The 71,082-nt window shown below is 38.2% G+C and overlaps 6 protein-coding genes and 1 long non-coding RNA gene across 11 annotated transcripts in view; 5 read left to right on the forward strand and 2 right to left on the reverse strand.

The window, feature by feature from the left end:
- The first annotated feature begins 220 nt into the window (after positions 1-220).
- On the forward strand, positions 221-9,293 carry c9h15orf39 (chromosome 9 C15orf39 homolog). 3 transcript variants are annotated; one of them, XM_060877961.1, is made up of 4 exons: positions 221-461; positions 2,720-5,593; positions 7,997-8,025; positions 9,156-9,293. In XM_060877961.1, the coding sequence occupies exons 2-4, from the start codon at positions 2,758-2,760 to the stop codon at positions 9,159-9,161; spliced, it is 2,871 nt and encodes a 956-aa protein (XP_060733944.1). In that variant the 5' UTR covers positions 221-461; positions 2,720-2,757; the 3' UTR covers positions 9,162-9,293. The 3 variants fall into 3 exon arrangements, with proteins under 3 accessions (XP_060733944.1, XP_060733943.1, XP_060733945.1); XM_060877960.1 differs by having other exon boundaries at positions 222-615; XM_060877962.1 differs by lacking the exon at positions 221-461 and adding an exon at positions 1,223-1,323.
- A 2,131-nt stretch (positions 9,294-11,424) lies between these two features.
- arih1 (ariadne ubiquitin-conjugating enzyme E2 binding protein homolog 1 (Drosophila)) lies at positions 11,425-31,922 on the reverse strand. The gene is made up of 15 exons (XM_060877963.1): positions 31,802-31,922; positions 30,803-31,134; positions 28,963-29,030; positions 28,706-28,850; positions 26,407-26,499; positions 25,813-25,868; positions 23,641-23,707; positions 23,349-23,455; positions 21,001-21,043; positions 20,338-20,409; positions 20,091-20,221; positions 19,883-19,940; positions 19,488-19,748; positions 19,206-19,318; positions 11,425-13,508 (listed from the first exon to the last, which is right to left on the reverse strand). The coding sequence occupies exons 2-15, from the start codon at positions 31,085-31,087 to the stop codon at positions 13,424-13,426; spliced, it is 1,584 nt and encodes a 527-aa protein (XP_060733946.1). The 5' UTR covers positions 31,088-31,134; positions 31,802-31,922; the 3' UTR covers positions 11,425-13,423.
- Positions 31,923-35,137: 3,215 nt separating this feature from the next.
- On the forward strand, positions 35,138-37,733 carry arl2bp (ADP-ribosylation factor-like 2 binding protein). Its single transcript, XM_060877964.1, has 7 exons — positions 35,138-35,249; positions 35,493-35,562; positions 35,671-35,732; positions 35,879-35,985; positions 36,065-36,150; positions 36,440-36,536; positions 37,574-37,733. The coding sequence occupies exons 1-7, from the start codon at positions 35,228-35,230 to the stop codon at positions 37,679-37,681; spliced, it is 552 nt and encodes a 183-aa protein (XP_060733947.1). The 5' UTR covers positions 35,138-35,227; the 3' UTR covers positions 37,682-37,733.
- A 490-nt stretch (positions 37,734-38,223) lies between these two features.
- Positions 38,224-42,662, reverse strand: pllp (plasmolipin). 2 transcript variants are annotated; one of them, XM_060877966.1, is made up of 5 exons: positions 42,484-42,662; positions 42,296-42,388; positions 39,913-40,086; positions 39,674-39,787; positions 38,224-38,983 (listed from the first exon to the last, which is right to left on the reverse strand). In XM_060877966.1, exons 2-5 carry the CDS (start codon positions 42,359-42,361, stop codon positions 38,876-38,878), a joined length of 462 nt encoding a protein of 153 aa, XP_060733949.1. In that variant the 5' UTR covers positions 42,362-42,388; positions 42,484-42,662; the 3' UTR covers positions 38,224-38,875. The 2 variants fall into 2 exon arrangements, with proteins under 2 accessions (XP_060733949.1, XP_060733948.1); XM_060877965.1 differs by having other exon boundaries at positions 42,296-42,662.
- Positions 41,245-46,552, forward strand: LOC132851249 (uncharacterized). The gene is made up of 3 exons (XR_009649019.1): positions 41,245-41,525; positions 45,470-45,638; positions 45,768-46,552. It is a non-coding gene; the product is annotated as an uncharacterized LOC132851249 (long non-coding RNA).
- Positions 46,553-49,136: 2,584 nt separating this feature from the next.
- On the forward strand, positions 49,137-66,842 carry tgm2l (transglutaminase 2, like). Of its 2 annotated transcripts, XM_060877969.1 has the most exons (14): positions 49,137-49,193; positions 58,038-58,114; positions 59,233-59,409; positions 60,588-60,818; positions 61,058-61,176; positions 62,604-62,732; positions 62,996-63,173; positions 63,412-63,550; positions 63,634-63,737; positions 63,915-64,157; positions 64,253-64,531; positions 64,642-64,802; positions 64,893-65,029; positions 66,198-66,842. In XM_060877969.1, the coding sequence occupies exons 2-14, from the start codon at positions 58,099-58,101 to the stop codon at positions 66,358-66,360; spliced, it is 2,076 nt and encodes a 691-aa protein (XP_060733952.1). In that variant the 5' UTR covers positions 49,137-49,193; positions 58,038-58,098; the 3' UTR covers positions 66,361-66,842. The 2 variants fall into 2 exon arrangements, with proteins under 2 accessions (XP_060733952.1, XP_060733951.1); XM_060877968.1 differs by lacking the exon at positions 49,137-49,193 and having other exon boundaries at positions 57,823-58,114.
- Positions 66,843-69,195: 2,353 nt separating this feature from the next.
- aars1 (alanyl-tRNA synthetase 1) overlaps positions 69,196-71,082 on the forward strand; it is a 13,901-nt gene continuing 12,014 nt past the window's right edge. The window contains exons 1-2 of the mRNA XM_060877967.1: positions 69,196-69,322; positions 70,968-71,082. The exon at positions 70,968-71,082 is cut by the window's right edge and continues 53 nt beyond it. Coding sequence (XP_060733950.1) covers positions 70,992-71,082 — 91 coding nt within the window. The 5' untranslated portion in view covers positions 69,196-69,322; positions 70,968-70,991. The remainder of the gene's footprint in view (positions 69,323-70,967) is intronic.

Here is a 71,082-nt window from a genome sequence, read left to right on the forward strand (position 1 = left end):
CTTTAATGTATGTAAATATGCGCTTCACGGTTGCGCGCCTGTTAATGATTCCAAGCTACAGGACAACTCGTGATGTTTCAGTTACTTCACTATTGGAGCTAAGGATGCACCATCATTAAATTGATCTAAGAGGTAAACCTAACAGGTTGACTGCGCAAAGAGAAGTCCGACCTGGTGCGACCTGGTGTTGAAAGCTTGTAACTTCTACAGTTTACTCCACGGTGCAATTCGGCTTTGTTTGTTTTCCATCAATTCCACTTCTGGCAACAAAACCTCGAGTCGCTCAGAGATTCTTTAGAAGAAGAAACTACTATCACACTGCGTTCGGTTAGCGCGCAAGTGACCTTTAGATCCTCCCTCTTTTTCTGTCATGTTGTAATTGGCTAAGCGTGTGCCAACAGCCTGCATACTTCTGGACTGACGCCTACAAACTCTTGAGAAAAATAAGACAGCAGTATCTGGTTAGTCTTCACCATACCTACATGCCATAGAGGTCTCGAAACGCTTTCTATGGACTCGAGATTGTTTAGAAGAATAATGATGGCTATTATGCGCTTTTGACATGGCGAGTGTAATTGTGCCGGTTGCTGACCAGCAGGAGCTTCTCTCTCCTCGGTGAGTGAGTGAGTGAGTGAGTTGTTGTTGATGCGTTTTGTTGTTAGCACAGTGAGAATAATGGAGAAAACTTTGTCATTCGGTTTATTTTATGTTCGCTTGGTTGGTTTTGGATTTGACCTGTGATTTAGTATCCGCTTGAACTGTAAGAGCGCGTAAAAGACCGTGAGCTTGTCTTGTATTCCGCGTAAATGGAAAGAGGTTTCATTCATAACACGGATTAAAATATACTAAACATTAAGAGGCACTTTGGGAGGTTTTTTACGAGGTAGTCTTCCGTTGATGTCACGTGAAACCGCTCACATTTCAGTAGAAGGTTTGTTGATGTTGACGGAAGTTTCCTAAGTGACTCGAGAATGAAGATGGACTCGTAGGTTTTGTGCTGTTTTCTGCCTGCGTGGGAAGCGGCATGTGCACCAGGCTTGCATGCATCAAGCCATTATGACACGATTTTCCACCACACCTTTCCACTTAATAGTTATACATAGATCAACTAAAATGTTTATTTTGCTGTTGTCGCTCGATCCGGTTGATTTTCGATTTGCACGTCGTTTTTTTTTCCAGAAATAACCAGAGATGTTTCATCATGGCCCTCTGAGATATCACCCAGGAGCCACTTTTCACCACTGGCACTGCATCCCAAATGCCCTCCTACTAGATACTAAGGGCACTAGATTACTAGATTAGACTATTTTCTACACTGCTTTGGTAAAGAGAACAACAGCAATTTGGCAATAAAATACAGTAATTGCATGTTATGATTTATCACTTCATATCAACAGAATCAAGCATTTCACACGATAAAGCCTGTATTCCCTTTTTCACTATTATTAGTTAGACTTATTTATACTTTTAAACTAATTTAAACTTTGAATCAATATTTGACATCTTTAGTCATTACTATTATTAATAGCTTGGTGGATCCCATCCAGTTTGAAGAGGTCAGCAAAGTATAAACCAAGCAAGCAGTTGAAAATGAGCTTCTAAGAAACGGTGTCTGATGTTAGTCGATCTAAAACAATGAAAATTAAATAAAATAGAAACAATTTTTTTTGAATTGTGCAGCTGATCATGTTCATTCAGGAAGTGAAAAATTTTCAATTGCACAATTATCATTAATTATGCAACCAAAAAGCCATAAGACCATAATTGTGAAACCGTGATGACAAAAACTGAGAGTATAAAATCTTTTAACCACAAAATGTTGACCACAAAATGTGTACTCATATTTTATCATGTTTCCTCAATGTTATAGATGTATGGAGCCTATATAGTTGGCCTATATATATCTGTGTATCCAATTTAATGTTGGAATAAGCTATACAATTAGATCAGCAATGCTGCCTTGGGCAATAAGATGAGCATGTAGGGTAATGAGGAAATAGGCGTATTGGGAATAAGGACACATGGAACAGGATGTTGATTTTTTTTTAATGTAAATGTATATAAGGATGCACTACTGAAGAGTAGAGTAGCATTTGTCTGCAGAGAACCGCTTACTTAAGTCTGTTGGGCTCAACTCATCTTTGCTCATCTTCATTAATTTCTGCAAAAAAGACTCATTAGGTGTTGATCATTGTCACTGCATGAAGTGGGGCATGTGTTCATTCATTTACTACTCAGTGTTGATGTGGATAATCTTTGATGTTTAGATGATGGCACCCTGGGAGAGCCTGGTGAAACAGGTTTTAGTGACTGACACGTAGTCACACATAATAGTGCTATGTAAGAAGTGTGTCACAGTTTCACAATGATGATTCAGAAATGTAGTGAATTTACTGCATTCAGTTAACGGAACGATTAATGCAATAGTTATGGTGTAGTTTACTGTATATGACTGGCTTTATAAATTAATGTCAATCAAATCATTATGGCCTATGATCCTTTTATTTAGAAGAAGTCATAAATAATTGTAATACTTTGAAATCATAATATTTTTAATCATAATCATTTTTTGTTATACTAGCTACTATATAAAAAGGTAATATAGAAATAATCTATTTAAACATAATTATTTCTCCAGTTTTATAATATTTCATACATTAGTTTCATATTTAAGTAATTTATTTCATTGTTTCATTATTTTTGTTTGTTCTTTTTTCAGGTGTCATTTGGAATGAATAATCTCAAAGACAGGATCGAATGATGAACAGCAAGCAGGCAAAGAGTTTCATGGATCCCCTACCTCAAAGCAAGAGAGCAAGACTAGAGGGTACCATGGGGACTGTGAGCAAAGCCGACAGTTTGCCTCAGTACTCTCAAGACAAGTCTTTACCCTACAGACATACCTATATGTCATGTGGACAAGAGACATTAGATCTTCCCTCACCATGGAGTCCCTCTAGGATTTTTGTAAGAACTGGAGGGAGTCCTGTGGTTTCAGCTACAGAGGGGTCAATTACCAATCCAATCATTTATAGGCCTGAAAACATAAATTTCCCTGAGGACAAAGGATCCCCCACTGGATCAGAGGTGGTAGTGAAGCAAAAGCTTGCCTATGATACTAGAAGTCTGAGTAAGCAGAGCCCTAATAGTGCAGGATTAATGTCCCCTGTTCCTTTTAGGAAAACCCCTTTAGGTTGCACAAGTTTATCACCCTCACCATCAGAAAAATCTGGTGGACTTGCTATTCCAAAACCAGTGTATGCACATAGGCCTTGCTGTGCTGGCCAAAAGTACACAGTAGGTCACAGCTATACTATGGACCAAGGACTGCAGAGGATGCCCCGACAAATGTTTGAGGATGATCAGATGACATATTATGGTCACTGGGAATGCATGCATAAAAAGGAGTCAGAAGCTTTGATGCAGCATAGATTATTGGCATATGAGCAATGTGGAGGGAAGGTACCATTAAAAGATGTAACCACAGAAGGCTACCATGGTCTTAGCCAAAGCAAACCTCAAAGCCTTTCTGCTTTTTCTAATCCATGCCATGGCAACTATTTGTATAACCATGTTCACCCGTTTGTCCCCTCTTCACCAGATCACTGCCAACGTTTCCAGATGCCTAGACAGGCACATAAAGATATGGCTCCTATGTATGAGACAGTGCCTGGGATGCAGTATGGAACACACATGCAGATTTATCAAGACTGTCCTCTTACATCTAAGTATAGAGATATACCTCAACATTCCGTGCTTTATTGTCAGAAGAATAACATTTCTCAGGTTTACAGAACTGAGAATTTTCAGCAAACGTCTGGCCAGCACCCTGTCCTTCAACCTTTCTTTAGAGATTTCAGGCAGCACTACCCTTTGGTCTCTCCAGGCCACCCAGTTGTCAGGAACGTAGCTGCATATCCTGCCTGTAGAACACACACAAACCCGTTTAGTAAGAGAGCTTTTTGTCCTCCTGTCTTGCAGCAAGTAGAACAACCGCTGGACTTTTCCATGCGGCAAGAAAAGAATGCTGAGTCCAACCAGGAACAACCTCTTCAAGGACAGCTTGGAGTTAAAGGGACTTTCCATCAAACTGACTCTCAAGCCCACTATATGGTTTCAAATAAAAATTCACCCCTGGAGAGTCCATGTCAGGGACAAGATAATTGTCCGCTTAAAAGTCAAAGTTATACAAACTCTTCTACATGCACTGGTGATATATTCAGTAAAAAGCAGAGTTTAGGTTTTTCAGACAAAGCAAGTAATGTTGCTGTCGTATCTAAAAAGCTCAGGGTGGAAACTGACAAAAGCTCTGAAAATGATTCTTTGGTTAAACTTCAAACAACACAGCAGCTGAAAGCTTATGAGACTAAGCCCCATTCCTCCCCCCCAATGCCAGTAATTAACAAAGTTTTTAGTCTGGCCCCTTACAAAGCCTACTTAGAAGGTACAGGTTTATTATCACCTGCACAAGATCCCAGCTGTCCAAATCAGCTTCCTAACTCGAAGCCTCAAATAGATGAAAGAGAAGCACAAAACTCTGACCCACAAACAAAGTTAGACAAATATGTTAAATTGAAAATCAAAACTGAGAAAATAGAGCCTGATGAAAGGGTTTGTCAGTCAGAAAAAGAGAGCCAGAGTCCTGTGATTAGTCAGAACAATCACAATGTAAATGTTAAAGAAGAACAAGACAATTTAGAATCAACAGAGGATGATTCCAAACACAACCTTGTTATGAAGACTGGACTTTGTTCGTGTTCTGAAATGTCAGAACACCCCCTTAAATGCACTATTGCATGTAGTGTGATGGATGGAGTTGCTGTGCAAAACGGTGACAAAAAACAATTAGATTTTCCAGCTTCTTTATCTACCAAACCCCTAATTCAATCTAAGGATACATTTTCCCTCAACAAAATCCCTCCTCATTGCCTTAAATTGACCAGCTTTAAAATAGTTTTGCCTGAACTCTTCAAAACTCCAATATCTCCAGTCCCTGAAATACTTCGAACTTCTGCTGAGAATAAAGTAGCCATAAGCAGTAGACAAGCCCGGTATCAGTTCATGGAGCTTCACCAGTCACTCTGCAGACTTGTCTCTGGGTGCATTTCTCAAACCTCACATTGTGAGCTCAGGAACTGGTTATCCAATTTGGACCTGGATGAGTCAATTCCTCTTCAAGCTAAAACCCAAAAGGTTTCATGCCTTCTGGGCTCTAAGGCTAGGGAGATGTGGATGAAAGATGAAGAAATTGTGAGAGCACTCCATAAAGTTCTTTACCAACTTGAGAACTATGTCCGAATTCAAGAGTGCCCCTTTCCTCATGTCATCAGAGCAGGGGCCGTGTTCATCCCCATGCTGGTGGTAAAGGAGGTGCTATTCCCACATGTCCAGGGTACATTCATAGACCAGGTTTTACAAGAGCATCGAGTTGAGCTGCGGCCAACCACACTGACAGAGGAGAGACAGCTGACTCAGCTCCACAAGCGTGCTTTTTCTTCTAAGTTAAGGAGGCTCCTGTCCCTTAAACACCTGCCAGATATCTATCCAGATGTCCTCAACCTCCTCTACTATGCTGGAGTCTGCAAATTCATCGGTGAGTTGAGGATCATTTTCATAAGACTAGTTGAAAACTGGGTCTTGTACTTTTTAAAAAAGAAATGCGGAAATATGCACGTATTTAACTTTGATCTGAAGAATAACTGAGGGGTAGGCTGAGTTGGACTGTTGTAATTTCGCATTATTACCAGATTGTCAGTGATGGCTAAGTGGTTATGATGTTGGACTGTCAATTGGAAGGTTGTGAGTTTAAATCCTGGACCCTTGAGCAAGGCCTTTAACCATCACTTGCTCAGATGTATAAAAGAGATAAATGTAGGTTACTCTGGAAAAGGGTATCTGATATAAAAATGCCATAAATGTAAATGACACTAGATTTTTATTGACAGACTAAAAATGCTAAAAGTAGCAAAATTTCAAATTTGTCAGTAAGTTTGGTTTCAAGATCTCTGGGTAACGAGGAGAGCAAACCAACAGTGAATTAATTGAATATCATTTGCATGCAGGTCAGTTATAAACAGTGGGTTGATTGGATGCAAAACGCTTTTTTTTTAAAGCAGTCTTCCAGTCACATTTTTGACTTTAAATAAAACAGTAGAATACAGTAGATTGTTTTAATGGGGAGCCAGTTTCCTCATACAAAATATAAGAAGTTATTTATGCTTTTTCAACATGAAAACTCATCCAAGTATATTTTCATATCTAGAATAAAAATGGCTTCACTGCCCACTATCATTACAATTAAGTCAATGTTGTAATGATGGTGAGTTATTTTGACTTGCTTTCTCCAAGTCAAGTCAAGTCAAGTCAAGAAGCTTTTATTATCATTCCAACCGTATATAGCTGACACATTAGTGAAATAGTGAAATGAGACACCGTTTCTCTGGGATTCACCTTCATTTTGGATGGGAAACATGGAAGAGACCTCCACTGATCAGGACAGAAATGTGATCAGTCAGAACAATTTTGCACTAGATTACATGACTCTTCCATGGGACACAATGGGCACAAGGCCAGCAGAATTTAGTTTTTATTTTAATTGATCATTTGTTTTATTCCCTTTGATTTTCATTTTAATTAATTCTATGAAATAAGACGTAAGATTAGTCTTAATATCCTTGTATTTTTATGATCATTAGCTAATACACTGAACTGTGAGATAAATAGGATTATAGTGAATACATTATTAAGAGGTGAGGATAGATGATAACCAGCCACCTCCTCTCATTTCCTTTATATTTACCAGTACACACCATCCCATAAGTCTCCATACATATGGGTTAACTCACACATTTTAGCTAAATGTAACTGTACAAAACATCCTCTACATGATTCACACTTCTTTGTAAACACACAGAGGCGTCTCTGCCACTCATCATGAACTCATTTTAACCCATCTGGCCTTATGCATGAAATTGTATACTCAACACAACCCTGTGACGATTTCCTGATCCAGCCATGATAATGAGTTTAATACCTTCTTTTACAGAAAATAAACAAAACCCAAAATAATATAAACTAAGTGAGTCATTTTGCTAAAAGTTTTAATTTCCTCCGTGTGTGAAGACTTGTAGAATTAAGACGGTGACAAACCATTTTGAAAAAGATCTCACTAGAGATGTTTCTACGACTTGTTGATAGAGTAAACTGTATCGTGTAAAGCAAGAAATGTTCACATCTGGAAATCACTGAGACTAATCTGTTTCCAGAACATTCCATGAATGAGTGTTTTCATAAAGCAATTACAACTGGTTATACCACAATGTGGTTGAATTAGTCAAAAATGTTTGGTCAGAAGGTTCACATCATCGTTGTATAAACTGCATGGCTCAGGACATGATTACAGGCTTGCATGTGAATGGAAGGTTAATATTAATATTTAGTCACTGGAACTAGTATGATTGACACTCTACACAATAATCACTTTGTCTTTACAAATCTGTTTTAATATTAGTCTTAGATCATGTGGAGCATCTGCAGTCCCTGTGTACACGCAGTTACTATAGAAACATGTTATAACGGTTCATCTTGCAGTTCCACTTCCAGATTCATTATTTTGCAATTGTACCTCTATTTCTATAACATTTACAGCACAAACGTTTTATTAATGTGTCACTGTGCATATATGGACTCTGGTAGGCTTCCATAATACAACTGCAGGAAATATTAGTCATCCTTGAAAGCTGACGGTGAATTGCAGAGTTCGAGAGACATCCAACATTGACTTGCATTGGTCAATTTTCCACAGTACAATGAGCACTGCCTAATAAAGAAGATTATGCTTTAATGGGGGAAAAAAAGATACTAGATGGAAAAAGGCTAGAAGATTTAAATTATTTTCTGTATTTTTTTTCACCAATTTAATAACTATTTGTTTGATATACTTGATTTGTTTTTCATTTCATTTGTTTTTGTTTTGAACCCCTTTTTTATTTTACAGATTCTACTCCTACAGATGATGCACAGAAGGTACTTCCTTTTCTTATGTTGGCCCACACTGCTTTCTTCTGTTCACTCACTTCATTCTTGAAGCTAAGCTTTTATTTCCTTGCCTCTTATCTGCAAGCTTTAGGCTGTCAGCACAGTTTTGATTTTGTTCTATAAATGTAGAGAAGCCCGCAGGAGAGACAGGATCCCACTTGTGCACTGTTGCCTGTAGAAGCCACCATGTGCTCGGTGTGATCGGATGCTGTGGTGAGCTGTGGGAAGTGATGTGGTTTTGGGAGCTTTGTCAAACCTCTTGCACACATCCCCCTCTAGCAAACGAGCATCTCGGGCATCCGTTGATAAAACGGCGCAGGTGTTTACTTGGCCTAGTTCATCATGCACAGCTTCCCCCACTTTTTTTAACTTCCTTTTCACTCGGTACACACAGGAGACTTCATAGAAGGGTGTTTTTAGCCAGATCCTTATTTCATCATGTCAATCTTCTAAGCCAGATTTTCTCTAATTGCTTTGGATGAATAAATTAGCAAAATTTAGTCATTTTCTCTGACCAAAAAGTTGCTATTCACTCAAGCTTTTCTGGAGATCTTCTTCCTGCTCATGTCTGTTTTCAGCCTTTCTTTAAGTTTATGTGATTTGTATTCTTAATCTTGGTAACTGACTAAAAACTAGCAAAGTGGTGTCCCTGTCATTTCCTTAATCTGCTTGTCCTGCTGGTCTCCTGTGGTAACTTTTATATAGCTAATGATTATTTGTTTCATTACGCTACTAATTTTTGCACTTCATTGAGCATCAGACTATGTTCCAGTATTTCATTGTAGGTGTAAAATGTAGTATCGCTCATGCATTGTTATGCTATTACACTAAACTGTACCAAACTGATGTTGCTGGAGTGGAACCCATAAGCAGTTTTGTTCATAGTGTTTGTCGTTCCCATGGACATGTGAATGTAGAGTATCACTTAAAATTATTTGGGATATAGATTTAGTTCGAGTCAAGGCATACATGGTGTGCTCCTAAGGGTCTTGCCGCAGCAACAGGGCGGTTCAGTTTGGTAGTGGGAGTGTAGATGAAATTTTATTTTGTTTGTTTTGCTTGAGTTGAGAAAATGACTAAAAATAACTAAATTTGCCCTTGTTTCTCTCTTGGAATAGAAGTGAACTCCACTTTGAAAAAGGAATGTGTGCAATTCTCCGATGAAGCTGAAAGTACTTTTAACGAGTTTGAGGTGCACTGCGTATCACCAAGGCCACACACGGCAGACACCACCACATGCCTGGAGAATGTGAAGCAAGTCTCTTTTCAAAAAAGCCTTAGGAGCAAAGGGAGGGTAAAGTTTTCCTGCAAAAGAAGGTTTTTAGAAGACAACACTTCCTCAGAAGAGGATGGACCTGCTGAGGAATCTGAAAGCTGGACGTTCACTGACTGTTTGGGGATAGAGGAGTGGGGAAACATCCCGGAATATTGCGCTGGTGTAGAGGCTCACACTGAGGTGAAGATCGAGTCAGACATTGAGCAAGAGCCTGAGAATTCCTGGGGACGACCCTTGACCTCTGACGACCTCTCTTCAGAGAGCACCGACGTGGATACAGAGATGTCCTCATTGTCTTCGTATGCAAGCCATGCTCCCGGTAGCATTATTAAGCGCTCGGACATGGTACTAAAGCTCAGGAAAGTTTATTACACCAAAGGCCAACGTGGCCAAGTATCCCACTACCAGAGAGTCCCAGACCAGTCTGAGGTCCAGAGAGGGAGACACAGAAAAAAGAAACATAGAAGCTCAGAGGCTAGTTTGCGACACCAAGTGAGAAAGTTCTCCTCAAGATCACAGCACTGCCCCCATCTCTCTGCTCCATCTACTTCAGAGCACAGGAGGAGGTGGGTACTACGCTCAGCAGCACAGAACACCCACCAGACCACAAGGAACCGCTACCCGGATCTTGTGGGCAAAAGGATCCGTCATCTGTATGAAGAAAACGATAAGACAGAAGTGTGGTACAAGGGTGTAGTGCTGGGTATCCACGAGTCCCATCCCAACCCGCTGAAGACGGTCTTTGAGGTAAAGTATGACAGCGAGCCAGAGTGGCAGTACTACCTGGAGCTGCTAGTGGACTACAAGAAAGGATGGCTACAACTTGAGGACTGAATCAGTTGTTTTATTTTAATGATTTTTAAAATATGAACTTTTTGCTACATCTTTTTTTAATGTGATATTTTTATCATGCTTTTTAATTCTGACAGTAGGTTATATTTATAAAGAGTAAAGTCTGCTTAAACAGCTGCTGTACCAGGTTTGGTTAGAGATGTTTGATACCAAACCCAAACAACTTAAGTGCACCAAAGGATTTATTTACTATTTTCTGTCTGTTTTATGGTGTTTAAATCAGTTGTAACAATCTAAAGTGCCTTTAAATTTATAAAATGTTCTATGAAGCCTTTTGTTAAAAACATCCAAATTTTAATATTTGATGGAACAGGAGATTAAAGTATAGTAGAATTGTATGCATTTTAATAATGTTGACTTTTTTCCTTCTATTCTATTAAAACTTCACTTTAGGTTTACTTTGCCATACAGTTTACAAAGAGGAAAATCATTTTATTTGCCTTTTGTTTACATTTTAATTTTTAAATCTCTAGATCTATTACCACCTTGAATTAATTCAATATTTCTTCCTTTAGGTTTCTACCTCCATGTAAAAATCCTGTTACCCTAATTTTGTCACAGCTCCCTCTTATGGTTAAATTTAAATCAGAAGTGCAGGCAATCAGTCACCTTTTCATATGATTGCATGTGTCAGGAAAACCCATTGCACTGTTTTACATTTTAATACACATCAGCTTTGCAAAGTCTAAAAGCGAGCAAAAAGAATTGACCAAAAATAAAAAATTGCAACATTTTGCACTTTAATATTCATTTTCTCCAAAACAGACAACTAATTTCTTTCACATTTTACACTATGTATATAAGAAACCAAACATTTGAATAGCATAAAGATATGTAGAAAAGTATTAAAACTTTCTCCTTTTTTTGATGTCTGAACCAGATGAAAGTAGCTGCTAAATTTGTTACTGTGAATATTACACTGAGATCTTGGCAGACGACGAGACGAGACTGAATAGGCTGAGATCTTTGAGAAGCAACAGGTCTGACAGACGCAGTAATGTCTGTTGTGATCTGCTGGAAAGAAGCATCCTTGATATCACTGGACATTTCCAAGTGTGAAGGGAACCACAGGAAGTGAGAAAAGCTTTGTTAAATCCACTCTGTAGTCATAAAAACATTTTAGTAATTAACGTTTATGTGGAAGACCCCTCACGGTTCTCAGCCATCTGTGTATTTCAGCTGCACATGAAACACCTCACTGAAGGAGAGCTCGAATGAGACACAGAAACACACACTCTCTCACTTAAGAGGATGCCTGATTAAGACAGTTTTAATAACATTTTGTAAATGTGTTCCCCTTCTGTCCAGACCATTTCCAGCTGATCACTGAACATGAGCTCACCTGCACTGGGGCCGTGTACTCAGATGCCCTGCCTCACGCCGCCTGACCACCAGCTACACACACACACACACACACCATACTCAAAGAAATCAACATTGTTGCATGTCATTATCATTATCAAACCTAACACGTTTTAACCCAAACTCCATCCATGACATGTTGGTGCAACCATATCTGCTAACAGAATGCTCCGCTACCAAACTACTAAAGCTCTTGATAAAACTCATTCCAAGTGACACACGTCCTCATGTGTTTAAAGGCGTCTCAGGGTCAAGTACTAATAAAAAAATAATAAACCTGCACAAGTTGTTAAAAAAATTTTTTTTTGTTTGTTTTTGGGGGGGATCAGCACTTGTACAATGAGAATCTTTAAAACACATGACCCCTGAGCTAAACATGGTTAAAAACACATGAGATTTCACAGCAAAAGAAGAGATGATAGGCTACCAGACCTGCGCACTTCAGTATACACATGTGCTTGACATTGGCTCAATGCAGACAGCTTGCTTTCACTAACGTTATTAACTGAACAGCTCCATTCATACACATCAATGCCTTCCAACCTGCCCCACAAGTGCACCAAAGAAAATATTTTTTGGGAAGAACAGGAATCTTTAAGAGAGCGAGAGAGAGAAAGGTGCAGAGCATATAAAAAGTTACATTCACACAAACATTATATATAGTGTGTTTGTGTGCATGTCACCTTGAGTGAATGTCACTCAGTTTGGCTCTCAAAAGTTGTCACTTTATAATGAGATCACAGTTCAGAATCATTTTACTTGGGAAAACTACACAAACCAGGAAGAGCCCGGTCGAGTGCGATATTCATTTATTCTTTGTGGCTGGCATGTATTCCTACAGCTATTGTGTCTTAAAACTCTCCAACTCTCAAGAATTGTGGTGAAAACGACTGCGTTCTATGTCTCATGATCTTCAGGACAGTGAGCTCTCTTTGCTGCTTTTTTTTTTGCTAGTTTAGTCCTGCAGCAAACTAAACTCCTTGGCATACTGCTTTTTTCCCCCGTTTTTCTTTTTTGGCAGAGTTCAGTCTTCAGTCTCCTCCAAACATGCTCCGGTTTGACGGAGTGAAAAACATGTAGAGATTTGGACTCCTGTTTAGGGTTAAGCATCCAACGTCCGGAACTCTTCGGAAGAGGGACAAACAAGGGCGAGAGAGAGAGATACTTAATCTACACAGCAAATATACATCTTTTTTCTCCTTGATATTTGAAAAGAATAAATATTTCCTTAAATTTAAAAAGTATTCAAACACGTGCCACTCCTGCTCTTTTACTCCCATGCATATGCATTATGTACAAATTGAAAAATACCAATTTGATTTTTTTTTTTGTTCTGTTTTGTTTTCAGCAAACACTCAGCAACCCAGACATGGACCTGTCCATGCAAGAGGACATGATCAGGACAATTAAAGCCATTATGAAAAAAGTCCACTGCCCGCACACAAACATAGGCCAAAAGAAAATAAGAAAAGAGCTGAAAATATCCATAAAAAAGTAATAGATGATGGGGAAGAAGTGTTACAACACCAGCCTGGACAAGATTTTTTTTCTTTTTCTTTTTTCTTTTTTTTTTTTTTAAAACAATCCACTCGCTTTTCTTGAATTTCAGTTTTCAAGCTTGTTTACCATTAACAATACTGCTGTACACATTATTCATTATTTTATTTCTGAATATTCCTTTCATTTAAATATAGTTTACTTTCAGTATGAAAACCGAAAAGCCTCCGAGGGGGTGTGGGGTGTGTGGGGGTTAGTAAAAGAGGTGGGTGGGATGGAGGTGGGGTGGGAGAGAATAGGGCAGCGGCTTGAGGCTTGTGCTGCCCCGGTTCAGTTGCATCAGTGCTCTCTGGGTGGTGGAGGCACTCTCCAAGAGTCTAGGAGTAGGAGGACACTGCCTCAATCCTCGATGTACTCCCACAGGTCTTTTTCATAGCCTTCGTGCACATGCTGCAGCAGAACTCTTCGTCGGCTCTCACAGTATCTGCATACAAAAGTTAATGTTACACAGGAGATCACACGCAAAGTGATGGCAGATCATTACATATCAATCATTTTGTTGCGAGTGATGGAGTTTCGCTGCCAGGGACGACAGACAGACTCAAACAACGACGAACACAACCTGAAATTAGACAACTACTCACTTTCAGCTTTACGTACTTAAAATAGCAACCATTGTGATAAATAAGATCTTCTAATTAAATCCTTCTGACTCAAACACCACATTTAACCTGCTTGAATGAGCTCGTCTGGTTAAAGTAAAGAAAAAATGATAATGTAGTCTGGATAAATAGAGATAAGGTTTACTGCAATCAGCGCTGATTACAAGTAATGAGTTGTTCAAATAAACATCCCAACATCCTCTGCCTCACAGTTTCCATCCCCTGTCCTTATATCCTTATCCCCTGTCCTTTTTTCCTTATCTTTACTTGAGGAGTTCAGCTAAACCTCCTCAAGTTGAGATGCCCCACCTGTTTTTTTTTTTGGGCCTTTTTCCAAACACAATTTACAATCTACTTTATACATTTTTTTATTTCCCTTATGATCAATTTTTAATGCCAAACATATTTAAAAGTGTTAATTTCTTATCAGTCACTCTTACATATTCATATTACTCATTCTTATTCATGTTTGAGAAGACATCACCAGTAAGTTTTTGGAGCCACTCTTCTTTTCCCTTTTAATTAGTAGAACTTTATAGCTAATGAGTGCATTCTAGCGTTACATGTCCTAGCTTTGACCCGTGTTGAGCTTGATTTACTCCAAGCATTTACTCGATTTACTCCCAGTAACATAGTTTCTCAAGGAACCAGCACTACTGAGAGCAGTAAAGCTGCCCTTGACCGCAACCTCAACTTCAGCGGAGCTACAGTTGATGCTGCAGTTTAAATATTTTTCTGACAAGGCTCGCCAAACTTTCGCTGTTACTGTTCGCCGGCTGCTCAAAGTCTATTCATGCTTAACAGCTGCATTTAGATGTCACATCCCGCTTATCATGTAAAACCATACACTTACTGTAGATAAAACCGCTCATGATGTCTTCTCATCTTTTACACTTACACAAACTCAAAAATGCCACCCCACTGGCCAGACAAAATCCAGACTCATTATGCCTTCTGATTTCAAAGCAAGCGTAAATAAAATGAACAGAATGTTTTACACACTTTGTGATTGATCTGTAATCTCTTTGAGATGGCTTAATATCAAAACATGACTTCCTTTTCTATGCTTGTATTGTTATCTTTTGCACAAACAGCAACGGTTACTGAAATGAGGAATTCTTATTTTCCTCCCTGAGTGCTTACCTCTTATAGGTGAAAGGCAATAGAAAAGTTTGCACTCACTCATCTTGTTCCCGATTCAACTTTTATTTTTAAAATAATATATAAAACAAGTATACTTATATATCAGCTTTGTTAGAGCAAACCTTTGCAAAGGTGTGCGGTATTTGACTCAGAAGCTGTGCACAATAACAGCCCGTTAACAGAACAGCTATCAAACACACCAGAAGTGTCAAATCCTATTCTGAATAATTCTCAAGGTTCTCTCAGTGGGATAAATGCATCTAACACAGCCGTGAGCCAGTCGGGCAAAACATGTCCCAGTTGACCTGGTTTACAGATTTTACAGTCTTTCCAGATCAGGATTTCTAGTGCTCTGTAGAATACTTGAAGTAAATCATAGTTCACTCTAGAAAATAAGCACAAATGAAGATGAACAGCAGAATTTTTTTTTTCATTTTAAAAGAATAATTGGAGCTACAGGATAAAACATGGGGTATTATTATTATTATTATTATTATTATTATTATTATTATATTCAGGTATTTGTAATTAGGCTGCTGCTATAACACTAATGTGTTCATTTCAGTATTTCCGCACACGTAATATTGTTTGAACATAGTATTGGTCAGCGCTGTTTTTCTGTATTGTCTTGTATTTTTTGTTTGCATTGTCTTTTGTCCTGCACTGTCTTGTCTGTCTTTTTTGTCTTTTGTCCTGCACTGTCTTGTCTGTCATGTCCTGCACTGTTTGCTCCAGGTTGCACAGATGCACTTTATGTGGCTAGGACTAACTTACTAAGTCCTTAGCTCTGTCTTTGTTTTATGTAGCACCATGATCCTGGAGAAATGCTGTCTCATTTCACTGTGTACTACAACCGCTATATATGGTTGAAATGACAATAAAAGCTTCATGACTTGACTTGAAATACTGATTTTTTTTACTATTTTTCCTGTTCGCAATTTATCAATTTAGGAACAAGATAAAGTGATAAATGACTGAATCATCCAGAGTCTATAATAAAAAAGGTATTTTAAGCATTTCAGGTTGAAGGAAAGTAAGCCTGGAGAGACAAAACTGAAAAAGAGGGCTGTTAAATGTTTCAGGTCAAAATCTTTGCCTAATTTTTTCCCTTTAGAGCCATTTTTAACCATTTCAGCAACACTATCTACTACACAGTGATGAAAAACAAAGTACACCCTGCTTCAATTTTAGGCTTTTATTTATCAGGGCCTAACTAATAATTCTGTGGTCCTCAACAACTTCTACAAAAAAAACACCCTCAGGTGACAAGAAAAAAAAACCCACAACAGACTTGCCACCAGGTGATCCTGCCAGAGAATCTCAATGAGTTTGGGGTCTGGTTTTTCTTTCTTTCTGAGACATACATATTTAATTTACGGGTGTGCTTGGGATCCGTGTCCTGTTGCGTGACCCAGTTTTGGCCCAGGTTGAGCTGCTGGACAGATGGCCTCACATCTGTCTCAAGAATTTGCTGGCATAAAGTAGTTCCCAAATCACCACCCCTCCACCCTGAAAGTGATGGGGGCTTGATAGTGAGTATGTGATATTTGTGTTGATATGCTTTGTTTGGTTATTGCGAAAAGTGGCACTGTGCATGATGATCAAACATCTTCACATCGGGCTCAGTTTAAAGGATATCATTCCAGACTTGTGGTTTGTTCAATCCAATTTTGCAAACCTAAGCAGTGCTCATATTCCTTTTTCCTAGCCACACTTCTTCATTCTTTTTCTCATTGTGCTGCCATGAACATAAGCATGTAAAGTGCTTACAGATGCCTGTAGATCAAACAAGGTAGCACTTGAGCTTTTCCTTTGCATTTATCCTTTGCATTGTTCGGTCTGACCTTGGGCTGAATTAGCTGAGACACCCCCTCCTGGGAAGATCCTTTAATGTAGAATGATAAATTTCACATTGTTTAAAAATGGCTGATGATGTTTCTTCTTGGCAAGATATACAGACACACGACTGCCACAGAACACCAAAGTGAAACAGATTCTGCTTTCATGATGATGCTTGATGATGAACTAATCTTGTGCAGTGCATTACTAAGTGCATCTACTACACCTTAGAAATATTTCCAAGCTGAGAAACATCCTGTCTGTATCTGATGCTGAGAAGCTAGTTCATGCTTTCATGACCTCTAGACTGGACTATTGTAATGCATTACTAGGTGGTTGTCCTGCATCTTTAATAAATAGGCTACAGTTAGTCCAAAATGCAGCTGCCAGAGTTCTCACTAGGACAAGAAAGTATGACCATATAACCCCAATTTTATCATCTCTACACTGGCTACCTGTTAAGTTTAGAATCGATTACAAACTGCTGCTACTTACGTACAAGGCTCTTAATGGTTTAGCTCCCATGTATCTAACTAGTCTTCTAACACATTACAATCCTTCACGCTCTCTGAGATCACAAAACTCAGGACTTCTGGTAGTCCCCAGAATATCTAAGTCTACTAAATCCGGAAGAGCGTTCTCTTATTTAGCTCCCAAACTCTGGAATAGTCTTCCTGATAGTGTTCGGGGCTCAGACACACTTTCACAGTTTAAATGTAGATTAAAAACTCATCTCTTTAGTCAGGCGTACACATAATACATCCCATCATATTGTGCACTATCACACTAGACTTGCACATTCTTATGAACAGCAGATAGTTAATCCCTCTGCACTGCTCTTCTCTTCTCTTTTTCTACCCATGCTGAGACACCCATGCTATGATCGTCTTCCGTGCGATGAAATTTTTGGACCTCCACTGAGACAAGGCTGACTCTGTGAGAATCCTGAGACATCTACAGATCTACCGGCTCCAGTTGGACTCTGTGACACTATTTTTGTTTATTTTTACTATATTTGTAACCACACCATCTAGTGTCACCCATATGAGGATGGGTTCCCCTTGAGTCTGGTTCCTCTCAAGGTTTCTTCCTTTACCAATCTAAGGGAGTTTTTCCTTGCCACTGCTGCCTGAGTCACCTCAGACTTGCTCATTGGGGACAAATACATATACACACATACATACATTCATACATGCATACATACACACTGTGAACTATATATATATCTTGAATTTTTATTATATTAATTCTCTATATTACTCCTTATGTTTATCTTTTGTTCTATGTTTATGTTCTGTAAAGCTGCTTTGTGACAATGTCCATTGTAAAAAGCGCTATACAAATAAACTTGAATTGAATTGAACTAACACCTGGCTAAAATATCCTCTCTTTTATACTTAAAAAATAAATAAACAATTCCCTAAAGTCCCTTGGACTAGTGTTTGCACTAACGCTAGAGTTCCATACAGCTAGATACATATGTATGTCATACAACCCAAATTAGTATATAATGTAAGTAAACAGTAAGTGGACAGTAAAAAGAAAAAGAATATTATACTAATTCAAATGTTGCCTATTCACTAGACAATATCAGGGACCAAAGCTAAATTAGCCGTCTTTAACAACCACCAATGCCCAATGGACATCATACCCTGTAACCTCCCATTCTCACTCACATGAGCGTCTCACATGATAAAATAAAAACAATGCCTATTCACTAGACAATATCAGGGACCAACGCTAAAATTAGCCGTATGGAACTCTAACGTTATGCAAACACTATTATATTTATAGTAGTCCAAGGGATTTTAGTGAATTTTTTATTTATTTATTTTTTTAAGTATAAAAGATAGGATATTTTAGCCACGTGTTAGTAACGCACTGCACAAGATTAGTTCATCAAGCATCATCTGTTTTGTTTCTTTTTTAATAGCAATGTTATAATGAAAGTAGAAACTTGCAATAGTGGACAGAGTGGTTGGATCACAAGCCACTGGTTTGCACTGAAAAGATTCTAATTTGATGTTGAATTTCAACCTGCTATTTGACAGAATTTACTGTGTGCTGGTTTGAAAAGAGCAGAAAACGATATTTAAATAGAGTGCAAATCACTTGCTTTTGCTGTAATTGGACACTTTCCAAAATATTTTCAGAGAAACCACAAAAAGCTTCTCTACATTTCAGCTCTGGCCCATTTGTACACTCAAAATCAAAACCAAAGAAATGATGATTCCATTGAATAAAGCTACTTCAAGTAACACAGTAAAGCCTTCTAACAAGTTACTAACAAGCAACCAGAAGCTATTCTTTCCCCATGAGTACAGTTCCAGCTTGGACATGTGACATATCAAAAATAATTATGTACATTAATTATATAATAATGATGCAACAATGCAAATGATGGGCTTTTATAAATTCCTCAGGGATGTCATAAGATGCCAATTGTCCAAGGCCTAAGATTACGGGGCTTAAATTTTCAACAAAACCCTTTCAATATGGTTTGGATTACAAAATATCAGTGGAATAATTACACTTACCTGTATTTGTCTTGTACTTTCTGCTTGATATCCTGCAGTGAATCTTGGGAAATGTCTCGCTCTAGGTATCCAGACAAAACCTCTGTGGCGTTTTCTAAATCTGCCTGGTTGTTCTAACAACGAAAAAGCACAGAGCAAACACTCATACACACTTCTTCAGATCAGCTATATTGGTTTCGATCACTAACACAAAGCTGAGGTCATGTTCTTACAAGCTAAAATAATGCAAGAAGTTAAAGAATGCAAGAAGTTTACCATAACCTTATGAGACCTATACCTTACCTCAAAAATAATGGACTGGTTGTTCTTCTTGAGGTAGAAGGCAAAGACGTAGGTGAACATGAGCGTGGAGCGGCACTGGCACAGCACATCCACAGCCTTCTTCAGGAACTGCACCTCAATCCATGACATGTTATGCTGCTGCATCTCCTCCATCTTCTGCTTGACCTGCGCATAGAGCTTGTGCTCAAAGCGCAGGCTCTGCATGTGATTCATGTAGCGGTTGCAGTAAAACAGGTACCTCTGCAAGGCTGCTCTGGAGCGCTACAAGGTGCACAAACATGTACAGCTGTATTACTAGAGCCAACTTAGAAACAAAATGATACATCTAAAATGCAAGTTTGTCTTACAAAGCATGTGCAGTACCTCTAAATATCCCTTGGTACAATTTCACCTACCTCTTGTGCATCTCTAGCTGCCTTGGCATCGTCTTCATTATAGCGATTGCAATTGTACCTGGAATGACAGAAAATATGATTCATTCCTGGGTCAGGCTCGTTTATTTGTACGAACAGAAAAGGCGTAGTCATAAATTATTTACACAGATCGAGTACACTGGATAATGTAATTCTCAAGAACAGCAAGACCATGAAACACTGAACTCACCAGGCTGATCCATGGGGTTCCCACGGGCCTAAGCAGACCCAGCAGAACTCCGCTTTGCAGTTCTGATTCCGACACACCATGTGATTACAGCCACCATCCTTCTCTATGGTAACATGGCATTTAGGACATTCCTGCGTGAACAACATGAGATATAGCCACTTCACCATACATACATCTTGACATCCGATACAGCCACGAGGCAGAGAAGAGAACACTGAAAAATTAGGAATCATCTCGTACCACTGACCTTAGTGTTTGCTGCAATCCAATTGGACGTTTCACTGTCGTCGTCACACTTTTTAATCCATTTTCTCAACCACTGTATGTGGGGAACAAATGCATTGAATCAAACTCAGTCAATGTGCTAAAATGATAAAGATAACAAATCACTAAATTGTACAATAGAGAATAAGTATTTACAAGTGCTACATAGGAAGGGTTAAGTATGATCTCAAGTAACAAAGCGAGCAATCTACGTCAAAGAGATGCAAAGGGATAAGATGCTTCCTTGGTTTTCACCACAGCTCCCCCTGCAATAACAAAGCATGTCTCTAGAGATGCTCTTAGCACACACACTGAGTGAGGTAGATGTTTTGCTGTTCTGCTCTAAGAGAAGGAACATGTCTACAAAACTGTCCTGCAACATATGCAGTTTAAAAAGACCCTTAAAATCACCAGCATATTCGATCAGATGCCCCACCAGTTAGATTATCTTGCTAGCATGTCGGTGAAAAATATTCGTATATCGTGAGAATATTTTAAAAATTAAATTAACAAGTCACTTTAAATTAATGTCACTTTAAATCAAACAGCATAAAACAACAAATGCCATATGAATCATTTATCATTGTGCTGAACCCTAAGCTAGATGCATTTCTAAGCAATAGAAAGAGTTATGAGGTTGTCCTACCTTACACTTGACTGGGTCATGCCAGTTCTCTCCACAGTTGAAGCTGCATTAGGGAATGAATTGAGAACACATTAGCATGACTACTCATAACAGAGCACCGTCTTCAATATGACCTCGTTCTGATCATTATTACAGGAGAAACTCATTCCAATTACTTCTGAAGACTGAACACCCGTCTCAAAATGTAGGAGCCAACCCAGTGCCAAAGGGCAGAATCTAAAGCATTTACTAGCAAGCTCAAATTTGTAGTTTAGTTTTATTGTCATCGATCTGTGTCGTTTCTTCAAGACTATGATGTTTGAGTACTCATTCATTCATTTTCTACCGCTTATCCGAACTACCTCGGGTCACGGGGAGCCTGTGCCTATCCCAGGCGTCATCGGGCATCAAGGCAGGATACACCCTGGACGGAGTGCCAACCCATCGCAGGGCACACACACACACTCTCATTCACTCACACAATCACACACTACGGACAATTTTCCAGAGATGCCAATCAACCTACCATGCATGTCTTTGGACCGGGGGAGGAAACCGGAGTACCCGGAGGAAACCCCCGAGGCACGGGGAGAACATGCAAACTCCACACACACAAGGCGGAGGAGGCGAACGTGCTAACCACTAAGCCACCGTGCCCCCCTCATGTTTGAGTACTCATTTCTAACAAATAGAGAGAACCCAGTGTTACTAGTGTAGATAGATAGAAAGTAATTAAGTAAGTAAGTAAGTAAGTGGAGTTTGGTCTTCGATGTGATTGCCAAACCATGATGCCAGCTCCTAATGTAATTCCCATACTATTTTTATGACAAAAACTTTCTTGCCACTCACAAACTAACAAAAGAACACCAACAATTAGCCCTAGTAAAGTAGCAAAAGAAACAGCAAGGGAAGAAATAAAAGAAGGGATTGTTTTAAATCTTGTTCCCACCATGCAGAACAAACCTAGAAGGAGCAGGAGTGTGGAGTGAAACTCCTTCAAAACACATTTAACATCAACTGAAGTTCAGCACCATACAATGAAAATGAATCTTTTCAGGACTGAAGCCAGGTTTTTCAATTCATACTGCTTGTGACTCGTTCTTAATCTAACACTTCATGCACCTAGTTCATTGATTCCGTCTCATTCGATCATTTCACACTAGTCACGTCATTCGCAAACAAGTCTCCTCTTTTACGAGAGCACTGAAACACAGGAGCAGCCAATACCATTAACACTTGCAGAATAATTTACTCAAAATTACTTTTCAACTTATGAGCTGGTGAAATGCATCATTTTAAATCTCCCAACCTCAATTCGGAAAGCAGAATCAGTCACCAGCGTCAAAAATACGACTACAGGCACACCTCTTCCGTGAACACTTAACTAACCCCTACTTCTCTCACACAAAATAAATCAAATAAATAAACCTCTAGTCTATGCACTTTGCTCCGTTAGCATTGAATTAATTCCCAGTTTGAAATATCGCTTTGTTTGTACTTCATTTGTAAGATGTTTTAAATAAAAATGTCTTCTAAATGAATAAATGCAAACATAATAATTGACTAATAATTGAGCTGTGTGTATGACATGGCATGCTTAATGATTTTCTATAGATGTTACATAATGTTGTTGTCACTCATGTTGACAGAAGTCGTTGATTCGGACTTCAACGAATGGTCTTCAACGTCTTTGTCACTGCGAGCCGCTGTAAAACATGCGCTAAGTTTAAATGGATTATTTATCGTTTCAGCCAAAGACGTTATTGCTCTTACATTTTGCTACTTAATCTACTTAAATGGACACAGTTTCATTATTCACTGACTAGGAATTTAAGGACTAATTGGTTTTGTCTGTCACACTGAACTTGCCACAATAAACATCTACACGCAATATACATCGATATAGCTTGTTCCAACAAACAGCCTAAATAATTATTGACCCGCGTTTCTGCGGGTGACATGACTCCGTTCTCTGTCTCCTTAGTGGTGAGTGAACAGTTTAGTAAACAAATGATTACTTGGTTCAGAAAGAAATCTCTCATAATAATCTCATGATAATCTTAAACATAAAAGCCACTTTAAATCAGTGACCTCTCAATAAATCAGTGAAATCAGCAGTAATCTGAGAAAGAGTGGAGAAAGGCCACAGAAGGTTAATCGCTTTATTCCAGCATGCTGTTCCAGTTAGAAGGATTAGAGCGGAAACTTTAAACAGGAAGTTGTGATGAGTGGACAGGGTGAGACAGGGTTAATGGGAAGGGGAACTTGAGTTCTGGTCAGCCGGGTGCGACGCCTGACATTGTAGTCTGCTCCAGTGTTGCCATGGTTTTATCGGATAATCTAATATGTGTCGCTCAGAGGCCTCTTACCAGAATTGCCGGCCACACTTGCAGCGAACAGGTTTGGCATCAGGATACTGTACTTTAACAACATGATGGCAGTCAGGAGCTGGACACCATTTTAACAGTCGATTGCACTGCACGGAAAGTAAAAGGAGAGGTTAAGAATTTGCACAAGACAAAACATCTCCTGAATGAAGTCATTTCCATGTATGCAATTTCATGCAAACTTCTATTTTGTTTAACTATTCAAACGAGAGTTATTCTGAAATCTCAAGAAATCTCCAGATAAAACCAGGAAAAAACTGGACTCCCCACTTACCTCTACAAAACTATTGGTTATTAAATGTTGGTACTTCAACTTCACTTTCGAATCTGTGATCAGTCGCCTGAAAAAAAAGACATACACAGAATAATGTTATTTTGGCCCTTTTTAAAAAGAAAAGAAAGAAATCAGCAACGGTAACCACCGTCTAATGCTTGATTTTATAATCATATTTTTATATATATGAATTCCGATCAAACAGAATATTTATCCTGATATGATCAGAATACATGATCAGAATATGACTTGACTAGTATTAGTGTGGTTTAGTCAAGAATGGTTTTAATCATCATCAAGGTCTAAAAACAACCGTGTAGGTGGTCATATCATTAAGGGCTGAAAATGACCATGTACAGTTTTGTAGCATTAAGGCTTCCAAATAGCTGCCAGAATTATGAAGGAACTGACTTTGCACGTGTTTGTGACATAAAAGGAGAGGTTTATGCTTACAATGCTGTTTGTGCTTACAGTATAAAAAAAGTGAAGAGTTTGATTTAAATGTGTGATTAAAATATGATTAAGACAAACCAAGCAGTAAAGATCTCGCCACAGTTAAAAAATAAGATAAGACAATGATTAAATAATTGTGGTGGAGGTCAAAATGTGATTGAAAGAAAGACAGATGCTCATTTAGAACTGTATAAAAAGCTGGATTACTGTATTTGTATTAAAACAGATGATCTGCAGTCATTTCAGCTGTAGGATATGTGCAGGACGAGAAATAATCTGTGTGCAGGAGATGTTGGAAATTTGTTATTTAAAAAAGAAGGGATTGTTATTTGTGATCTACCAACAATAAAGTAAAAGTTTAGTTTCATGAGCAGGGTTTACTGTCCACACAGGTTAGAGCAGACAACTAGAATTTTAGCTAGCATGATACAATAAACTGGGTTTGTACAAGACGGACATTTCACACATTAATTTCTGCCTCTGTGTTTACTGGGTTAGTTATTAGAACCTGTAAATATCTGTACTGACACATCAATGTAAACATGCGTTTGAGTTTTACTTATTATTTCACTTTATACCACAGCATTATTAAAGTCTCAAATCTTTTCCATTAGATGTTGATTTGTTGTCAGCAGCTCTGTCAACATTTCGGCTTAGAATATAATATATTGATAATAATCATAATATTCAAGGCAAGAGGTAGACACGCAAACACGTTATTGTTTCTTTAGTAACAGCTAATTCACAGGGATTGTATCAATCATCTTCGAAGAAAATTTCACAATAACAAAGACATTTATTTAGTGTTTTTAGAAAGACTAGCGTCAGCACTTTGTAAAAGCGAGAGGTAAAGCTTGGTAAGGGGGAAAATAGCAAGATAGTGAAGGGAGGGAGGGAGGGAGAGAGAGAGAGAGAGAGAGAGAGAGAGAGAGAGAGACAGACAGAGACAGAGAGACACAGAGAGAGAGGTAGGGCTGGCAAGGGAATGTTCATAGCAGTTATGTAAAAAACTAAAGAATTAACATTGGAACATTCTGTAGCATTAAACATTACAATTCAATTTAAAAATATAAAATGTCACTTTAATAAATAAAAATGCAATCATTGGCAAATTTTTTGTCACTTCATGGTGCATTGTTATTAAAAAGGAATTTTCTCCACAATGCATTGCACCCAGTCACTGATTATTTTCCTACAACAACCTGATGTGTTTTATTCCTTATGTATGGAACCTATCCAAACAAACACATACAATCCTCCAAGAGGAGGACTGTTTAAATGAGCTTAAAGTGACATCTCACTATGCCCTTTAAACCTTATTTTTTCACATCCAAGTAGATTTTGAACAGTAGAAAATTTAAAGAGGGTCAAAACCAGCTTAATGAAAGACTGGGGGATTTTGCTGCTATAAATGTAACACCTTATTCATTGATGCTACTCCTCTTATATACTCAAGTTTATGCATGTACACCAATACCTTGATGGCAAGATGAAAATGTAGGTTAATTCAATTACCATGAGCGTTACACCAAGGAGGGACAATCTGTTATCCGCTATGCCAATATAACCCCGTCATTCATATAAATACTGAGTAATCCATTTCCTCTTAAATGTTTCCTTCAAAAGGCTTTAGAGCATGACGTCATGAAACATCCTGACAGAGCACAGGGCAAACACCTGGCCTAATACCTCCAATAGTTAAACAGTTCAACCACTTACATCACTGTGTTGTCATCAACCAGGATATCACAACTATGTGCAGGACAGGAAATGGTCTGGAATGAGAACATAGACATAAGAGGGTTTTTTTTTTTAAGGCAAATCATAGGTCATTTGTACAATCGATCACAAGAGAGATAACTAGAGCTGGGCTTAGGAGGATTTTCTGCGTCTTAAATAGGCTGGTCTCAGAACACAGCTGGATATTTATATAGCCTATACTACAACAAGGGAAAAAAGCTATGAAAGTTTTCCATCCTTGTGCTTTTTCCAGAATCCACCTCTGACACATCTTTGTAAATGAGGAAAAAATAACTTTGCCATAAAGAACTCATACAATTATTCAGATGACAGGTTCCCAATTGCAAATTGTATTGTTTCCCTGCTTCAAATACTCTAGATACAACAAATTGGCTAAATAACAGCCTTTCCGGATTTGAAGTGGGAGTGCTGGGAAGAGCACAATGTCCTGGAGAGAAGACATTCTGGGAACAGGGTTGGAAAGCAGATAAACAATTTTCACAGAAGACAATTTTTTAAAAAAAATGGGTGGTGGGGGGAGAGAGAGAGAGAGAGGAGGAAGAGAGATGGTACCTGGCCCATTCCTTCTTCAATGATTTTGGTGGTTAAATAGTCACCCCAGCACTGCATGCAGAACTTGTGTCCACATTCCAAACCAGTGAAATACTGCAAGAAATAATTAAAAGTCAATACAAAAACATTTACCACAAACACAGCAGTTTTTAACTTTACCCTGTGGTTTTATAGCATTACCCTGCATCGTTTACAATTAGTAAGACACTCTTTTGTAAATTAGCATCATCTGGAAGAGCAGATGTGCAGCAGTTTGGTCTCCTATTGAATGGCCATAAACAATCGTTTTATTGCATAACTTTCTTAAACCTAAGCACTCTTGTCAGTATGTGGTTTCAGGCTACTGGCTATGTCATTGGTCCGGGTGCCTCGACGACCTGACGGGGACAGCAAACTATTAATGCTTACTCTCTTGCAGACCTTGAGATACGTTTCTATTAAGTTGTTATGTATAGCCCTCCCTGTAACTTACTGTATCTCCTAGTCATTGAACGGGTTGCCAAGTATTCTCAGCATTATGTCTTAGCATAATTAATACTGCAGTGTTAGTGAGCAGGTTTTCAATTCATGCACTTAGGGGGAAAAAAAGGCAATCTGCCCGTATGCTTTCTGTCCAATGCTGAATGTTGCAATCTGATTGGTCAGAAGGTGGTGACTGATTATCTACAACAGCAGTGGAAAGTAATTCTGACCAATTAAAATATCAGGATTTCATTAATACTCTTGTGCCACGCTAATTTTTCATTAGCAGCAGCTCATTCACATGGACTTGTGTGTCTCCAGATAATCTAAAGCTAATAGGAAACATAACTTTTTTATTTAACAAAGAAAAATGTCTCATCGCTGATTTGGTGAGGTTTTCTGTTAGGAGGTGTTTATTTAATATTTCTGGAAGGAGAATCTGGGTGTCAGCACTTTGCAAAAGTCTGTAAACCAGTTGGCAAACCTCAGCTACAGTCCATCCAACAAGGGACTTGTCAGGACAGATGAGCTTTGTGTATTAATAAGGGAGTTTTTTTTACAGGATTATTGGCAAACGTCTGCAGTATAAGAGGAATAAACACACAACTTTCTTCGAAATGGGCGTCGGTGATGGGCGGGTGGTGTGAATACATTTCAGAGCATAACCCTACAAACAAGGCACTGGTAAGCATATCTATGAATCAGGTCGATTGTAGAAGAACTGAGTGAGTGGTCTTTAGTGTCATCTTTAGGATCCTAATACACTAGCTCATTTACAAAAGGGTTTCATTGTTTGTGAACAAAAACAACAACATAAAGCATTATGTCACAGTGTGTCGTTCAACTACAAAGCTAAAACTTTGGGTATGGGATACAGTTTGTTCATTTTGTTGTATATTTATTTGAGGAAAAGGTCAGCTTTTATTTCTTGGAAATGTATTTTGAACACAATGAACCACAACAGGTTAATTATGTGCTTAACCCTTCCAATTTTTAGATGAGACTTGAGAAATAGCATATGATATCATGCTTGCCAATTTAAATAACAACCAAGAGAAAATTATTAAATAAGGGCTTAAAATACTGCTGTTATTCAGACAACAATCTATCCTTTCAGTATGTTATCGCCATGTCTGCCCCAGAGTTACTGTGTTCCTTTGCATAAGGATAAAGCATTAAACTATCAAAAAGCACACACAAGTTAGACAAGTGTGGAAATCTGCAGTCTGATTAAAGACCATACATTATGCAGATTTGGTGAAGCAAAAGAACATTTAAAAAAAAGAAGGAAAGCGGGAGTGAGAAACAATAACCACCTGATGACCTACCGTTCTCCTAACTACTCTAAAGCTGCAGTCATGGTCCAATGGTGTCCCCTAGTTTCAACTCGTGTAACAAAGTTGATCCATAAACATGCATAAATTCACACCCACACAAACAGTTAACACTTGCAGATCCCCTGCAGACACAACCGCTCTTCTGTTCCAGCACCATGCTGCTTTATACATAATTTGAATAATCCAGAGAATAAAAAAGGGGCTAAAACCAGACCATAGGAAAAGATTCCTGATTGAAAACACTCATATGGGAATAGTTCATGAGCTAAAAACCCCCACGTCTCACTTACTGTGATCTGTACTCGTACACCACAATACATTAACAAGGTCAGAAATGCTGTGCTTGAGACCTTTTCTCGCCCATGCAGTCTGTCGGAAATGGCAGCAAACACTGCACCAGTGTAATTAGCTTTCATACCAGGATGCCAAGTTAGAATGGTCACAGAAATGTGGGAATAAAAATAAAAACGCATGGGTTTGTAACACTGGACAACACTCACCGAATTAGGATAGTTGAGATAACAGATTTGACATGGCATATCCTGAGCCGACGATCGTGTATTCATGAGACGCGTCCTGGATTTTTTACTGGGGTTTATGACATGACACTCAGAAAACAGCTTATCCAGGTTACCATCAAAGTACCTGTAAAATACGGTGTCAGATTTGACTTTATCAATAAATAAATTAAATATGAACTAAGAAAAAAAGATTTTAAAAAAGTCTGAGGGATATAGAACTGATGAAAAGCTTTTACCTTTCCATAAGCTTTTCCTTGTCCCAGTTGAAATGACTAAGCAGTATTCTTGTGATTGTTGCAGGATTCTGTAATTTCAGAATTTCATTAGACCACATTACACTTTGCTTATTCTATCCATTAAGCAAAACAGTAACTGAAAAGTGTATTAGTAAAATCAGAGACACTGTAATACATTTTGATCAGTAGTTTTCATTGTTTAAATGAGGGCAAATGACTACGGTCTAATTCAGGTTTCTGTCCAAGTAAGCTTTTACTTCTAATTACAGCCTGCATATTAAATAGTTTAACAGAATAAAGGAGAGGTTTGTGTAATGCAATTTTTGTTTTAGTAAATGGGATAACACAAATGTAAACAAGTGCAAGCTGTTGTCAATCAAAGCCATATTGCCTAATACAGCAAAGGCACAAACACTGATCCTTTAGACCAAGAGATATTAGCTTCCAGCAAGTTGATTTAGCTCGCAGATCACACTTCATAAAATGACCCTGACATGAACTAAATACTATAAATAGATAGGCAGATGAACCTCTTCATTCCACAGTCTCTGACGTGTGATTCTGTGTTTTCAAAAGTGAGCAAGATGCAAGAAATACAACATGCTACATTGCCTAATGAAGCTAAGGGAATGAAAGACTCCAAAATATGTACAACATGTCCAACATGTCCCATAGGACCAGCAGCTTTCACAATATAATAAAATTACAGACAAAAGAAAAAAAAATGTGTGACCTTTAGTATTAACAAGGCAGTAAACATATGAAATAAATCACACAAACTCTACATTTGGGATCCTACATAATTTAAAATAAAATTTGTAGCTATATGGTTTATTTTGGCCACGTTAAAAAATCAGTTATTTTATTAAATGTTATATCAAAATAACAATATATATATAATTATATATTATTATATATGTATATATATAAAATTTAATAAAAGAACTGATTTTTAAACCCGTATAGCTTAGCACATATACATAACATTAACTCTCAAATTACTGCCTAAATTACTACATTATACAGGCTTCTCAGGCGAAAAAGTAAACATTATAACCCGTAAGTCTTAAGTGAATTGGGGGTGAAATTTTTAAGCCATTTATGAACCATAACAGCCATGATAAAGCACCAGTTCCGCCATGTTGTTGTCGCGACCAAATACAGCCTGGATAGCAAGCTAACCATGTAGCCAGACTTCTGACAACTGATATTTCTTTCCAGACAAAAAGTACAGTGACACATAACGCGTGGAAACAACATCTGGTGAAAACAGTGCACATGGTTAGATTACGGTGTGCTGACAAACATTATACGCGTTGTAAACTTTTAAAAGTAACGCACTGACAATAAGAGTTTGTGTTAGCACGTAAGTAGGTAGCCAGCTCATCTCATTAACTACCTAATTAGCTTAGTGATGTAGAGAAGACTTGTGTGTGACCGTAAAAAACAGCTAACTAACAAATCACAGACATCCGAAAAGCTACGGCAAGCAACATAATACGTGTTTACTGGTTTAAGTGATATGACAACAAATTAGCTAGGCTAAGCTAAGCTAAGCTAGGCTAGCTGTCCAAGGAGTTGTGTCACTCGTCATGATTTTGTTTATCAGAACGTGTATTAGTTAATAACCAGCAATTCTCTACTACATACTACTTAATCACAGAGACAGTTACTAGGTTGTCTGGATAGTGACTGAATGTTAACGTAAGAGCAGCTGCAGGTTCAAGAGATGAACCTGTAACCCAAGTGTACAGCCAGAGATACGGCTAATCCCGAATAAAACATCACTGTGACACATACGAAGCTTTCTACGTCCACGTTAGGCTTTAAAAATGTTTACCTGAATGACCTCGTTGACCTCCCTGATGCACTCGACCATATGCTGGAGGATCTGCTCAGCAGTGAGAACTTCAAAGCGGTAGTCTTCCTCGTCTTGTCCCGGGCCGAGGCCGCTGCCGCCGTTCTCTCCGCACTCGTCTCGCTCTCCGCCGGCTACCACGGGATCGACCAGCTCCACGTCGCCGAGCTCTAAGGTGTCGTCCTCGGCTTCCTCTTCAGCGCTGTCCTCGCTGCACTCCTCTTCTTCATCGTCGTATTCATAATTGTAACCCTCGTCCGAGTCCATTACTAGATCGACGTTGGGTTGTGACAAGCCAGTTTATATACGTGTTCCTGATGATACACCGCGGTTTAAAAAAAGAAAAGAAAAGAAAAGGATAACTTGTGGGTTAAAAAAAAAACAAGTCTCTTAGCATTCCTGTGGGGTTTTTTTTGTGTGTTTTTTTTTTAGCTGCAGAGAAAATAACAACAGATCGGACGCTGCTGCTGCTGCTGCTGCTGCTGCCGAGCCAACAAAGAGACGTACAGCGTCATCAACGGACTGCGACTTACGTCATGCGTGTAGCAAAAAAAGTTAAACCCTATATGTACTTATTACTTAAATTAAAGTATATTTCACAAACAAATCATCAGCCATTTAAAGGCTAGTAACTGTTACTGACTGATAACGGTTTTGAACTGAAGTTAATGGTATACAATGATGAGAGATCACATAAACAGACATACAATCCGGATAACAAACCGAAAAAAATCATTAGGGAAATATTCATGCAGTATGTCAATGTGGGTAACTTTGGGTAAAAGTCTGGGACAGTACAGTGTTTCTGACTGACAATGAGCCATACGTTTATATTTACGACAGTAAATGTACGACCCTTGTAGGCTAAACAACACCACTTATTAAAATGATGACTGATATATACTAAAAGAAATTGTATGTAATCGAAGAAAGCAGAGTCTGAGTTGTGTTCATTTAAGTAAATATTTGAAGTTAGTATACCTGAGTCACTCTCTGTCCTACATATCCCAGAATCCTGTTCGGCGACCAGGGTCAACAAACATTGCAGCGGAAAAACACCAGTACATGCAGGATCAGTTTGCAAACAAATAAGTTATATGTTATTATTTATAACTTGAGATTTAATTTCGCGTTTAAAATGCTTAAATGTGTGCTATGATTAAAATCGCAATGTCTTTATTTCATCTGGTTTGGCGAGCGTATTTCGGTAACCTAGCAACGTAGTCTCGAAACAACTTGTATGTGACCTACAACACCCCGCGCTTTACCGAGCGGAAGTTACGTCACACACTGGAACGGCTCTGAAAAGACTACAAGACGGAACCGCGCGTTAAATGATGACGCTGTTTTACCTTCAATAAATGTAAACAAAATAAACGAATAATAAAAAAAAGTGTTCGTGACAACGCAGCATTGGAAAATATTCAAAATAAAAATGGTGTAAAAATTATTTGGGTATTTATATTACTAAAACCCAATTATCAGACACCATTTAATTTTTTTGGCAAAATGATAAAATCTAAAAATTATCTTTTACATCGGGCTTTAAAGAGATCTTTCATTGTTTGGTAGAGTCCTTTTATCTATGGTAGAAGGGCTCTCTTATATACCATTTTTAAATGATAAAGCTATACAATACATTAATAAACTAGATTTGTAAAGTTCATCACGCCAAACTTTGATGTTGGCTTGACGAAGCAATCAGTCGTCACGTCATTTTTTGACACGATTTTTGTAGACGAGTGAACAGATAGTGTGACAATATGGATAGATGGGGTGCCAATACTTTATGGAGGCGAGTGGATAGATGGGGTGTCAATACTTTTATGGAGGCGAGCAGATAGATAGGGTGCCAATACTTCTGGAGTTGGGTGCATACATTGGGTTCCAATACTTCTGGGGGAGAGTGGATAGATGGAGTGCCAATATTTTCTGGAGGTGAGTGGATAGATGGGGTGCCAATACTTCTATAGGCAAGTGGATAGAAGGGGTGCCAATATTTTCTGGAGGTGAGTGGATAGACGGGGTGCCAATATTTTCTGGAGGTGAGTGGGTAGATGGGGTGCCAATACTTCTGGAGGTAAGTGGATAGGAGTGTATGACGTTGCCAGAACACCCGTAATCCATTTCTCCTCGATCCATCGAGCTCTTCAATACGTCACATGTATGTTGAGGACATGTCACATGTCAGCTTTGCCTATGGGTGGTATTGATATTTTAGACAGGAAGTGCAACAGACATATTCACAAACTTTTCTTAAATAAAAAGAAAGATTACGCCAAGAGAAAATTCTACTGAGATTTCTTTATAACAGATATATATAGGGAAAATGCCTGGCTCTTGTCGAACATGCGCTACAAGGTTAAAGTAGTCCATTATAAAATTCTTAATATAATCTTTTGATATTGTGGTATTGACGCTTTTCTATGTCTGTGTATGCAAATCCTTGTTTATGTGTTATATGTTTTGCAAAATAAAAAAATAAATAGTGTTTATTGAATAGACGAAGGGAACAAGTTCCATCCAGACACCAAACATTTGCAAAACTGTTTCTACAAAAGAAAATGGCTCCCAATCCCACTGTACAAATGTAAGTTCTAACTAATTTCCATTCATTCATCTTAACAGCAGAATCCAGCTCGGAAACACAGTGAATCGAGAGTCGCTGTGGAAAGTCTTGCTTATGAAAAATCAAGACTTCTGAGGACAAGGGGTTGTGGAAGAAAATCAGATAACCCAGAGGAAAACTTGCATGGCTTAAACTGGGAACCCTGCAACTGTGAGGTGACTGCGCCATTATGCTGCCATTACAAATATTTGAACAGAAGGAAACACCCAAAAAAAAAGCACTCCAAAGAATCTCCAAATATATCTAGAACGTATTTTGATTAAATTTGATTCTACAGGTCTCCAGAGCACCCACCCATGTTGGATCCAGGACAGTTTTGTCAGGACTACTCAAAAGTGAAAATGTAATCTGCTACTAAATATACATGTCAAAGAATTAGTGATTTATTTAGTCATTTGGGTTACATTTAAAGCAAAATATATTAATGTAATATCACTCATGATCTAGCAAGCTTGTTAGGTTAGACCTGTGTGTAGAATAATCATTTGTCATCATAATACAAAAAACACACTGCTCAATTACAGATGAATGTATTTACAGTGAGGGGAAATAATTGTTGAGACTCTTTTTTTAATGCTTTGGTAGAGCATTTAACGTTAGAGTAATGAGACGTAATGAGACGTAATGAGACGTTGTCTAATTTCACTATGTACTGCAACAGCTATATATGGTTGAAATGACAATAAAAGCTTCTTGACTTGATTTGACTTGACTTGACTTGAGATCAATGTTAATTTCAGTCTCCTCTTCAGAAGGTGAAAGGCTGCTAAATTGGGTTAAAGTCTGTTGACTGACTTTCGCAAATCTAAAACCATCCAAACCCCCCCATTGATCAGACTCCCAAATTGACCGGATGTTTTCCTCTGTATATTAGCAGACAGAACGTTTCTGCAGACTTCTGAATTCATTCTGCTGCTCCCTTCATGAGTTACATTATTAGTAGTGATCCTGTTCCAGGAGGAACAAACTTTAATTTCTGTAAATCTTTGTGAATTCCAATCTGGCCTTCTGATTCTTACTGCTGATGAGTTTTGTATCTTGTTGCATCTGTAGGTCTGCTCTCCAAATCTTTTTTAAATGGTGAATTGTGGTACTTTCCCTGTGGAAGATGTTCTCACAAAAGCTCTCACAGTGTTTCTGTCATCTTCAATTTTCTTTTTTTTTTTTAAAGACATATCATATTGAAACACAAGAAACACTTGTCAGTCACAATACTTTTTGCTAGATAAATGGGTGGATTCACACAAAAGGTTGATTGACACATCTGGATGTAAATATTAAGTAGAAAATAGAAATTAAAACTTTAAAATTCTGGTCTATCATCTCATATTCATCTCTTGATCCATCTCAAACCCTTAAAATATAGAATAATACAAATAAAATAACTGGCCTGGCTGTTAAAATACTTTTCTAGACATACCAGTAGAGGGAGACAAATTGTAGTCTTTTCCTATATTTTTCAACGTTATAATATCAATGTTTCAGCATTCAATAGAGTTCAATTATAATAAACGTTAATAAATTATTAATGTTATAATGTTATCATATTAAATATTAATATTATACGATATAATATTAAGTTATTAATAAACCTAATAGAAATTTTATGCTTTTGTTTTTGTTTATGTCGTTCAGCACTGTGTGAAGCGCTCGGGAATCGGAACCTAAATCATTGGCCGTGATTCTTACCGGAAAGATTTAATGGCGGACTGTATTTTCGCGTTGCCTTGGCAGCCGGAAACGAACTGGCTGTATTTGTCGTTGTATGCTCTCTAGTAATGACGGACATTCAGGAGACAGGTAAGCTGGCTTTGTGTTTTGCTTTATACTTTCTATAAATACTTTAAGATGTACAGCTAAGGTTACTTCATTTTTTAAAATGCTTGTTCGTGCATTAATAGTGTTTACGAACTAGATAGCTGACGAATTAGCATGAAGGTTAGCAAGATGTTAAGTAGCCAGGAGGTTGTATTTTTGTATCATTTTTTAATAAGCTGAGATTAAAGTTAAACAAATAAAGTCGACTCCATATTGTTTCCATAGGTCTGCTCAATAGAGAGGAGAATATTGTTGAGATGATAGACTTGGATGAGGAAGAATTTGCTGTTTCAAAGTGAGTTTCTCACTATTTCTCTCTTTCTCTTTCTAATTTAATAATATTTTTGTTGTTAAAAATGGTTTAATTCTGTGTCATGTGTATATTGCATTGCTTGTTTTTAAGATCATCAGGGGCAGATGCATTGTTTGATACTGTCATTGGGAACATTGAGGATATCATAATGGGTAAGTTTTACAGACGATTTTGTGTTTGTTTCACTTTATTTAATTAACTTTATTAGACCAAACTTTGCTGTTCCCTGTGTGCAAACCGCAATTAAGATTAAAAACTTTGTGGGTAATTTTTTTTTTTGTTTATTATTATTTTTCAGATGATGACTTCCAGAACCTTCAGCGGTCCTTCATGGAGAAGTATTACCTGGAGTTTGAGGACACAGAGGAGAATAAACTCATTTATACGCCAATTTTTAATGAATATGTAAGCAGGTTCATGGTAGCTTGTTCATGAATTTTCTAGAGTCTGTTCTTGTAATTAATGAACTCATTTTTGATGTCAGATTGAGCTCTTGGAGAAGTATCTGGAGCAGCAATTGATCGAGCGGATTCCTGGGTTTAACATGAACGACTTTACTCATTCACTTAAGTAAGTCGTTCTTTATCTCTTCATTCTTTTTCTCATTCTTTTTCTCAAAAAAAAAAGAATAATGTTTCGAATATGAGAATCTTCTTCTTTTGTTCAAATCAGTTACTAATTTTCAGGAAATGTCAGTGTAGCCTAAAGTGTAGCCTGATTTTAAATTTAAAATCATTTGCATTAATGGACAATATTTCAATTTAATTTAAATTCTTATTTTTCCACATATTCTTCATTCTTCAGTCATATTTTTAAAACTTATGCTTTTTTGTTTCTTCCTATGCCTTTTCTACCTAAGTCAACACAGAGAAGAAGTCTCAGGGGATATATTTGACATGCTGCTCACCTTTACAGATTTCATGGCTTTTAAAGAGATGTTTCTTGACTACAGAGCCGTAAGTGATATATGAGAGACATGCAGTGCTTTGTGTACATATTCACCCCCTTGAACATTGTAGAGTTAGAAACTGGCACAGAAATGGGCTTAATTAAGGTTATATGCTAATTCACTACTTTATTACTAACCCTGTTCAGGGTTCGCATATTTGATTTCACACAGATTTTTACGGCGGATGCCCTTCCAGATGCAACACTAGATATTTTTAACAAATGAATGTCTGGAAATATTAAGATGAAGAAATGATAGAAATATAGTATCCAGTTGTTTACTTGTTGGGCATATGTTGTGTTAATGCATGAAAAGATGCAGGATGGAATCGGTGAAATGGCATACAGGCAAATTAAAGTATGCTGATTATAACTTAAAGGTAGGGTCTCCATTGTTTGAGAAATGCTTTAGAAAACTGCGTTGGGCCGCCAAACAAAACAAAAACAAAACTAACCAATGTCTCAGTGTAGCCAATGAGCAGAAAGGGGCGTGTCTTTTCAATATGGGCGGAGAGAGTGTTCAGTACGCATGTGTGACATTAGCAGAAAGCAGTTTTAACATTGACATGGAGGATAAAAACAAAGAAAGAAAGTGAAGAAAGGCTTACAATAAGGCAAGAAGCAGGACCCATGTTTAATATAGGATCAGCTTTCCAGCGCTGGAGAGAACTGAACGTCTTCCGCGTGAAATGACGATAAACCTTTCACGGTACAACACACAGTACTACAAAACACATTTGTATTACCATAGTATTACTCTTTGAGTTCATTTATTGATAAAAATATACCCTTGGTCAGCTGCCCCAACATGTTCTGCCATAATACTTGTCTGGGTTATATTTGGGTTATACTTGTCTGGTGTATGTGTGGGGTGGAGCTATCAAAACAGGAGTGGGACCCATTTGGGTTAGGGGTGTGTTTGTTTTGGTGATTTCAAATGTCAACATTGACTTTCAAACAACGGAGACCCCACCTTTAAACAAAACCTACAAAAGCCCTTTAGGATGGAGCATTTACAAAACTAATCAACTTCTTCGTTGTGCAGGAGCGAGAAGGAAGAGGGCTGGACCTCAGCACTGGCCTGGTGGTGAGGTCACTAAGATCATCCACTTCCACAGCAATCACTTCCGCACCAGGATCAGACTCTTTTTAAACCAAGAATCACTTCAGTCTCTTACACACACACACACACACACACACACACACACACACACACAAAATAAATGACATAAATGATGTCATCATTTATATTTCCTCAGCTTGTACAGCCACATAGGGTTTTTTTTCTGGAGCCTAGTTTGCTGAATTGGACCATGAGTTTACTTTGGTTTAACACTTAAACTTAATGTTAATACATCCTGCTTTTATAGTGCAGTTCCTCTCAGTGTTTTGCAGGTTTACTAAGAGATTCAGATTTTCTCTGTACTGTCTATGATATGTTGTAATGATCATGCTACTATACAGGTGAATGTGGTATCTGCTGTAAAAAGAGTAAAGCTGCTGGAGTGTGCATGTGTGTGTGCGTGTGTGTGTGTGTGAGAGAGTGAGTGTGCGTGTGTGTGAGAGTGCATGGGAGAGAGAGTGTTCTAAACTTTTCTACAATCTCATGGTTCTTTAAATATGGGGATTTCTACTCCAGCTTATTTCTAGTTCAGCTTCTAGACAACTCCCACATGTAGATATAAAAAAGAAGTGTTTTTTTGTCATTTTTTTTTTATTTATTTCATGTTGATATCATGGGTATGACCTGAATGTTTGACTCACCCATTTTTTTTGTCTTTGTATGTAAATATTACTGTATGCTGAAGAAATAAATAACTGTAATTGAACTCACATCAAATATCACAAAACGGCGATAAAAAATACGAATACACTTGTATTGTAAAACAGACAATTTTTAAAATTTATTAAATACAGTAAATACACGCTTGATCAGGTGTAGACAAAAAAATCAACAGAAATACTCATCATTTATACTTTTAAAAGCATACAAAATAGGTTTGTTTGTAAACCAGTGAGCTTCTGTACACTTCCAAAAATGAGATATGAGCAAGAAAAATACCTTTAATATTTAGGCAAAATTATCAAACATTTCTTATTATGAGATTATATTACATATTATATTATATATCCTTTTGGCAGATATAGAAATATATGTGGTTTAATATAATCTTATAATAGGAAATGCCTTATAAATTTGACTATATTGAAGATATGTTGACTAAGTAAGATGTCATTTGTTGCAATGTAATAGCACAAAAATGCTATTATGCTATAATCTCCTTTAGGTCATGGTAAGAATTTGTCACATCTTTAAGAGCTCCTCGTCAGAGCACAAGCACAGTGGCTACACAGGAACAGTAGCCATAGCTGCATTTCCTCCATCACCCTTCCACTCTATGAAAGCATGAATGGTGCTGCCAATGTAAATCCCCATCACAAAACTGGCAAAAGACTGAAAGACACAATACATACAAAATAAACCCACATCCAGGCTGGAAACAGTGCTTTTATGCTTTCTAGGACTCATAAATGATAAACCATATGAAATGGAGTTTTGTAACACACAGTTTTATAGTATTGACCTTTTCATCACTGTTGAAATGGCAAGCTTCTTTCACAACAGGAAATTATACCCATGTCATGTGCTTCTCAGTTTGTTGTATGGACTTTGACCAGGCTTGGTATAAAAGCTCAACTTTTTAAAAGTGCCATAAACGCATGTGCACTGATTGATAAACTTTTCCTGTTGCACCTACAGACAGGTGACTAAATTGAAGGTAAATCCAAAGCTGGACTACTACAAGTCACCAGAACAGCTTCAGTGTACATTGGGATAGATGTGTAAGTCTGTGAAGTTGTAAAATATAAACATATATACTGGAAATATAAACACCATTCCTGCAAAAGTCATTCCCTCAATTCATATGGAAGATAGTGAACAGATAATAGTTTAAATATGTTGGGGTCTGATGAATGCAAATCCCATCTTATATGATTTATTTAAGATTTATCATCATTTTCAATATCATCAAACTTTTCAAGCCCTGTGAGTGGAGACAAGAGCCCACTCCCTTCAGGATTGAAATGTTTCATCATGGGATAAAGAAGAACTTTATGTTGAATTCACTGTCACTTCACTTACCGCAGATGCTGCCATGTGATTAAAGTTATATCCTCCAAAGCGACTGACTGAAACTGCGTTTGCCACGAAAGCCGTGAGGTACAGGACGCTCGCAACCCCATAAAACACCAGCAGCTATGATGTGAAGTGAAAATAGGGAACACTATATAATGTATGCTGCAATAGTCAGGTTTACCTTGTTATGTTTGATGGCACAGAATAATGTATTCCACTATAATTCCAGTAAGACATCCACTTACCGCTAGAGGCCAGGGTACGGAGGACAATTTTTGCCTCATACTCAAGATGAGCATGATGTAGAGCACAGTGCTGAGGATCCACAGCGTTATGCTCACAAACAACACCCAGCCTAAGGCGGGCGCATGCCAATACTCAGCACTGGAGATAAGGGCCCACACCAGCAGGCCAAAAATCTACAGGTGGAAGATCATTTATATATTTATACTCATTAAAATTAATACTTGAACTATGTATGATGTTAGGCATAGGGATTAGAAACATTCTTAATATAACACAATTGAAAATGTGAACAAAATCTATTTCAATTGTTTCAGAGTGAAACTATTATTTATTTATTATTTCGTTTGTTCGTTTTAATATTTATTTATTTATTTATTTATTTATTTATTTATTTATTTATTTATGTTTAATGTTTAACCAGTTCCTGAAGCCATAAACCCTGGGAGTGAGTCAAAAATGAAATTGCAGGAGAGCACACACACATTCACCCCTGAGGCAATTTATCTTAATAAAGATAAACCTACTGTCATGTTTTTTCGTAGGTGAAAGGAAACCAGAGAACCCAGAGCAAACCCACATGTGTATGCGGAAAACATGAACAGAAACTGCCAGCCTAAGCATTTTCCCAGTAAGCCTAAATTCCTGATATCAGAATAGATCAGAATAGAGAGTTCATCATTTTCCGCACACCTCTTTAAAGACACTAATGTGAAGTTGCAGGATACTCTGCTGTTAAATAGTAAAAAATAAATGCATAGGTTCTGGTTGAATGTAGTGTTTGGTTTTATATATACAGTAAAGTATTGAATCGAAGAGAGAGTGAATCGCTAAAGCAAAAATGTAGTTTAAAAAAAAAAAACACGGTTCTAGGCCATGGGTGAAAATATTATAATTAGAAGCAGGTACTACACTGTGCTCTGTTGTTACGTTTATGTAAATAGAGTATACATTTTAAAGCTTTACTCAAATCTAATTATGATCAATTTGATGGCCATTTAAAAGGTGCAGTGTTTCCATGTATCCTGTTGAAATATACATATTAAAAGCACATAAAAGATAAGAGCACCACCCCAGCAGAATGCAAAGGTACAGTTTATTTGAATCATGTCAGTATTTAAATCATGAAAGCAGGCTAAAAAATACTTCTGTCCACATAAATGCTTAGAAAGGTTCCAGCTTAAAGCCTGATGCCTGCTTTAACTTCTAAAGATTTTATGAGTAAATATGACCTAAAGTCCAATATCCACTGATCCATTTGGCATTAACCGAATAACCTGATTAGATTATTGTGGCCACTATTATTTTGTATTATACGTCTGTATCTGATTCATTGTTTCTGATAACATGGTTTAGTACAATGCACATCTTTTAGCCAGATCAATTATTAATGTATAAAATGGTCTCGGCTTGCTGTTGGTGGCATGAACCGGCATATTGAAAGGGAATGACACCTGAGATCTGGCAAACATAACCACAAACTGCCCTGAGAAGTGGAACTAAGGACAGGTATAACAACAACAAGAACAAAAACAACCACCATAATGGAAACCTTCATCATCATCAACAGTACACTTGTTAATTATATAGTACACTATAAAAAGTCCAAGCAAAGGTAAGTACACAATCATGCACAATGAGGAGGAAATTAGAAGTTACATGGAGTTTGCTTTGGGTCAAACTTTGTTTTAGAGCATTTGATTCAATCATTCGTATTAGATTCAAGGAAGTTCAAGAACGAGTTCCTACTCGATATTGAACTTCCTTGAATCTAATACGGATGATTGAATCAAATAACATACTGTACTGTTTCACTTGTATTATCATGGTACTTAATATAATGTGTGATAGCTGTAATACTACAATCAAGTCATAACTCATGCACATTACACCAATTTACAGGATACAGATAACTGTAGTTAAACTAGGATAAACTAAGGGTGGAAATAGTTATACAAGGTGTGACAGAAGTGCATCATGACATAGTGGCTACTGAGTTATAGATTTCTGTATAAATCTTTAAAAAAATAAAAAAATATTTTAAATCAATTTTAATCTCACACAGTATTAACAGGACAGGATTCATCCTAGTTTACCATGTTTAGAAAACCGACTGCAAATAAAATTTATGAATCTGATTGAAAAGGAAAAGACAAATAAACGTATGAAGACTATGGGAACTCAAACTAGCTTTTTGAACCATTGCAGTAGTTGCTGAGAAATTATTAAGATCAACCATGCATGTCTAAAGCAGATGGCAGACAGGCAAGAGAAAGTGTAAATGAGATAATCGAAAGAGTATAAGATAACAAAGACACTTCCTATATCAAACTAAACAACCAAGCAATTTTACACTTTAGATTAAAGACATTTTTCATAACTTACAATCTCCACCAGAAGAAGAACCCCTTGAACACTCTTAATGAAGTTCAAGTCAAAAGATATGTTCATGACTTGCACGTGACTTGCTGTCTGAAACTGAGAAGAGCTTGTCTGAGTGTTCACCTTCCCAGGAAAATCTGCCATTCCAATATATTCCAAAAACGGAGGACTTTTGCACTGGGTAATGTTACCTTTTTTGGGAGAAAGAAAAGTTAGAAGTCGATGAAACAAACAAAGCAATTTTCACAGATCCTGCCAGTGAAGGATCCTCTTAGTAACACTATCCAAACAGACAGGTGCTTTATGATACCTGCTCTCTCTCTCTCTCTCTCTCTCTCTCTCTCTCTCTCTCTCTCTCAAACACACACACACATTCTCTGTCAACTTCTTCACATATGTAAATGCGTTTTCTTGTGTACACAGGGCTTGTCAAGGGTTACTAAATAACTTTATCACATGACCTAAATTAAATAAATACCCGACAGGCTTGCCCAAAGTATAAATAATGAATAGATAAACACAAAAGAAACTAAATCATTATTGGAAATATTTGATAGCTTAAGAGTATAGTTACAAAAATTAGAATGTTGGAAGCATAACTGGTGTATAAAAACAAAGTCCATTCTGGTTATTTCTAGTAAAGCATTCATGAGCCATAGACATATTCCGGTCTGTGATTCTCTGTAATGTGGGGCTCTTGATGTATATTTCTTCAACAAAGTGGATAATTGCTATTATTAAGCTATGGGTTACTTAAAACTTTTAAGTTTTTTTAACAGGTAATGAATGTTTTACCAAATATAATAAAAGTTAAATTGTTCTTTTTTCCCCCTTTGTTGGCTTGACTGTCACACACACACAATAACACACTATGGATAATTTAGAGACACTAATCAGCCTACAACACTTTGAACCAGGGAGGAAACCAAAGTGGCCAGAGGAAACCCTCAAAGCACATGGGGAACATACTTCACACACAGAACGGAGATTGGATTGGAAAACACACACACACACACACACACACACACACACACACACAGACAAATGAGTATTTATTAAAGCTAAATATAGTCATGCCATGCCATTGATACATATTTTCATGTTATACTCTTTAGGAAATACTACCAAAAGCAATAAAATCTCTAAATCATTTAAATTACTTGTTCTTAAACCACAGAACCTCTATTAAAAAGCTACTTTCTTTTTGTTTCTGTACATACATTTCTCTATGTACTCTGCATACTCTGTAAAGCATTATCATGTGTCTAACAGCTCTAAAATGTACGAAAAGACTGTCAATCTGCAGCAAACCTCACATTGGTGTAGTAATAACAGAGTTTGTGCCTAGTAGTAAATGAACTACAGCTGTCTTCTGGTTAACGTTATGACTACCAATCTATATGACTTGACTCAGCACAGCTTAAACAACTGTCAGTCAAAACTTTTTTTAATTATTGATTCTTTTAACCCTTCTGGACACTTCACAAAAACTACTCTTAAGTGTATCTCTGTGGATGAAAACATCCACTAAATTAATGTCATATGAAATTATATCAGACTAATATTTTTTATTCATTTTTTTTTTTTGCATGAATCTGTTAATCTACCTCAGTTCTAATCAAAACTACTAAATATGAAAAAGAAATTTGAAAATACTTTTTAATGACTAATTTATTTAGTGATGTCACCAATTTGCATAAAAATACACACTATACTATATAGCAGGGGTTCTCAACCTTTTGGGGAACATACTTCACACACCAAGGTGGGTCCCCCAAAGCAGGTTCATTGCAGTTGGGGCCCCCCCACACCACCTTGCATGGATAGATAGATAGATAGATAGATAGATAGATAGATAGATAGATATTATTATGAATAGTAGGCCTATCATCATTACTAGGCTATTGCTATATCATTATATGAGGTTACATGCTTTACTTTTATTATTATTATTATTATCATCAGTAGGTCTATTATCATTACTATGCTATTGCTATAATTGGGAATTGGCACCAGACCTCTGATATTAATTTCTGCTTTATTATTGTTATTATTACTAGGCCTAATAGTAGGCATATCATCTGCATTTTTACAGAAGCTTGCAGGTATGTTAATGTGAGACCTGAGCCTGCTTTCCCTTGCAAAGATCCTCAATTCTTGGCTCAATGTCTGATAAACTTAGCCTCAAATCATCCTCGATTTGTGCACGATTGCGGTTTTTTGAGAATCCTGCCTCACACAAATATGTTGACGCGAAAGGAAGGAGAATCTTCAAGGCGATGTCACAGAGTTCAGGATATTCCTGCATCAATGCAGTGAATGGAGAGCTATGTCGTGAGTCAATTTAAATGCAGTGATTTATTTTAGTGTGAGAAAAAGTGAAGAAACATTTACATTTACACCCCGCTCTGTAAACCAACGGCGGCCATGCGCATGCGCGATTCATTTGCAGCCTGGACGCGGAGGGGTGTGTGTCTCCTCTCTGCTCTGGCTGCAGTGCGAGGTTACTGAGAGACTGACCGCCTGTGAGTGCTTTTGGACGGGAGAGGGGCTCACGGCAGCACCCGCTGCTAGTTGAGCACAGTAGACCTGGCACACACTAGTCTCTGCTCTCTTATACAGACTCTTTTTGCTCCCCTAAGGGTGTCTTCTGTCATGGAGACCACAGGAGTAGCACATTTTAGTCTACAAGCATGGATACACTGTGCTTCCAGAGGTCAATGCTGCTGTTCACATTACTGCTATCACCTCCATGGGCGAGCCAATGGCTGATTTACCCACATTTTAGTGTTTGAGACTTTTCACCAACACAGAACACCTCCCAGCTTTCTGCAGAGCTGTGGAACTGACAATGTTACCATGCAGTTTGTGCAAAGTTTTTATAAGGGCATTCTCTTGTTCATTGATGATGGAATGTTGTCTGAGTCCCATGTAAGGCAAACACCCATATTACTTTTTTTACGCATGGTGTGGGAAATAGTCGTTATGTTATTTTATTGGGGCTCTTTTGGAGTTCACAAACCACTGCTTGGAGCAGTTCAGGCCAACTCTTTCAACTCTTTGATCAATTAACAAGCTTGGATTAACAAGGCTTGTTCATTTTTGATCAATTAACAAGGCTTGATGATCTGGATTAATCTTTCTGCCAAATGAATATGTAGTGTTTGTCCTCCCCAGACATGCATCGTAAGAGCGTGGGACACGAGTCGCCCTCTACTCTTTTGTCCTGCCATGAACACGGCTATGTGGCGGCATCCGTTCACTGCCCAGCAAGTGGCCACACTTCAGGGCTTTGGCTATGTGGAGATCCCCTGCATTTATAAGAAACTGGTCTGTGGAGATGAAGGTAACATCACTGTAACACCTTTGTGGATTTTAAGTACTTTAAGAGTATTCCTCAAAGAGCCTTTGTTCCTTGATGACTTTCCCTGTTTATTTATGTGTAGCATGGACTAAAGTTTGTGTCTGTTTGTAGGCAAATGTGCAATGGCAGAGGTGTCAACTATTGTGGATGCCATCCGAAAGTATCTTCCAAGACCAGCTGAGAAAATCACAGCACATGTTGATAAACACTGAAAGTGCAAAATATATCCTACTGTGAATGTATATAGTTTTATAGAATAAATAGTATATTTATAGTAATATATATATATATATATATATATATATATATATATATATATATATATATATATATATATATAGTAAATCAAGTTTTCTATAATGTGTGATTTTTAAGTTCTTATATTTTGGGTATATAATTGACGAAAACGTGTCCGCAAGGGTTAAAGACGCAATAATTTTGTTGGAGTTTAGGGAATTGCACTTTTCTTGTTCCAAGCTTATCTGACCGACAGTTTGTAAATGTTACAGTGACGTTTCTGTGTATACATAAGTAAGGTTTGGCACTTTTCTTTGTCTTTTGCAGCATATGTAGATAACATTGCCAGAGTAGGTTATTTCTTCTCAGAAACTTTGTTTAGATCACAAATATAATAATGTTATGGAATGAAACTTGGTTGTCTGGATGTTCCAGTAGGTGGAAGGTTTCAACAGATTTCAACAGCCAGAGTAATCAATAGATCAAGAAATTTTATGACACAACTCTTTTTTATTTTTTATCTACATTATACTGGCTCACAGTACCTGAGTGAACATTTGGTTTATTATGATCTGCCATGCCTTGATCAAATATTGGTTGTTTTTCACTAATTATCAGTTCCAAGCTAGCCTAATCTGATCTTGAAAATACTTCTTCTGGTGCTCTGTTCCTGCTGCTCTGTTCAAATACAACATGCAGTGAATGTTTTTGTTGTAGTCATTTTTTGACTGACCATTTCATTAAAATTGAATAAAAACATATAGAAATGATTATTAAATATAAAAATATGAATATATCAGGAACTTTGTGCATTTGTAACACAGTCATCTCTAGATACTGAAACCCTGCACTTTCTAATGATTCCCATACACAATATGCTCATACTAAACATATTCAACACATTTATTACCTACAGGGATTTTTCTGGCTAGAAGTGATACAAATGGAAAGCTCCAGGGAGACAATAAAAAAACCTCCTTATACTAAACTTTCCTTATAGTGCAGTGGATTCACAAACATACTTTACAAAGTTGAGCCAAATGGCAAGACAGTACTTAGTTCATTTCACCCACATGACTTCACCTACTCAAATTTCCTCTCACACATAAAACTGTAGGAAAACCGTACAAAGCAACCGTGTATTCAAGGACGAATCCTTTAAACTCAATGAAAACAATACATTTATATTCCTTACATCATTAAGAATAAATTGAACACAATTCTTTTGCATATGAATACCTTTAAAATGTCATTAAATAGTTATTTAATGCAATTTTAAAATGTAGTGTTACAGTGTCAGGAGATAAAACAATTTGTTAGCCAGTCTGAGGATAACCAGTAGGTTAAAGAAATGTAGATTTGATCTATTAATGAATCAAGAAGTTGAGAAAGTGGAAACAGAAAACAGTGAGCTGACTGATTCCATTAGCTCATAAACACTCAGCACAATAGTAGTAAATATTAAGATCTTTGTATCATCTTTTACCTTGGAACTGCACCCCTGACTTTAGCCACAAAATAAAAAACTGAATAAAACACCTTAGATAAACCCACACACTCCTGGGCTTTCTTGCTGCTCCTAAAACCATGGTCTTGCTTTGGTCTGATTTAATTTCCAAAACCATACATACCATTTGAGGACAGTAGGGGACAGTCCTACAACAGCAATGTAACCAACATGAATGAAAGCAGTTCAGTGCTGCCATGTGTTGACATGGGGGACACACCATGAGTCATGCATGATAAACAACAACAAAAAAAATATTTCCAGATGTTTAAATATCAAAGTCTATTTTATTTCAGCAATAGATGTAAGCTGAAAAGGCTACCTTTTACTTGTGATTAGTTGGTGGTTTAGTTTAAAAGAATTTGAAGATCTAAAAAGATTTGAAGAATTTTAATATCCAATCAAGTTTTAATGTGAAATGAAATACCTGTCTACCTACTGGTTTCTTTACCACCATTCTAAGGACTCCATGTTCTTCGTAATTTAAAATTTTCTCTAGTTTGAACACACTGCTTCAATTCATTACAGCTGCACAGTTGAATCAGACTGGAGGAGGACTGCTTTCTAAATGTTGTGGATTGCAAATACAGGCATTCTTTGGGTGGAACCAAGATCAAATTAAATGTAAATTGAATTATGCCGACTTTTATATGATAATAGACATGTTTGTATTTCCTTTTCTTTAGCAGACCAATGTTTCCAAACTTCACACAGCAGCTAAGGTTTACTGGCAATTCTGACTAGAGTCATTTCTCTTGAGTTTTCAGACAAAATATAATATAATCGACGACATAACTACAAAAATATTCTGCACTTGAATGAAAGCTAAAATGTTAAATCATTCATTCACACCTCATACTGTAAACCGTTATTTATATTAAGCTCTTAATGTTGCTATATTTTAGTGTTTAATGTAAGAAATAAAAGGTTTTTGATTTATAAAAATGTGACATGATTCTTATAGATCTATCTAGCTAGCTAGCTAGATAGCTAGCTAGCTTTGTTGTTTATTAAACTAACTTTGACATTTTACATTATTATTATATTGTTAAAGGCTAGCTACATTTGCAGGTCTGAGACATTATTAATAACAAGTAATAATAACAAGTAGTCATTTTAGAAACTTTTACAAGAACTACAGAAAATAAACTTGAAAATATGGTTCTGAATAGTAATTAGACAGTGTATCTTTGAATAGGTTTCTTGTAAGACCTTACAGTTAATTTGACAGTGGTATTAACTCTGGGGTTCAAACACACTGTAAAACACTATAAGTGTAGGGGAAAGGGAAATGGGGCACTGAATAATTTGCTTTAATGTGTTAAACTGCAAATATTCATGTGATAACAGACTAGACAAACTCACCTGGTCTTGCATTGAGTTTTGTATCACCATACCTGTGTTGGCTGATGTAATGAGTAAGGTATGCACACCTAAAAAAAAGGAAGTAGCTGACAGAGAAATAGTCATTTGGAAATAAGTGAAGAGATGACTAGCATTAAGGAATTATAGTAACCTTTTATGACAATTAGAGTCTTTCTTAGAACATTTTATTAGAACAACTTTTGTCATAACTATTTACATTCTGCTACATAGTGGAAAAAAGATTGCATAATCTCCGCTCTACAAATTGCCATTACTGTGTCAACATATTTTCCACACACACACACACACACACACACACACACACACACACACACACACACACACACACACACACAGACAGACAAACTAAATAGCAGTAGTGTCTGGACACAGTGCCTCTGGTGTCTCTGGAATTAGGAAATGATAGAGTAAGTGAACCTCATGAAAGAAAGACATTAAGGAATGAAAAACATGGGGTGTGTGTGTACGTGTATGTTTAGGACTGTGTGATTGTGTGTGTAGACAGAGAAGAAGATACTCAGGAACGAAAGACACTCATACACGGAAAAATGTTGTGTGTGTGTGTGTGTCTGCTTGTTTGTGTGTGGGTGGTTGGGGGTTGTGTTGGGTTGGTGTGTGGATTGAGCGTGTCTATACAGTCTATAGGCAAAATAGACTGATTCTCCATAGATTCTTTACTGCTTAATTGTGCTCAAGCATACTCCTCATTGTCTCATATTTACCATATATTTATTTATATGCTTGGAGGTTGGTTATTTCATCCCATGTGCCTGTAGGCCACATTAATGATAATAAAAAATAAAGCTTTAGTATCATAATGGACTATGATAAACATGTAGAGTGAGTGAGTCTCCAACATCTGGAATAACAGAATAGTTTATTATACTGTATATTCTTCAGCTTGGACCTTACAAGCATAAGTCTGAACTGAAAATGTGCCAGATTATGAGCAATATTACTGTGAACTGTGTAGGAGCCTTTAACACACATGTGTCATGAAGAAGAATGGTTGAGGGTGGGAAACTGGAGTTGGAAATCCCATCGTTTTCCCGAAAGCCTGACTGTCTCAGCCTGAATGTCTGTGTTTCTCTCCCACCTCTGCCTGGGTGGAGCAGGGTGTTATCCACCACCCCCAGTGACTATGTCAGTGAGGACAGAGGTCGCTCTGTGCATCAGCTCCAATCCAGCAATCTAGCAGCAAGGTGCTAATCCACTGACTGGAGAGGTCAGTACTCCAATCTATTTACAACCCAGACAATACATGTGTAGAGCTTTATTTTTAGTAAGCGCAACTTAATTGCTTAGAGTGGCTAAAAATTCCATCCAGACAGCGTAGTGGAATTTGAATATAACTAAGGTGTCAGATGTTTCTTTTCAGACTCCACTTGCTAACCTTTTGACCTTAGGCTTATCACATTCAGACTTTCATTAGACCACATATCATTCGGCTGAGATGATGACGATGGATACTCACGAAGACGATAAAGACGTATATATTGGATCTACGTGCAGCATGTACGATAAAATTTACACTTTGACAGAATTTATTAATTAATTTATATGTTGAATTTTAGAAAAGGATTGGTGTTGATTCATGAAAGCTCTGGACACTCAAAGCAGAGATGGGAATCAAACCCCCAACTCACAAGGTGCAAGGCAAACAAGCTAAACACTAATCCACTCTGTTCCCTATTATGCGTTTATATATTAATGTAAAATATAAGGCCTCATTTAGGCAAATGCCATTATACATTCATCACTGGCTGTTTATTTCTATTAACACATGCATTTACGAAGCTTCATTCTGTGAGGAAAAGCAGATTTTAATATTAATCTTATTTATATGGTTCTCATTTTTTAAGGTTGATGGCACCACTGATGTTTCAGGTTCTGGAAAGTAAAGAGTGAAGCGATGACGCAGGCACTGCGATGTGCTATTCACAAATTATATCCACAGATGGTTGAAGTTGTGGACTTTGGTAAAAATACTGAATACTTTCAGATTTGCCTTTCACACTCATTGTGCCAGGAAAAACAGGTAGAGATCCAGCCAGTGTCTTCAGATGATTTGAACATAATGTTGGCCCTCAGATGGACTTTCCTGTTTATATTAATACAACTTGCCTGACATTCAGATGTTTTCCCTGTTCTTGTAGTGGTGCCAATCCGCACCTCCAAAATAGAATAAAGATGCTCCTGAAACAGAATAACAGATCAACTCATCAAGATGCAGAACATTTACTGGAAGGTAGTAGACATTAATTATCATAAACAAGAAACAAAAGCTTCTGTGTAGGACTCAGCAAATAGGTGAAGCTGAATATTGGATGTACCCAAGACCTGATTTCTCTCTTTTTTTTTAATTTGGAAAAAAGATGTCATAGTCTGCCCGCTCACTCAGGTGTGGAGCAGCCACTTCCGGGGCAGCAGCCACCTTGGCTATGGAACTTCAGGGTCGATACCATTTTATACTTTTAAGGTGGGGTGCACAATGTTTGAGAAATGCTTCAGAAAACTGAGTCGGGCCGACTAACAAAACAAACGTGTAACCAATGAGCACAAAGGGGCGTGTCTTCTCAATATGCGGCAGAGAGAGTGTTCAGTGCACATGTCTGACATTAGCCGAATGCAATTGAAACATTGACATGGGATACCTGCCGTTACCTCTGCCTCGGGTTCTAGGTGTTGAACGTCATCTTCCACGTGAAACGGAGCTGAACCTTTCACGGTACAACACACAGTACTACAAAAACACATTTGACCTGTATTACCATAGTATTACTCATTGAGTTCATTTATTGATAAAAAATATCCCCTCGGCCAGCTGCTCCAGCAGGTTCAGCCATAATAGTTGCCTGGGTTGCGTATGTATGTGTGGGGCGGCGCTATCAAACCAGGGGTGACACCCATTTGGGTTAGGGGCGTGTTCGTTTTGGTGATTTTAAATGGCAACATTGGCTTTCAAACATCGTGCACCCCACCTTTAAGCACGCTGACTCCGGACACTCTTTGCCAGATTATCTCCTCATGTTATTGTTGCTACCGCTCGTGCATGTCTGTTTCCGCTTTAAGCATCACTTTCATTTTTACGGATTACCGTGTTGGATTTTGGCCGGACTTGTTCAGGTTGTGGATTTTTGTTCTCCTTGTTTTTTTGGAATTATCTCTTTCTACGTTTGTTGGCCAGAGACCTTTTTTGAATTACCACTCATTCATTCTGGATATCAGTCCTACATTGGATTAATGTTTTTGGGTTTTTTTTTTGCTTCCATGGACTAGAGACTTTGTTGGATTTTCTTGGATATTTGTACTGTTTCCTGGAATTACTCTACTGGATTTTTCTGTCAGGTCAGTAATTTCTGTGCAGTACTATGACTGTATTATCTTGTTGGGAGAGATTTTGTTTGGTCTGTTATTTCTGTTTAGCCCTGTGACTGTAACTTTATTTGTTGGATAATCCTTGCTACTATTACCAAACACTGCTCTTGTCTTTTCAATTAAAACCAATTGTGATTGGGAGTTGTATGCATACTGAATTTTTGGGACCATTCCCCCCTGCACGCTGACAGAATAATCTGGCCAATCAAGGACTCAGCAGACACACCAGACTTGCCCACCCTTCTCTCAACCCTATAACAATCTTTGGCAGCCCATGAGAAGCAGATAAAGTCTCTCCTCTGATTCTCTGGACCTCAGCTCAGTGCCTTCAGTTTACCAGGACTTCAAGAGGGTTTTCAGTAAAGCACAGGCCTTCTCCTTATCCCCAGCCAACTGACCATTTGATTGCGCCATCGATCTCCTTCCCAGGACTTCTCCTCCTTGTGGCCATCTATTCAACCTCACTGGGCCAGAAAGGGAAGCCATCCTCCCCTGCTGGAGCCGGATTCTTTTTTATCGGTAAGAAGGACGGTTCACTGTGACTCTACTTTGACTATCGGGCGCTTAAAGCCATAACTGTCGAGAACCGTTACCCGCTGCCTCTTATGTCTTAGGCCTTTGAACTGCTTAAGGAGGCCACTATCTTCTCCAAACTCAATCTCCGGAACGGCCATCATCTGGTGCGCATCAGGGAGGGTGATGGGTGGAAGACTGCTTTTAACACTCCCACTGGTCACTATGAATACCTGGTCATGCTGTTTGGCCTCACTAATGCCCCGGCAGTATTCCAGGCACTGGTAAACGACGTGCTGCCGGGAGATGCTGAACCGGTACATCTATGTTTATCTTGATGATATATTCATCGTTTCCCGCTCTCAGGAGGAACATCAAGTGCATGTCCGTACCGTGCTGCAACGCTTGCTGGAAAATCATTTGTTTGTGAAGGCTGAGAAGAGTTTCATGTCACCCAGGCCACCTTCCAGGGGCTTGTCCTTTCATTAGTCAGCATTCAGACGGATCTGGTTCATATTATGGCAATCAAGGAGTGGCCGCGTCCTAGGTCACGCAAGGAGCTTCAGAGGATCTTAGGGTTTGGCAACTTTTACCGGCGGTTTATACAGGGTTTCAGTGCGGTAGCTGCCCCCTTCATTGGCTCACCTCCACTCTTCAGACCTTTACCTGGAACTCTGAGGCCGAGCTAACTTTTAATAGGCTCAAGGAACTCTTCACCTCTGCCCCCATATTGACACTACCCAATCCAGCTCTCCAGTTTATTGTTGAAGTGGATGCTTCTAATCAAGGAGTAGGAGCCGTTCTCTCTCAGAGGTCATCCAAGGACAATCGGGTGTACCCTTGTGCCTTCTTCTCTCGCCGTCTCACCCTGGCAGAACGGAACTATGCCATTGGGGACCGGGAGCTTCTGGCTGTGAAGCTCGCCCTTGAGGAGTGGCATCACTGGTTGGAGGGGGCGAACTAACCTTTCATTGTTTGGACCGACCACCGCAACTTGGAATATCTCAGAACGGCCAAACACCTGAACGCACGCCAAGCTCGCTGGGGTCTCTTCTTCCGTCTTTGTTAACTTTACCATGTCTTATCGCCCAGGATCCAAGAATGGTAAACTTGATGCCCTCTCACGCTTACACTCCCCAGAAGAAGAAGGATTTAGCACGGAAAACGTTCTTCCCACATCAGTGAACTTTCGGTTCCTTCAACTGGACATCGAGAGGAGGGTCTGTCGGGCCACATCTGGGCAAGCTACTCCCAGCAGACAGACTTTTCATCCATAACAGTCTACGCTCCCAGGTTCTCGAGGGGTGTCATTGCTCACCTTTGTTTTGTCACACCAGTGTGTACCGCACCTTGGCGACCATTCAACAGCATTTCTGTTGGCCCACCCTCCACCGGGATGCAGAGGTGGGTAGAGTAGCCAAAAATTGTACTCAAGTAAAAGTACTGTTACTTCAGAATAATTCAAGTAAAAGTAAAAAGTAGACATCCAAATAATTACTTGAATAAGAGTAAAAAAGTACTTGGTGAAAAAACTACTCAAGTACTGAGTAACTGTTGAGTAACGTCTGATTTATTTTTTAACACGACAACAATCAGACAGACAAAAATACAAAATAATCTTTAGGCAAATTATGGCTCATAATTACAAAATAGCTTAAATTAAAATAATTCAGGTAAATTCAAGTACTTAATAAATAAAATAATAAAAAATAAAAAATAAATATGCACAAGTAACACAAATTTCCATACCTTTACACTTTTTTACCAGGCAGAACTAGAACGAGGCAGCCCATAAATTCTCATAAACTGTGTGTGTGTCTCCAGTGACAGAACAACAGAAGGAAACACACACACACACACACACACACACACACACACACACATTTCATTTCTTTTGTGTTGTGATTGTTGCACATTTGATGCCTTGATGAAAGGGCAATAATAATGAAATACATCTCTACTCCTTTAATTAATTTCAGGAAGCCTCTAGTACTTTCCTTAGTTTCAGGTAAGCTAAAGCTTCTGGTTGTAAAGCTGTTTTTGTTTCTCAAAATATCTTCCTTCATGTTCATCAGAACAAAGAAATGTATACAGGTTTGTAACAACATGAGAGTGAGTAAATGATGACAGAATTTTCATTTTGAGTGAACTATCCCTTTAAATATGTGTGTTCGGCGCTGCAAGAAACGACACGTCTGATGTCATCTGTTTGTCGGCTCTTGCGGCGCTGAGTAAAGTTGAGCACATACAAAAAACTCGAAACAGCTGAACTCGACAAAACTACGTTTGATTGGTGAAACAGTCACGTGGTAGAGCCTTAGCGGTCAAAATAAAACATTAAAATTGATGCGTAGAATACCAAAGAGGTAAAAAGTAAAGATCATTGTAGCCTAATGTAGCGGAGTAAGAGTACAGTTTCTTCTTCACAAATCTACTCAAGTAAAAGTAAAAATTATAGTGATTTAAAACTACTCCTAGAAGTATAATTTTTTCAAAAACTTACTCAAGTAAATGTAACGGAGTAAATGTAACTCGTTACTACCCACCTCTGCCGGGATGTCCGCCAGTTTGTGGGCGCATGCACCGCCTGTGCCCAACACAAGAGTTCTTATTCTTCACCTGCTGGGTTCCTCTGTCCTCTTCCTGTCCCTCAACAACCGTGGTCTCACATTGCCTTGGTTTTTATTACTGGATTACCCCTCTCAGCTGACCAGACCACCATCCTCTCTGTAATGGATCGGTTCTCTAAGATGGTGCACTTTATATCTTTGCCCAAACTCCCTACAGCCAAGGAGACTGCTCTGCTCCTCCTCCAACATGTCTTTCGACTGCATGGCTTGCCTAGGGACATCAAGGGCCCCAGTTCACATCTGGATTTTGGCGGGATTTTTGTCGTCTCCTGGGAGCCTCAGTCAGAATGTCATCTGGATTCGACCCCCAGACCAATGGTCAGGTTGAGCGATGTAATCAGGATTTGGAGGAAGGTCTTCGCATTTTATGTGCTGAGCAACCTGAGTCCTGGTCTGTCAAGTTGGTATGGGTGGAGTACACCCACAACTCCTTGCCCTACTCCGCCACTGGCATGTCTCCATTCCAAGCCGCGTATGGCTACCACCTCTTTTAACATCCCCAGAATTCGAGGCTTCTGTCCCCTCCGCTCCTGCCTATTCAAGCGTTGTCGCCGCACCTGTAGAAGAGCCCGTGAGGTGCTTCTTAGGTCCTCTCAGAACCGGCGTCCGGCACCTAATTACCATGTCGGCCAAAAGGTATGGCTATGCACCAAGGACCTTCCTAACAAAGGGTCTTGCCGCAAGCTCTCGCTTCGCTTTGTCGGACCATTTCCCATCTCCAGGATACTCAACCCAGTAGCCGTCCATCTTAAACTCCTTAGGAGCTTATGTATCCATCCCACCTTCCATGTGTCTCACCTTAAGCCCGTTCAGGCCTTTTCTTTGGTCTGCTTCCAGGACAAGTAGAAAGTGGCATATTTTTTCACTGAAATATGAAACAACTGTGTCTGCCTAATTTGCTAAGAGACTGTGGCTGTTTTCAAGGAATTCAATATCAAGAGGCAATACCAGACGAAACATACTAATTTCAACAAGCTAACTGTGAACAAATGTCATGAAAACAGCGTTTTTTTTACACAAGCCCATGAGTCAAATGAAAATGCCACAAAGGCGAGCTATGAGGTGGCAAAGCTGTTTGCCAAGCACAGCAAACCTTTTACGGTGGGCGAATTTATTAAAGACTAAAAGAAGAAGCAAGAGTTTGCCAATGTTTGCCTGGCTCGTAACACAGTGGTACAGAAAATTGAAGATATTTCATCTGATATTAAGAGGCAATTAGAGGCAAAAGCACTGCACTGCAGTGCTTCTATTGTCTTAGGAAGGAAATCGGACAATTCTTGGCAAAAAAAACTGATGCCAGAACTATCTGATCCTGTTTGGCTGGCTGAACGCGCCATCTGAACGCGCTAAAAACGAGCCTTCAGGGGCAAAATGCAGTGATAAGCCAACTGTATCCACACATCAAAGCCTTTGTGATAAAGCTGCAACTTTTCCAAAGGCACCTGTTACAAATGCAGCCCAATACCACACATTTTCCAGAGCTGCAGGAAATAATAATCAGTTTTCCACATAACAACATCAGTGCGTAAATATGGAGGTATGTAGCAGAAATCTCATCCCTGGCTGAGGAGTTCCGACAGCGCTTTCGGTATTTTGCAGCAATTGAAAAGGAGATCACACTTTTTTCTTCTCCTTTCTCTGAGGAACTGATGACGCTATAGAACACCTGCAGCTAGAGCTCATTGAGCTGCAGTGTGATGCCGTGTCGGAGTCGGCACCAACAACTCCCTCTCGTTGACTTTTACCGCCAGCTGGATAAAGGCAGGTTCCAAGAGATTCGAACATTTGCTAAGAAATTTCTGAGCTTGTTTGGCTCAACTTACTTGTGCGAGAAAACATTCTCGGTTATGAACTTTAGCAAGAACTATGCGAGGACAAGACTAAGTGACTCTCACCTGCGTGACATCTTGTACATCAAAACCACTTTCTTTGAGCCAGACCTGGCCTATTCACTACAGTCGAGATCTCAGTATCACCCATCACATTAGTGCAGGCAAGGTATTTGTTTAGCTGAGGTGAATAAATTTCTAAAATCTCAGTGAATTTATTTTTTGTGATGATCAAAACCACAGTTTTAAGTGTTAATATGCATTTTCATCTTTATAATCTGTGTATCATTCATTTTGTTTTTGAAAAGTGAAAGCCTTTTGCAATAAAAAATTCAATAAATGGTTCATTTGCATTTAATATTAATGTTTCAAAGAAGTTTGGACACCCCTGCTCTACTGGATTTTTCTGTCAGGTCATTTATTTCTGTGGAGTACTGTAACTGTATTATCTTGATGGGAGAGATTTTGTTTGGACTGTTATTTGTCGAATTGACGGCTTTTGTGTTTAGCCCTGTGACTTTCTTTGTTGGATTATATTTGCTACTATTACCAAACATTGCTCTTTTCTTTTCAGTATTAAAACCAGTTGTCATTGGGAGTTGTATGCGTTCTGCATTTTTGGGTCAATTCCCCCCCTGCAGGCTGACAAAAGAAGTGTTCACTCACATTCTTTATATGTGTGTGATGTCAGAGGCCATAGAGGAGTGGATGTGAGTGTGTGTGTGCGCTTGTGTGCGTGTGTGTGTTTGTGCGTGTGTGTGGGTGTGTGTGGGTGTGTGTGTGTGTGCACTGACACAGAGAGAAAAAGGGAGAGATTGTGTCAGAGGGGTGGGCTGTGCATTATATAAATACAGGGTACTGATGAAGGTATATGTATTAAAGGGAAGAAAAACTTCTCTAGGCTTTGCTGTGGAACTTTTCAGCATCAAGATTTTTGTCTGGAGTAATACGCAAATCTGACAATGACCAGTCACAAAGGTAAGTAAACTTTTCTGATCATATGAATGAGAAGTCATGTCCTAAATAAAATTAAATTACTAATTGCCATGTATGTGCTACAGGAAAATAAAGTAGAAGTTTAAATCATTACTAAGGACATTTTTATCAAAATAGTGACTATAAGTACATAGGGTTTTTTTCTCTTCAAATGTAAACCAATCAAATGACTAAATTAGTCTGACGTGTGTTAACACAACTAACACAAATTAGTATTTGTATTATTATCAGTTAAATAATGCTCATAAAAAGAATTGTCGTTATCAGCTCTGTAACCAAAACTTGTTATTGGACCCCTAAAGTGCCTAGTCTCTGTCTCAACCACATTATAACTAAATGCTCCATAAAAAACATCTGCAAAATGAATCACAATCCCAGTGACGTAAACAGAGATGCATTAGATTTAATTGTGGTCGCAATATATATGTTATTTCAGTTCAGTGGTCTGTGTAGGGGCTGAGTGCTTTTGCAGTGGTATACATTGTTTATAAATGTATACTCCACCCTTTGTTTATGATAGACAGACATCCAAAATAAGAGGGTAATAGGTGTTGTTTCAAGCCCTGACGTAACAATATTTGCTTGTAAAAGTTTTACTGTTCTCACGAAGGCCTGAAAATATGTGAAGTTTAAAGGCATTCAGAATATGATTTGGAAAAAGGATGGCTAATCTGTAGTCAAAATAATATTTGTTAAGGCTCCAAAAACACTGTTTTAAGACATTTCGCTTTCTTGCACTAACACAGCCTTCATATTGCAGAGCAAATTTCACATTTTTACAGTTTAAAAACAGAAAGAATAGAAAGTTCGAAAACTGTAAAAATGTGTAAAGATTTTTGCACAAGGAAAAAGAATCCATTATTTTCTAAAGAAACGAAGAATCCAATATTTTGTACATACAAAATATTAATGCTGTGTTAAAGGTTTTTGGAGGGTTTTTACTTATCTGCTCATTTTGAATAGCACATGGTAGTAAATCAATATTTTTGGTATATTTCCATGAAGCTCCTTGAAGGACACGGATCCTGTCCTAATACAATGAGATGCCTAAATGCCTAAATGTCTTCCTCACACATCTTACACCTACTTTTCTCCTCCAGTTGTCTTTCGTGATGTGAACCTGCAGTGCAAAGTGAATAACCGTGCCCATCACACAGAAGAAATAGGCACAGATCGGCTGGTTGTGCGTCGAGGACAGCCCTTTTCTATAATCCTTCATTGTACAGATTCCCCTCCACTGCCTCCAAACCACCAGCTCACTCTGGTCCTCAACCTGGGTCAGTAATAACTCCTAGTACACATAGTGTAGAGTTGCTGTACATGGATACAGAAGGGAAGAATGGGGTGGAGTTACAGAACACTTCTTTTCAGCAGTGACTCATGATTATAGAAGTTGGTGGTGCAGGACAGCATTAATAAAGACATAACCTCAAACAAAATGGAGTTAAGAGACTTTCAGAAATGACTTACAATTTCAATCTAGTGATTTTTTAATTTAAACCCTGTGATAGGCAATTGAGGACCAAACAACATTCAGTACTCTAGCACAAAGTCTAGCAACTCGTTCTGAGCAGCATTTTAAGTAACTTTGTTGATTGCAGCAAGTGTTTGCAAGGTTTCAGCAAAATTTGCAGCCTACAAAAAAAAGGCTTGACCTCATAATGATAATTGTGGCACTGGAAAAGGGAGACATATTTTCTATTTATATTTTATATTTATATTTTACAAGCCACTGTGGTGCGCACACACATTTGTGATGTATGGAATTGATCCATTCCATTCATAATCTTTGCAATACATCTTACAATAGAAATGGCTCTGTATCATAGACATACTTTTTTTGCTTATACTTTGCCTTGTAATTTCCATTAACTGTTATAAAACCAGAGCTTGGCAGTTGTAGAGCATTTTAAGCTAGCCCAAACTGTCATTAAAAAATGTGAATGTCTTGTCCGCTGCTCCTTCTCCACTGATAATGTTCATCCCCACAGTGGAGCTTGCTGCAATAATAATACTATGGAGCTGAATGAGATACTGAATATTCTGCCCTTATTATGCTCCTCTTGTAAAACCAGTACAGCAAATCGATGGAACATTGACTTGTTTTTGATGAAAAGCTACTTTTTCCCCTAGTAAATCTGTTAATCTCTCAAAAGAGGTAAACTGAGTTTTTAGCAGCACCATTGGTTCTTACTGGACTAATGATATTAAACCATAAATTTGGTGTACATTTCTTAATGTACTAATCATTTGCAAGAACAGCAGTAATTTATTTATTAATGTAAGACATACAATATCCGGTGTCAACCACTAAGGATTTTTTTTATTATTCAATCCTGATTTTATTTAAATATTTAAAATCTTCAATGACTTGTCATGTATTTGGCAAGGACTTGGCATAATACACTTTGTGTGTGTGTGTGTGTGTGTGTGTGTGTGTGTGTGTGTGCTGCAGGTGCACAAGGGGAGGTGGTGGTGAGGGTTTCAGGTTCAAGGGCAGCTCATGGTACATGGTGGTTCAGTCAGCAGACAGCTCAGAGTGAGGTGTTGCTGAGGGTCCACAGCCCTGCTGATGCCCCTGTGGGTCAGTACAGCATTACTGTGCTCTTGCTCTCTTCTGATGGACACATCCTAGAGCAGAGCTCCCCTCATTCCTTTTTCCTGCTTTTCAACCCCTGGTGTAAAGGTATGTAATATTTCTACACCTTTTGACTCATACAACTATATCTTTTTTAAACTTCTGCAAAGATGACTGATTAAATAGAGTTATGTTACTAATCAAATAAAATCACATTAGTGACCGTATAGACTCTGATTTTTATGTGAATAAATAACTTTAATAGATCACTTTCATGGATGTATTAACATTTATTGTGTGTGTCTGTGTGTGTCTGTGTGTGTGTGTGTTTGGATTTGATTCTGCAGCTGACTCTGTGTATTTGCCTGATGAAGAGCTTTTGCTGGAGTACATCCTAAATGAGAATGGCATCCTGTACCAGGGTTCATGGGACCAAATCACCACTCTGCTATGGAACTTTGGACAGGTAGCACCTACTCAATATAAACATGAACCTCTTTACCAGTAGCAGAGTTTTATTCTCAGAAATGGATTTTTAAAAAATTACAGATTATTAAGCAAATAAAAGTTTATGTTGGGTAAGAAGTAAAAATGATTAGAGTTTTAGTTCTCTGAAGCTGCTATGTTAAATGAATTGGAGGCCAAAGTTGTCACAGAGATACTGTCATGGGCTAGAACAGGTGACAGGAAATGATGGATATATATATTGGTGTTTTTTATACTGTTGGAATTTGTGGTCAGAATCAGCAGTTAGATGGTGGAGTGTGTGAATTGTAGCAGCTGTGTGCCAAAAGAGTCAGCCTGGGCAGTCTTTCAGCCTGGATGTCATGCGTTTCTGCTCAAGATGTGTGAGAATTTTTGCCTTACAAACAGGGGCCTGCCACCCCATTCTCAGTTAGGCTAGTAAAGACAGAAAGGGTAAGCAATTGTAAGCAAAATAAATATAAAGAAAAAGATAAAGATATAGAAAAAATGCCTCTTTGTTGGTGATCACAAATACTGCTTGCCAAAGATGTTCTGGTTTCAGGCTTGTTAGTCCCACTACTGGTGCAATAGTAAAGTATTTGTCTTTTTAATTAAATCCTGGCAGTATCCGCGTTCATCCTCATCATGGCTGAGAGTCCAAACAATCTTAATTTAGCCTACTCTGTACAATGTACCTCATTGCCCAGTACCATTATACAGATATTTATTTGTGTTTATATAGTGCTCCATATATCATATATGCATTTGATTTAAACATAAAGTGGGTGTAGGAAGCGCTAAAGATATATGAAGCCAGCCAACCACATGCTTTCAAAATCTTGATCATGTGTCCCAAAGGCAATATCTGTCTACTTCCACATACATGAGCTCACAGAAGTCCACAATTCTTGCTGTGATTGATAGAAGAGGTGAGTATGCCATCCCTTCCACTCAGGCAGCAAGGCCACGATTTCACTCTTGGCACCTGGCCACATGTGTGACATTGTCAGGATTTTAATTTTTGATCTTTGAATGATAGGGTAAACACTATTATGTTGTATCAAATTAGAGCCTAATCCCATGATATAAACAAACTAGTAGCCTGGAATTTATAGCACCATGACCATGACCATAAAGGAACGATTCATCATGCAATATTGCATGTTCATGGGTTTTGTTTGTAATGCAAGCTTTACTTGCTCATAAGTTGCAATCCTTTGTCTTGTGAAGAAAAAAGAAGAAAGAAAAAAAAAAAAAAAAAAACACCTCTGATTCAAAACAAAAACAATAGTGCACCCATATTCATATTGGTTCAGGACACATTACCTGTCATTAAGAAGAAAGATTTCAACAGTTTCACTTTTTTGCCAAAGTGCCCAGAAGTTGTGAACATGTGAATATTGTAACTATTGTGTTCTCTCTGTCTAGTTTGAAAACAGTGTAATGGACATCTGCTTTGAGGTCCTGGATAACTCCCCTGCTGCCTTGAAGAACTCTGAGATGGATATCACTAAAAGAGCAGACCCTGTTTATGTTAGTAGGACAGTTATTGCAATGGTAAGGCAAAGGTCTGGGTATCTCAAACATTTATTTCACCCCATTTTAATAATCTACTGCTTCTTCATACAGTCTGACAACATACTTTTAAATAGAGATGTAACTGTGGAGGAAAATATTATTGTTAACTACAATTTGAAAAGATTACAAATACATATATAGTTCATAATAAATTGTTCCTGATCACAAAGGACACTGAAGGACAAAATATCTGACAGTATCACCGCCAAAAGTATAACTGGTCAAATGCATCTGTTTGTCAGGTGAATTCAAACGATGACCGTGGAGTGATATTTGGACGCTGGGATGGTGAGTACAGCGATGGTGTGGCCCCTACACGGTGGACTGGCAGTGTTCCCATCCTGAGACGCTGGAGTGAGGGAGGGGCTCAGAGGGTGCGTTATGGTCAGTGTTGGGTTTTCTCTGCTGTAGCCTGCACAAGTAAGTAAAAAATGTAAAAATATCTAAACATCAGAAGTGGTTTTCTAACAGTGTATATTGTTAATTTATAGTCGTGGTGTTTTTGCTTATTCTATAGCACTTTCATGTTGTTGAGGGAACTCTATGTAATAAAAACTGCTCTCAAACTCTTTTTCCTTTACAAATAGCTGAGTCAGAGAGATCTAATCAACATGTAAATCAATGGTTCTAATGTGTTTCTATCTTTTGAACTCTGCAGTTCTTCGTTGTTTGGGCATTCCAACTCGATGTGTCACAAACTTCACCTCAGCCCATGACACTGATGGTAACATCAATGTAGACTGCTTGTTTAATGAGCAGCTGGAGAGTATATCTCAAGGCAGGAACGACATGATCTGGTAAAGCTCATGATTTGTGGTACTTTGAGTCCTTGCCATCTTAGATGCTGTTTAAGTGTCTAAATATTTTTCTATTTTCTCAGGAATTACCATTGCTGGGTGGAGTCCTGGATGAGCAGAGAGGATCTACCAGAAGGTTATGATGGATGGCAAGTACTTGACCCAACTCCACAGGAAAGAAGTGAAGGTAGGACTTAAATACAGTGTTCAAGAATTCACCTTTTTGATCTCAAGGCATTACAATGAGATAAAATGATTACATTTCTAAAAATAATTGTTTGTAATTTCATATCACATCTGAGCATTTGAAAACATTTACAATCAAAATTCACTCCATTTGTGTTTTGTTTTTCTCTCGCTGTAGGTGTATACCGTTGTGGGCCATGCCCAGTGAAGGCAGTGAAAGAGGGTGAGGTGGGGATAAAATATGATGCACAGTTTGTCTTCTCTGAGGTGAACGCAGACGTGGTCTATTGGATTGTTCATCCAGATAGGGAGAGGACACGACTGTCAGTGAACCATACAAATGTGGGAAGAAACATCAGCACTAAAAGTGTATATGGAGACTACAGGGAAGACATCACTGCAAACTACAAATACCCTGAAGGTATTTTATTCCACTTACCTGTGATAAATCACTCTGCATTTTAATAAGTTGCCTCTGCAAATGCTATATTTTGGTCATACATTCTTCTTCATCAGGCTCCATAATGGAGAGAAAGGTCTACGAAAAGGCTGGGAAGAAAGTGATGAGGCAAAATGGACAGGTAGATAGGCATACTGGTAAACTGGAGCTGTCTATCAAGCATGCTCAAGCCATTCATGGAACAGACTTTGATGTAATTGTGGAGGTGCATAATGCTGGAGGAGAAGACACGCCTGCTCAGCTCACGGTCACATCTAATGCTGTCACATACAACAGTCTCCATCTAGGAGAGTGCCAAAGAAGGACTGCCAACCTTACAGTGCCAGCACAGAAAGGTAGGTAAAGTTAATCAGATCTCAATCATTCTCTAATAGAAATACAGTGTCCGTAGTGTACAGTTAATGCAAATAGTGTAATGAACGTAAAACTTGTCATTGAACTCCAGCTCATAAAGAAGTGATGAGGCTTCGGTACGAGCATTATGGAGCATGCGTATCAGAGCATAACCTGATCAGAGTCACAGCACTCCTCCAAACCAGCAGTGAGCAAGATGTCATTCTACAAGAGGTCAACATCCTCTTAAAAATGCCCAAGCTTCATATCAAGGTATTGCACAAAAAACAAGGCACTAATTCACTTCTGTAAATACTGACCTTCTACATGAGCAGTGTTCTCATTCCCAGTGTAATGTTTCAGATGATTGGAGAAGCGATGGTATCACGTAAGCTGACAGCACACATCTCCTTCACGAACCCTCTGCCTATCACTTTGACTAGAGGGGTGTTTACAGTGGAGGGGGCAGGGCTAACAGGAGCACAGGAGATCCAGGCTCCGTATGTATAACTTCACCATCTGTGTTATACTTTTGGCATAGATTTTCCTATATTTATTAACCAACCTAATTTATAGGAAGAATATAGTGTATAAAATATATTCTGTATATACGAAGTAGATTAGAACAAACAGAAAGTGAACTGGTGGCTACAAGCCATTAGCCCTTATTGTTTGCTTGCCATGTTTCACCACCATGTTGTAAAAAAAACATCTCCATCCTCCCTACAAATCAAATGGGCTAAATGTTTCAGGCTGAGAAAGCACAAATCAAGATGATAATCATCATAAGACCTCGACACATACCTGCCAACTAGACACCAGCACAAACAATTACCAGCCTCTAATATGGGAAAAAGGTCCATAAAACAACACACCCTACTGGTATTTGTTCTATAAGTAAAATCGTTAAATAAATGTAAAAAAATAAATGTCTGTACTTAACTACCTGAAAGTATCTAAAAGTTTAACAGTTTAAGTTGAAAAAATAAAACTGAAATGCCCCTGAAATCAAAACTAGTTTTTTATACCTGTTCCTTAGTGTATGTACACTAGTATGTTGGGATATATAAGGGGGAAAAAACAGTTTTTAGTATTTTAATGTAAGTTCTTGTTTTGGAGTTTTTTTTAAAAAAAAAAAAAAAAGAAATGTGTTGCTAAGGCCAGAACAAAGCACTGATTTTAGCTCCAAGGACCAGGTAGTTTCATCTGTGTATGACAGTTGGGTTTCTATATACTTTTGGCCAAACTGTGTATCATTTTATTTACCATTCAAATGTGTCATATGGCTCCTTGTGATGACCCTGCAAAACTTGCTACCATTTCAGCTCAAACAGGTATGGATGAGCTCCAAAACCATATGGAATCTTGTGATCTTGCATATCATACTTGTTAAAGACAACAGATGATAGTAAAGGCAACAGTGAGAAATCCTACAGCTCACGTTAAACTTGCATTTTCCATACTTTCCATATCATGCTAGATCGCTAAGCTACTGTCAAGTTTGTTTTAAATCCGAGGGAGTGCAATGTATCTTCAACACTATTAGATAAGGTTCTGCTTCTGGTGGAACTGATATTTGTTATAATGATATAACTAAAATGATGTACAGCAAAATCTACAGTACTTTGTGTCCGTGATGATCTAATCTATCTTTTCTGTACTTCACAGTGGCAATATTGGACCTGGGCAGGACGTTGTAGTAAAATTCACCTTTAAACCCATTCGAGCTGGCCTGAGAAAGCTGCTGGTTGACTTTGACTCTGATAGATTGAGAGACGTCAAGGGTGAAGCCACTATAATTGTTCAGAAGAAAAGATTTGACAATGCTTAAACAACTCAGACATACCATTTGGTTCAATTCAACTGAGGCATGAAATCAGATTAATCTTATTGTAGCTACAAGAGAACATGTTGACTTCTTAATATTATAATATCAATAGCATTTTTTCACTTATGCATAACCTGGCTTGGTAGCTTGAAAAATCTAAAATTATATATATTTCTGTATACAATGCACAATTCTTTGTCGTTTATGAATACAAAATCCTTGATTAAATTAAAGCGAATTCATGCATGGAAATTAAAAATATGTATTAAACTAATGCAATAAGCAGAAGAAGACTAATTGAGTTACTAATATAACTCAAATGTAAACATTTATCACACATACACATTATTGATACAGCAACTTTTTTGTGTAATTATAATTTTTGTAAAATGTATTCTATCTGTTGTTTATGAGTAATGAGATATGAATCAACACTTGCACTTACACTTACACCTCTCTTCCTCCTTCTCACATCTGTGGAAATTTCTGTTGGTTTTCCTGGTTTATGTTCAATAATCAATTATGGTCTATTATTAGGAAGTTTTTACCCATAGAACCAAATAAACCAACTAAATTTGATAGAAAATACTGCAGACTGATGCAAACAAAAATAATAACTGTATGAGGATCTATAACAGCAGTCCCCTTCACAGACCATGCTGGCAATGCTACCATTTCTAGATCTGGGTTTATCAGGGTTTTCCCGAGTTTCTGTTGGTAGGTATTAGTGTTCCTTCGTGGTTTCTGGTTGGGTAGGAGTAATGTAAATGAAAAAAAAGCTGAAAGACAAATGAAGGTTTTAGAGAGTGATATGCTTTCCAACATTCATTCATTCATCTTCTACCGCTTATCCGAACTACCTCGGGTTACAGGGAGCCTGTGCCTATCTCAGGTGTCATTGGGCATCAAGGCAGGATACACCCTGGACAGAGTGCCAACCCATCGCAGGGCGCACACACACACACACACACTCATTCACTCACGCAATCACACACTAGGGACAATTTTCCAGACATGCCAATCAACCTAGCATGCATGTCTTTGGACCGGGGGAGGAAACCGGAGTACCCGGAGGAAACCCCCGAGGCACAGGGAGAACATGCAAACTCCACACACACAAGGTGGAGGCGGGAATCGAACCCCGACCCTGGAGGTGTGAGGCGAACGTGCTAACCACTAAGCCACCGTGCCCCCCTGCTTTCCAACAAATAATATTAAATGTTTCTGATTATGACCATCATAAGATTTTTAAACATACTGTACATGATCCCAACATCTAATCATATAAAATCGGTTTGGGATCCACGTGTTACTTTTCCTTTGGCTCCTCCTGGATTTTTCCAGTGGATCACATCAGGTCAGCATATTTGACTTGGCACAGGTTTTATGCCAGATGCACTTGCTGATGGAATACTCCGCAATTTATTCAAGCTCGGGTCTCATGACAAAACCGGGCCATGGTGGTGAGAATGCGATAGCCTAGTCCGCCAGGGACCACTCCGTACTGGTAATGTTTAACAAAAAACATGAGTAGTCCAAGCAGCTGCTTGTCTTCAGTCAACAGAGCAGGACAAGTGCCTGTGTGCCCCCAAGTGGTTGATGCTGAAACATGCTGCACCATGCAGAAGTCTATACACATTTTAAGAGAGAAATCAATGATGTGCCACATGGCAGAGTGTATTTGATTATTTCACTGTCTGTGTGTGTGTGTGTGTGAGAGAGAGAGAGAGAGAGAGAGAGAGAGAGAGAGAGAGAGAGAGAGAGAGAGAGACATGTGACACTCATTCAGCTTCTGCTCCTGTAACACCCTGCACAACAAATTACAAAACTACACAAAGTATTGTTATGATGGTTACTTCAAAATGCGGAGGGAAATAAATTTGGGAGGCAGTTATTCTATTGTGATAAATTGAACACAAGGCATTTGTGGGTTGTTATGAGTTCCCTAGAAACAGGTTTGTTAACTTAGTAACTAAATAATATATAGGCTAATCTGCTGCTTATTATGATTGAGAAAACATGTCCATCATTTGTCAGTCTACATATTTAAGTGTTGTCTAGCTATGTCTGCAACTCAGTGTTTTGGAATTTTATCACTGTTTAACTTCTCTCTCTCTCTCTCTCTCCCTCTCTTTCCCTCTCTCTCTCTCTCTCTCTCTCTCTCTCTCTCTCTCTCTCTCTCTCTCTCTCTGTGTGTGTGTGTGTGTGTGTGTGTGTGTGTGTGTGTGTGTGTGTGTGTGTTTGTGTGTGTTCTTGCAGTGGGTACTGAATATAAACAAATAAATGAATACATTTACTGGTAGTATTTAAAAGAAGGCAAAGTGGATACTGGGTAAAACTGGTTCATACACAGATTACAACCCCAAAGTCATTAAAAGTCACTAAATGTAGAGTCAGTAAGGCAAACCATCCGAGGCTTAAGTAATATTGCAAAGAAATTAAACTAAAGATATTTTATTTTTTTTAGGAATCCACTATTCACACTGGTCATCTCTATGTGTCCTTAAGTGTTTAACTCATAATATGTGTGTGTGTGTGTGTGTGCGTGTGTGTTTATATAAAAAATAAATAAGTAAAAAATAATAAAAATGAAATGAATGACTAAAGAATAATGAAACATGATTGGCAGGGTATATAATTTTTCGTTAGCGTTTCGATATTATTATTGTTATGAGAATGTTGCATGCTTTGAATCAATAACACTGATTACCATCCTACTGTTTTGTTATATGACTCAACTCTTCCTTTCATGTTGCATCATCCAGTAATGAAAATGAACTTGACTGTGTCTGTTATTGACAGCTTCTTTCACCAATAGGATCATTGTAAATTTAAGGCGTCACCTCCGTACGACCAATAGGAAAGCGGCATGGCTCTGACTCCAGCACCTTAGTGTTTTTAACGTACCGGCGTGTTTGAGCAGTGTGCGCGTGAGAAGCCAGAAACGGTTATTGGGAGTATTTAGGTGAGCAAAGCTACTATTATCCCTCAAATTTCCTTGGGTATATTTCTGTTAACTGTATTATGTCGTAGGTTTTTGTCTGATTCCGAAAGCTGTTTTGTAAACATAGTACATCATATAACACCGGCTTCTCTTGTGTCGAGGCTAATGGCTAAATCTAGCTAGTTAGTAAGCTAGCTAACTGACTGGCAGTGAACCTGGACTTAATTGGCAATAACTTGTTTAGCAAACTAGCCTGTGTGATTTAGCAAAGTGGCTGGTTTTACTTGCTATGATACGAGATGTACAGCTTAATTGTAAGTTTGATGTGTTAAATCAGTTTTAGGGTCGAGTTCAGACCCAGTTAATCAAACTTTATCTTGTGTAGATTATGCCGTGCAGATGTGACGTGAGCTGGAGAACCATTAATGTTTGCTCAAGTATTAGCAAAATGTGTTGATTTGATCTTTTGGATTAAAGTTAGAGTTAGAAAGTCTGCAACGCTGTATATATGTTTGCGTATATATAACAGGAATCTCATTTACTTTTCCTGCCTGCCTCCTTAGGAGTGTTAAGGTGTCATCATCCACATGGCTCTCCACCTCACTTTTTTCTTTGCCAAAGCATTTACATGCTGTCAGGTGACACATCAGTGTGTGCAGGATGTTTGGTCTGTTTAGCTTGTCTTTTACAGAAATGCTTGAAGCACTGGATTAATTTGATATGTTGCATCCCGTCTGTGTGTCTCAAGCTGAATGCCATCTGGTTGATCTAAACAATATTTGCAGGAATTGAGAAGTGATATATTTGCAAGACTTGTGTTTTATGCCAGTGCATCTGGGTCTCGTGACTTCTCAGTTATCATGAGTTTCATCACTCTACCAGATTCAGTAGTGGAATTGCTCAGCAGTTTGAGGTGGAAGCTTGCCAGTCACGCATTTTCTCTATGCCGCTTTACATTGTTGCTGCATTAACACTACACACATTAGTACAATTTTGTTTCTAGACATCATAACAACGTTTCTGATTGCATGTTTGAGTGTGGTGTACCAAAATTCAAATTAACTGACTTGGTTTGCATTTCGACTAAAGATCATGGTGAGTCAGACATTAGCAAAGTACAGATTTGTATTGCACTCATTCAGCTGTTGTGAGATGTGTGGTTAGTATCCAGTAGTAATTATGTGCTGGTTCTAGAGCTGTTTGCCTTGAGGAGCTTCTCGTGAGGATTTGTTTCCACCCAAAGGACAGTATTTGGGTGTTTTGAAAGGCGTAGCGCACTTTCATTTTGTATGAGGTTCTCTTAATCCACATTCAAATTCAAAGCTATTTTCTGAATTGTAATAGAGAAGGCAGGTGAATGTGAACTCTTTTTAATCAGAGAAGTGTGTTCAAGGGTGAACTCTTTTATGTCTTTGTTTCAGCTCGGCATTAAATGCAGCAACAGAAGAAAGAGTTAAGAAAGAAGAATGAAATGCAGGGTTTGGCATTCTTGGCCTGTCAGTATTTTTGTTGTTTGGCTTTCAGTTGTAGCAGTGTGCTATGCTGCAGGTCTAACACGATTTTCCCTCCCTGGATGCATGGCTCAAATTTGTTACAATTTAGTTGTTGTTTTTTTCCTCCCACCTCTCTCTATAATAAGCTGTGACTGTGTTTTCTGATTTCCTAGTCCTCTTTGAACAACCGATCAAGCATGGACACTTCACTGACTGCTGCTCAGATCCGTGAGAGGTTCATTGACTTCTTCCGGCGCTATGAGCATGAGTATGTGCACTCGTCCTCCA

Source organism: Tachysurus vachellii, chromosome 9 (assembly GCF_030014155.1).
Source record: "Tachysurus vachellii isolate PV-2020 chromosome 9, HZAU_Pvac_v1, whole genome shotgun sequence".
In the NCBI taxonomy this organism is placed as follows: domain Eukaryota; kingdom Metazoa; phylum Chordata; class Actinopteri; order Siluriformes; family Bagridae; genus Tachysurus; species Tachysurus vachellii.

Coding starts and splice junctions, on each gene's coding strand:
- tgm2l (XM_060877969.1), top strand. Junction 61,177..62,603: donor TGCTATGGAACTTTGGACAG/GTAGCACCTACT, acceptor CTCTCTGTCTAG/TTTGAAAACAGTGTAATGGA. Junction 63,551..63,633: donor GGCAGGAACGACATGATCTG/GTAAAGCTCATG, acceptor CTATTTTCTCAG/GAATTACCATTGCTGGGTGG.
- arl2bp (XM_060877964.1), top strand. CDS start 35,228: ATGACGGACATTCAGGAGACAG. Junction 36,151..36,439: donor GACTTTACTCATTCACTTAA/GTAAGTCGTTCT, acceptor TTTCTACCTAAG/TCAACACAGAGAAGAAGTCT. Junction 36,537..37,573: donor TGTTTCTTGACTACAGAGCC/GTAAGTGATATA, acceptor TTCGTTGTGCAG/GAGCGAGAAGGAAGAGGGCT.
- arih1 (XM_060877963.1), bottom strand. CDS start 31,087: ATGGACTCGGACGAGGGTTACAATTATGAATACGACGATGAAGAAGAG. Junction 23,456..23,640: donor TAACCAATAGTTTTGTAGAG/GTAAGTGGGGAG, acceptor CTTTCCGTGCAG/TGCAATCGACTGTTAAAATG. Junction 13,509..19,205: donor AAAGTACAAGACAAATACAG/GTAAGTGTAATT, acceptor TTTTGTATGCAG/ATACTGTGAGAGCCGACGAA.
- pllp (XM_060877965.1), bottom strand. CDS start 42,436: ATGGCAGATTTTCCTGGGAAGGTGAACACTCAGACAAGCTCTTCTCAG. Junction 40,087..42,295: donor TTCTTCTTCTGGTGGAGATT/GTAAGTTATGAA, acceptor TTCCACCTGTAG/ATTTTTGGCCTGCTGGTGTG. Junction 38,984..39,673: donor ATCACATGGCAGCATCTGCG/GTAAGTGAAGTG, acceptor TGTGTCTTTCAG/TCTTTTGCCAGTTTTGTGAT.
- c9h15orf39 (XM_060877961.1), top strand. CDS start 2,758: ATGATGAACAGCAAGCAGGCAAAGAGTTTCATGGATCCCCTACCTCAA. Junction 5,594..7,996: donor TGGAGTCTGCAAATTCATCG/GTGAGTTGAGGA, acceptor TTTATTTTACAG/ATTCTACTCCTACAGATGAT.